The sequence below is a fragment of the Macrotis lagotis genome, chromosome 3, assembly GCF_037893015.1.
Source record: "Macrotis lagotis isolate mMagLag1 chromosome 3, bilby.v1.9.chrom.fasta, whole genome shotgun sequence".
Classification (NCBI taxonomy): Eukaryota; Metazoa; Chordata; class Mammalia; order Peramelemorphia; family Peramelidae; genus Macrotis; species Macrotis lagotis.
Window position 1 is genome coordinate 22,109,041 of NC_133660.1, and position 65,805 is coordinate 22,174,845.

At 39.1% G+C, this 65,805-nt stretch overlaps 1 protein-coding gene across 1 annotated transcript; it reads left to right on the plus strand.

The window, feature by feature from the left end:
• The first annotated feature begins 24,582 nt into the window (after window positions 1-24,582).
• On the plus strand, window positions 24,583-58,043 carry LOC141517368 (myozenin-2-like). Its single transcript, XM_074228317.1, has 4 exons — window positions 24,583-24,756; window positions 25,489-25,578; window positions 43,440-43,609; window positions 57,945-58,043. Exons 2-4 carry the CDS (start codon window positions 25,557-25,559, stop codon window positions 58,026-58,028), a joined length of 276 nt encoding a protein of 91 aa, XP_074084418.1. The 5' UTR covers window positions 24,583-24,756; window positions 25,489-25,556; the 3' UTR covers window positions 58,029-58,043.
• Window positions 58,044-65,805: the final 7,762 nt, after the last annotated feature.

Sequence of the window (65,805 nt, forward strand, 5' to 3'; positions counted from 1 at the left end):
CTGTTTGTGGTGGCAAAGAACTGGAAATGTAAATGTCCTTCAATTGGGGAATGACTTAGCAAACTGTGTTATATGTATGGAACACTATTGTTCTATTAGAAACCAGGAGGGATAGGAATTCAGGGAAGCCTGGAGGGATTTGCATGAACTGATGCTGAGCAAGATGAGCAGAACCAGAAAAACACTATACATCCAAACAGCAACATGGGGGTGATGATCTACCTTGATGGACTTGCTCATTTCATCAGTGCAACAATCAGGGACAATTTGGGGCTGTCTGCAATGGAGAATACAATCTGTATCCAGAGAAAGAACTGTGGAGTTTGAACAAAGACCAAGGACTATTACCTTAAATTTAGGGGAAAAAAAACCCTTGATATCTTATTGTCTGATCTTGCTATCTCTTATACTTTATGTTTCTTCCTTACGGATATCATTTCTCTCTCATCACACTCAATTTGGATCAATGTTTACCATGGAAACAATGTAAAGACTGACAAACTGCCTTCTGTGGGGGGTGGGGAAGGGGAAAAAACTGTACTATATAACATTTAGGAAATATGTATTTATGTATACAATAATTCCATCTAAAAGAAAAATTAAATAAGTAATTATACTAAAACAAAAAAAAATGGAAGCTCCTTGAGGGCAAGGTCTGTCATTCTTTTCATTTATATATCCATAGTAAGTACTTAATAAAGACTTTTGCATGTCAAAAAATAAAAAAGATCAGGAAAGGCTTCCTGTAGAAGGGAAAATATTAGTTGGGATTTGAAAGAAGATGGAGGTGCTGGGAGGCAGAAAGAGGAGGGAGAATATTCCAGGCATTGGGGCAGCTTGGGATGATGTGCCAAAACAGGATATGGAAGGTCTTGAGGAGGAAATGCAAAGTCAGTGTTACCAGTGGGAGGAAAGAGTAAAAATATGGGAAAGGTAAGAGGGCAGTTTATGAAGGGATTTATGAAAGGATTTTTATTTGACTCTAGAGGGGGAGCCACTGGTATTAATTGAATAGGGGTTAAGGATGACATGATCAGACCTGGGCTTTAGGACAATCACTTTGATGACTGAGATGAGGATGAACTGGAGTCGAGAGAATCTAGGGGCAGGCAGACCTCCCAGTATCTATTTACAATAGTCTAGGTGTATGGTACTGAAGGTCTGCACCAGGTTGGGAGCAGCATCACAAGAGAGAAGGTGTATGTGTGAGATAGACTACAAAGGTATTGTCAATACTTTGGATATGGAGAATAGGAGAGAGTCAGGAATTGAGGGTGATCTGATAGGAGTCCATGTAGTCTAGGGCCTGTTCTGCCCATCCCATGACCTCTCACAATAATCATTCTGAGATCCTCAGACAACAGTAGCTTATTTGAAATCATCAAAGGAAGGTGTTATTAGTATCCTCAGAAAATTCATTCATTTACATGCATGGTTATAAGTGACAGAGACTCGGAGGATCTTAGACTGTGTCATTCATCCTTTGTTTTCCAAGACCAATGACATCATGAGATGATGCCTTGACTTGTCTATGAAAAGGATTTAGGTGAGGCACAATCTCATAAAATCATCAGGCTTTGTGTTCTAGAGTCACAGAAGTCCAGTGGCAAAACTCAAGTCAGGATGACTGGGGATGACCTGGGATGCAGTGGATGACCTTGGCTTCTTCAATGTCTGATCAGGCTCTAAGCACTCCACAGCACCTGCAACAGCCACCTTGATGGACATTAGAACAAATTGCTCTCCTTTGCTCATTCCACCAGGGGAAGTCATCTGCTAACTCACTGACTTGTTTGAGGTCTCATATGGTATAACCCATCTACCCAGATAATTTATGGGGAGGGGGTGGCCAGACAGTAGTTTATAGAGTTGGAAGACCTTAGAGGTCACTGAGTCCCACTCTTTAATTTTACAGCTTAGCAAAGTGAGGCTCAGAGAGGCTAAGAAACCTGCCAACCTTTTTTAAGTGCCTTATTTATTCCATTGGAGATTTGTGATAATTATTTTATGGTCTAGATACTGTCAGTATTATTATGCCCATTTTGTAGAAGAGAAAACTGAAACTCAAGGAGGTCAGAATTGGACCAGTCTTTCATTTGTTTCATCACATTCTCATACCTCCTATTCAATGATTGGCTACTATGAACATCTTTCCCATCAACCACTGAAAATGGTGGGCCAACTTGTATGGTCATTCTGAATCAGAGTTTTTCAAGTCACTTTTCTGGGCAGCAACTTGGTAGGATGAATGTCATATGGGAACTAAGAAAAGTTTCAAACTTGATTCCCCACCCCTACCCTACCCAAACACACACCTCTGGTATATGGGGAATTTTATCCCTGAGGTATTGGTGAAAATGTCTATGTTTGATCTTGCTTTATCATTAAAGTAAATATTCCTTTATAAAAGCTAATCCACTATTGAGTGGATCGATGAAAATGAGAGTACTGGTGATGAGTGGCACAGATGCGATTGTCCAAAATTCTTCTAGGGAGCAGAGGAGAGATTGCCCAGTTTAGGTAACCCTGAACATATTTTCCACCCCCCCCCCAGTTATGTACTGGTGGTGCAGGTGCAGATTGAGTACTGGTCACTAACCTTCTTTTAAGTGGGAAAACACAGCAGATGGAAGCTTGAGTCAGTGGTGGAGAATAGAGAGACCTGCAAATCCCTGAGAACCTTGAGGTGGAGTGGGGTTGGGGGAAATGTAGATCTCACAGGTCTGGCCCTGAGAGACTAGGACCAGAGTAGCCATGTTGCCTAGATTTGTCTTTGGGGCTGCCCTAATGTATAAGAGTGGCATGGATTTTTATGAGCTGAAGTGTGGCTCACCCCTGTGAAGAACAGGAGCAAGAGTGAACCTACACCACCAGTATATGGACTGGGGGGAAGGGCAAATACGTTCAAGATTGCCTAGACTGAACAATCTCTCCTTCACTCCCTAGAAGAATTTTGGACAATCATATCTGTTTGCCACTCATCAAATATGTCAAGTCTAGGAGTATGATTTTAAGAAGTTAAGAAAGGAAACTGCTTTTCTGATGGCTCTCAAGGGCTAGGGTAGCCTTTAATTTAGATTTAGCCCTTTCCTTTCAAAGATCTTCCCCAAAGGAGTCTTCAGTGACTTGGGGCATAGCATAATGCAAACAATGACATTCCTATTCACCAATGACTAAGAATTCCCCTTGACCTGGATTTGGAGTCATTTATCTTCTGTCAGAGAAGTGATCAGATATTGATCTGTTTTATGCTTTTCTTAATGTATATAATCCAAGTAGCATTGAATTTATACATAAAAATCTTGCTGAAAAAGAGCTTATAAGGCGATTCTTTATTCTATTAAATCAAATGCCTTTTTGTCATTTTTAAACAAGAAGCACAATGGGATTTTATATTTTCTATATCTTTCCATTAACTGTTAGATAGTAAAGATGTGGCCTATTGTATATAGCTTTTGAAAGCCTCCTTCTTCCTTATGAATAATCCCCTCAGTCATTCATTATCAATGCTGTTATAGAAATTTGCTATAGATGGCAGAGTAAGCATGAAAGCTATTATAAGCAACCTTCTCTTGGTCACATTTCTTTAATATTAATAAAGTTCTCATTTCCCTCTATATCTTTAGGTATAACATAGGTATATGAAGATATACCCTATATTTCAGTACCTCAATACGTTTGCCAATGTATCTCCTTCATCATAGATCTCCTACAAGCCAATCTGGTCTTCTTTTCCCATTTTTGTTCTCTTGAATGAGTTTCTAATTCTTCTTTAAGCACCTCAAGAACTGAGAAATATTAAGGTCCAAGTGTGATGGGTTTGCTTATGATTTCTTGTCTCTTCTATTCTTTTATCATGCTACCATTTTCCCTGAATGCGTGTGGTAAGAATTTGCTTCGTTGTTTGGCCAAGGTTTCTTTAAACTGGTTTTCCCCTCCACTGCTTTATGAGCTGTGTCTGCTTATAATGATTTGTTTTCTTACTAAGATTTTACAGATGAGTTTGTATTTTAAGCCCACACTATCTTTAATAATGATCTCTCTCTCTCTCTCTCTCTCTCTCTCTCTCTCTCTCTCTCTCTCTCTCTCTCTCTCCAAATGTCAGTAAAGTCAAACATTTACTAAGATGCATTCTGAGTTCTTTGGACCTCTTTGTGGCAGAGAATTTTCATTGGTTAAGTTTTAGATGAGTTCAGGATAAATCATTTTAATTTTACACTATATTTTTTGCTTTTTCAGAAAATCAAGTGATAATCTCAATTTGGCCTGACTGAACACAGACTGAATACAAGGACGACTTCCAAATCAATTACAAGTCTTTTCCTGTCTATTAAAATTAAAATTTCCTTTGTTATGGAGTTGAGTCCTACCATGTTTACCATCTACCCATTCTTTTCTTAAACTTGTCCCTCTTTGCCATTCATATATAGACTTAGTAGGGAAACATCACCTACTCCACTTCATTAAATCTGTCCCTATTCAAATAATTTCCCACCTACTATTCCTTTCCCACAAAATTTATTATGACTTATATTAGTATTATTTCAGTTCCTTCATTTTCCATTCTCATGAGTCTTAAAGTTCCCCTTTTATCTTTAATCTGTTAGGTTCTTTCTCCTCCTTCATTCATTCTTTTTATATAAATATTGATACTTCTTTTTAACGATAATCTGTATACATCAGAGAAATCAGATCATTGCAGTTTTTCTTGTAATTTATTTTTCTTTAGTCTCTGTTAAGAAATAATAAACTCATCCCTGCTTTTCCCCCCAAGAATGGCTCATATTTCTCTCTTGTATTGACAATTCATGTTTTGCATTGATAATTAGCTCAGCTTTGCAGGATATAATAGCTCCAATTGCAAATTCCTTCTCCTTTACCAAAAATATTTTTCCTCCACTTCCACAAACAAGTGATTTCTTGTTAATGGGGTATTTTTTGTGTTATTTGAATTATCCTTCCTTTATATTTTAGTGCCTTGACTCTTGCAAATTTTGTTGTAAGCTATAGAGATAGATAAACATAAGTTCGGTGTGACCTAAAGTTTGAACTGTTAAATTTTTCTGGTAACAATTTGTGGATTTTTCTAAAGCAATTTTTTATGTCACTATTCAGAAGTTCTGCACAATTTTACATTTAAATTTTTTCTTGCATTATGATATGAGATTTTTCTCCATGTTCTTCTGAACATCTATGTGCATTATATCTTTAAAGTACTTAGTTTCTTTGGGTCCTATAAAATTTACATTTGCGTTTTAAAACAATGGTACTTCTCATTTTCTCTTTTGTAAAATTTCTTTCCACCTTGGTGTTTTTGTGTTCCTCATCTGTTATACATTTTTAACATATTTCTTTGAAAAAAATTCTCCACCAAATATTCCAATTTCCTCCTCTTCTATTTGTGGGTTTTTAATCTTCTTAAAGAAATATGAAATATTGTGGGGCGGCTAGGTGGCGCAGTGGATAAAGCACTGGCCCTGGAGTCAGGAGTACCTGGGTTCAAATCTGGTCTCAGACACTTAATAATTACCTAGCTCTGTGGCCTTGGGCAAGCCACTTAACCCCATTTGCCTTGCAAAAAAAAAAAAAGAAAAAAGAAATATGTGTCTGTGTTGTGTGTCTGGACCAATTTCTTCTTTTTAACATTTTAATTCAATCTTGAATCATTCTGAATGTGCTTCCAGAATCCACAAGTAATATTTATTCATTTTCCTTCAAATTACCATATTTCCCCAAAGTAGTTTGCTTTCTCTTTGAGGTTTTACTCATTACTTCTTATTTTTAAAAATATTCTTTGTGGATCCTTTGAATTTTGAGAATGGTCTTTTCCTTAGGCTTTCTGCCTTTAGGGTTGTCAGTTTTTCCTTAGGATTTGCCAACATTTATCTTTGGGAAGCCACTTCACTCTCTGGCCCATTCCCCTTTCAGAATCCCAAAGCAAGCCTCAACCTTCTTACACTGCGGGGTATAGGAATCAAGTGGCCCAGATCTTTGTCTTATATAACATGCTGGCGAAAGACTACACTAGTCTTGTGGAAAGTCAGTCCACTTGGGATTCATTTCCCTTTAGTTTGTTGTTCTTACATTTTATGTATATATTAAAAGAAAAACTCTTTGAGGGAACTCAGCAAAAAGAGAATTAAAAGGAGTGTATTTAAAAATATGTCCAAGTAGCAACACATCACTACACTGATCACTAGAGATTCAAGATGGAGGCAACTTTTATTGATAACTTTTGTAATGAGATAGACAATTTGAAAGATCAGCAAAAGAGAATGAACCATTGTATCTCAACTCTTCCCCAATTGCCTATACATGATATTTAACATGTAGGAATATATGCTGAATAGGAAGTAATGCAAAAGCTGCAAAGTGATATGTCCCTCAACACAGATTGATAAGCAGGACTGTTATTAATGAGTGATCAAAGGGTCTTCCACACTTCCTGAGACTTCTATCTCTCTTCTCCGTGAATCATCATCCAGTTCCTTTAAAGAATGGACAAAGTATGGGGGGTGGGAGGAGGGAAGCAAGATTGGGGGGGAAATTGTAAAACTCAGATAATATCTTTAATAAAAATAAATTAAAAACAAAAGAATGGACAAAGTCAGAATCTGCCACTCTTCCTCATGTTGGGCAGAAGGGTTCAGACCATGTCACAATTGGGGAGCAGGGAGGTCAATGACATCTGGAAATATGTTCGTATTAATAACCTTTGTCAGACCACATCTAGATTATTGAGGTTTAAGGGTGGCTAGGTGGCATAGTGGATAAAGCACTGGCCTTTGAGTCAGGAGTACCTGGGTTCAAATCTGGTCTCAGACACTTAATAATTGCCTAGCTGTGTGGCCTTGGGCAAGCCACTTAACCCCATTTACCTTGCAAAAAAACCCTAAAAAAACATTATTATCTAGATTATTGAGGTTTAATGTATGTGCTACATTTTGGGAAGGAGATTGCTATATGCAGGCAACCTAGATCTTGAAGGACACCAGGTTTATATACCATATAAAGTTCAAATAACTGAACTGAGACTGTTGAGTTTAGACAAGAGAAGACTTGCAGGATAAGCTGGAACCCTAACTGTCTTTAAGTATTTGTACAACTATTTAATAGATGACTGCTTGACTCCAGCGGACAGACCTATGAATCATGAAGGAAAGTTTAAATGGATGACCTGGGACAGAAGAAATGTAAAATAATTAAAGGCAAAAAAACTTGCCAAGATGCAAAGAAAAGTTTCCTAACAATTCAAGCTGTTCTAGAATTATTTGTATTGCCTCTGGAACTAATGACTCTCCCTCCTGGAAGGACTTTAAGTAAATATTGGATATTGGGTTTGTTGTAAATGGAATTCTTGTTCTAAGATGTGTTGAGCTAAGTAGACTCTAAGCTCTCTGATATTCTGTGACTCATTAGCATAGAATTAATTGTAATGGGGTATGTCCTTACAAACTCTAGACATCATCACTTCACAATATAGTTAGAAAACTCTAGACCTCTTTCAGAGAGAGTTGGGCTGTATCTTCCTCATTCAGGAGATCCTGAGGGCCTTATGGATAGTTCTTTATCTATCACCATCAATTCAGCCCCTTCTCCCCCAGCATGGTACCTGGAATACAGCTAGCATTTAATACATGCTATTTGATTTACTATTTATTCCTTTTTATTGTATTTTTCTATAATTTGTTGATGTCCATTGAGTTAATCTATCAATGTACACATTTGGGATTTGTACCTAGTCTGTTATGGATCAGTGACTAAGATCTGAGTTCCATATAATCACTTAATATCAGTAGGCATGCCAATTCCCTATTATAATAGGATGATGGGATGTAGGTTAGAAAGAGACATTTCATATTATCTTGTCATACTTCAAATTACATAAAAAGAGGCTGAGATTCAGAGAGTCTCAAAGCCACAAAGATACACCAAAAAAAAAAAAAAAAAAGAAATAGAATATTATCTACAAAGGGCATCTTGAAGTGGATAGAGTGCGGGGTCTGGAGTCAGGAAGACTCTCATTCCTGAATTCAAATTCTTTCTCAGATACTAGCTGTGTGATCCTGAGCAAGTCATTTCACCTAATTTACCTCAATTTCCTGAGCTGGAGAAGGAAATGACAAACCATTTCAATCTCCGAGAAAACCTCAAATTGGGTCACGAAGAGTCAAACACAACTGAATAACCATAGAAGACCCATTTTCTGCTTTTTCTTCTCTGGATTTCAAGTGTTTAGGATATTGTTTTGCAATATTATCGATATTCAATAAATCTTTAGAAATGTATTTAACTTTTTATTTTATAACCTGATAAAATTATTCTAAAAGAGAAAAATGTATGAATTGAAATAATGTGAGTTCTATTTGTACCCATTTTTATTGGGTTGATTTCCCCAATGGAATGTAAGTTCCTTGAGATCAGGAACTTCTTTTGTCTTTCTTGATATCCCCAGTCCCTAGAACAGTCAAGATCACACTTAGCACTTATTACTTGCTACTTGATCTATTATCACTTTCTATTATATTTTCTTTAATTTTTATAATTTATACCCATTGAGTTAATCCATCAATACACATATTTGGGATGAGCAACACAGATGACAAATGAACTGAGCCTCAAATCTAGCTGAAGGTGGGGAGAAACATTTGGGGAATTGAGCAACATTTTCTGGGTTCCCAAGCTACCACAATAGTCCATTTTTAAATGTCAGTTTGTGTGTGTGTGATTTTGTATAGCTCAAAATCACAGTCTTCCATAATCTCCTAAAAATCTCAATTGTAGATGACCCAGATGGCAATGGAAAGATATCCAAGGACATAAATAAAGATATCACTATCATTTAATAACAGCTCAGAATTGAGAAAAATCTCTGGGGAGGCACACGATTGAGCAGAAAAGTGAGTCTTTCAGGTATAAAGAGGCAGAGAGATTTTGATAGACTGAATACTTCACTGATAATATATGAAATATTAAAAGAACTAGACAGGGATATACAATGAATTAAATGGACAAAGGCTTCTGGGTAGCACAGCAGGTTGAGAGGGAAAGGGAGGAGGGAAAGAAAGGAATAAGTATTTAAACAGTATCTACTGTGTGCCAGACCCTATGCTTTAGATATGACACTGGACATGAAAACAGGAAAACCCAAGTTCCAATCTTTTTTATTTTTTAGATTTTTGCAAAGCAATGGGGTTAAGTGACTTGCCCAAGGTCATACAGCTAAGTAATTATTAAGTGTCTGAACTCCAATTTGAACTCAGATCTGACTCCAGGGCTGGTGCTCTATTCATTGAGCCACCTAGCTGCACCCCCCCACCCCCAGTTTCAATCTTGCCTTAGATATTTACTAGCTGTGTGACCCTGCAAGTCATATTGTTTCTGTCTTTCAGTTTCTTCATAAAGTGGAAATAAAAGTAGCTCCCATCTCCTATGGTTCTTGTAAGAATATAATAAAATAATATTAGTAAGGCACTTTACAAACCATAAAGCATCAATATTATTGTTGCAATTATATTATAGAATGAAGTCTGAAAGGGACCAACAGTCATAGGCCATCAATCTAACTTTCCCATTTTATAAATGAGGAAACTGGGGCAAACAGAGCTTAAGTGATTTGTTCAAGGTCACACAGCTAATAAGTGTCTGAGACCAGATTTGAACTCAGGATTTTTTAACCCCATGCTATGCATCCTAATAACAATACCACTCGAATCCTTTATGGAAGATTTAGGTTGGAGAGAAGCATGAACAAGAAATACACACCACAAGAATATGTGCATAGATGATTATATGAATATCTATGTTAATGAGGGTCCATAAAAAAGCATTTGGTCACTGAATTATCACCACAATGGAAAAAACAATAATTGACTTAATGTTTTTCTTTTTCTTTTTTTTCAAGGCAACGGGGTTAAGTGGCTTGCCTAAGGCCACACAGCTAGCTAATTCACCACCTACCTGTCCCAACTTAATGTTTTCCAATGAATGAATTACTTGGACTAAAAGAGAAAGGTTTAAACTCTGATCAGAGGTGAAGAGAGAATACTCTCTCACCCCAACCCATTCCTTCAGGAATCTTGATCATGAAAATAAAGAGTGAGTAAAATGCAAAAGCAAGAAATGGATTTAGTGGTTCCCCTTCCAGAAGGTTGAGTCCCCAGAACAAAGCTATTTGTTCCATGTCCCCTAAGGATTCAAGGGTTTATCTGTGGCATTCTTTGAATTCTGTTGGCACAAGTTTCCAATCTTGTGCTTCTTCCCCCACCCCAGTGACATCACCAAAGATTACTGCTCTAATATTATTTGCCAATGCCCAGTTAGTAACTCTCCAGGACCAACTGTTAGCTGGTAGAAGCAATTACCATCAAGCAAGCATGGGCTGTCATCCATCAAACCTTACAAAGAGATATTTACTGAGAAGATATCAGAAAAATAGAAGTACAAACACATCCCCAGGCACCAAAGAGCATATTCCCTTTTCTACAACCTTGACCCAGGAGGGTTGTACATCAATGATAAAATGACAGCTATAACTTTTCCTCCCCCAAGTTCACTTCCAGATTCAGCATGGCCAATGGATGAGACCTCATCTTGTTCAGGACGCGGTATCTTGACTGAAGAGAGAATCTGATGATGGGTCCAAGCAGGTTGCTCTTCAGGGTTAACTCTTTCCTGTGTTTAACAGTGGACCTTGTATGGTTCTTCTAAAAGTCACAGTCTAGTCTTCCATCTCTGATACTTATATAGATAGGGGTTTCTAAAAAAGGCAGCTAGGTGGCCCAATAGATAGACTTCCTGACTTGGAGTCAGGAGGTCTGAGTTCAAATCTAGTATCAAACACTTACTAGCTGTGTGATTCTAAGCAAGTCATTCAATTCTTTTGGTCTCAGTTTCTTCATCTGTAAAATGAGTTGAAGAAGGAAATGACAAACTACATCAGGATCTTTGCTGAGAAAACTCCAAATGGGATCACAAAAAATTGAATGTGACTGAAAGGATTGAACAACAGTAAGAAAGATGGCACACAACCTGAACAGAAGAAATAGTAGCATGCTGCATTCAAGGTCACTGTGGGCTGGGTGGCTAGATTAAGCCTATGGAACCACCTCTGCTCACATGGCACCTTACAATAATTTTACTCTAGATTATAACCAGGCCAAAAAAGGAATGAGAGTTTCTCCATCAAAGTCTATTGCATTCATTTTCATTTCCAGTTCAGTAACTAATTTTATTCTCTATGAAGCCAGATGACAAGAAAGTCATAGAATCCATGTGTACACTCTAAACTGGGGGCAGGGCCCATCCATCACATGTCATCACATACTTCTGGAGACAGTCTCACTAATCTCCCCATTTGGGTTGACAGCAGACAGAGCTCCCTGCTCATGTAACAAGGAATGGACTCTCTACTGGCTAATCTGCTCCTTCACCCACACAAACACATAAACACACACAAAAATAAATATATACACACATTTATGTGTAAATACATAGCTATACATACATATGTTTGTATATATGTATGTGAATAGTACACACTTGTCCATATATAAATAGAAAATAATAAATTCAAAATACTTTGATAGGGAAGGCACTAGCAGTTGAAGAAATCAAGAGAAGTTTCACAGAAAAACTTGGGAAGGCTCTATGAGCTGATACAATGAGGCAAGCAAAAATAAAAGAACAATTTATATGATAATGACAATTTTGAAGACTTAGGAACTCATCAATATAATGATCAGCCATGATTCTAGAGGACTCATGATGAAGCATGTTCCTTACTTTCTGGTAAAAAGACAACAAATTGGGGTGGCTAGGTGGAGTAGTGGATAAAGCACCAGCCTTGGAGTCAGGAATACCTGGGTTCAAATCCGGTCTCAGACATACCTAGCTGTATGGCCTTGGGCAAGCCACTTAACCCCATTTGCCTTGCAAAAACCTTAAAAAAAAGAGACAACAAATTTTAAGTATGCATTTGAACATTTTTCAACATAACCAAAACAAGAAATTGTATTGCTTGACTATATGTTTATAACTGGAGTTTTGCTATTCTTGCTTTCCCAAAAATAAAATAATCATTTTAAAAAAACACTTCACATGGAATCTGGGGCTGGAGATGAGCCTTGAAGGAAGAATGAGATTCTACTCTATGAATTGGAAGTAAGACTCAAGCCCCTGGATAGGAGATGGGGTATCATTTGTATAGAACAGATAGAAGACTATTTTGTCTGGATTACACAATATGGGAGAGAGGGGTTAGAATAACTCAATAAATGGGGGCAGCTAGGTGGTGCAGTGTATAGAGCACTGGCCCTGGAGTCAGGAGTACATGAGTTCAAATCCAGCCTCAGACATTTAATAATTGCCTAGCTGTGTGCCCTTGGTCAAGCCACTTAACCCCATTGCCTTGCAAAAAAAAAAAAAAAGAATAACTCAATAAGGTGAGAAATATAGGTTGTGGGAAGCCCAACCTTTTAATGGTGGCCATGGAAATATTACCAGGGTCAATTCTATGTAGATAAGATTACATAAAAGAGATGAAAAGAGTTTATTTTGAGCCATCATTTTGATACATGTATCATTCTGACACATGAGATGGTATTTAAATATGCAAATGTAAATATGTGAGAGGTTTTTGGAACTGTGATGGCTGAATGTAAAGGAGACATTACTAATGGAAGTGAGAATCAACCTGAACCCCATGCTATCTGGAGAGGAGGGTATTTCCAATGGAGTATGCATCTACCTCAATGACAGAGGGCCAAGTCATACAAAGGTCAGTTAGATGCAGATGAAGGATAGCTTTAAATGTTAAACAAAGGAGCATGTGTTTGATCCTAGAAGTCATTGGAGTTTTGTCAAACAAGAGAGACCTGTGTTTTAGGGAAGTCACTTCAGTAACTGTGTGAATTATGACTTACAGAGAGAGAGACTAAATAGGAGGCTGCCACAATAGTGAAGGCAAGAAAGGAAGGAAGGCCATCATTGCTTGAAAGGCAAGTTCAAATGAAGTTTTTGTTTGTTTTTGCTTGTAAATGTAGCCAAGATCCAAGTATGGCTTAAGCCAGAAGAGAAGAAAACACCACTGTATAAAAAAAATAGGAAAAATTTGAATGTTTTAGCTTGAATTCTTGAAAATTGGGATATAAACATAAGATGGTAACCCATCAGAAGTTTTATCCTTACTTTTCTCTTTTTATGCTTTCCTGTATGAGATGCCTGGGTTGGTGGAGGTAGAGAAACAGAGATACATCAGGAAAAATAAGAGATGTAAATAGCAGGTATCAACAAATATTTATTTTAATAAAAAAGCAAAATGAGGTATTACAATATAGAAATAATATATGGGACAAAAATGAAAGGAATAAAATGATTACATGGGTACATATAAATATATATTTTAAATAAAGCACACACACATAGCCTTTAGTTATGGCTTATTTAGAGGGAAACTTGTATAAACCCATATTAATAAGGGAGGATAGTGCTTTGGGCCTGATAGATTCTTTGTTTTCATTTGAGCTCGATGCTCAAAGACCTGGATGAATTTTTGTTGGCAGGACTCAGAAAACAACCCTTATCAAGTTATATCCTTATGAATATTTGTTTATATTTAGTAAAGTTTTTTTTAAATTATCTATCCCATTCATTCAATCTGCCAAGAACCTGAGAGTCTAATGCACTTCAAATCTGCTGATCCATTCTTCCAAGTACTGTACTAACTTCAAAACTGGTCTCCATCAGCAATTCTTCTTTCTTCTCAAATTGTCCCTTGAGTCCAAGGTAGGATCTTCAACTTCTCTTAAGTCTTGACTGAAATTATTAGGTTGTTTCCCCCCACCCACTGTAGACCACAGATGCAGGTCATTGGTCAGTCAATAAACATTAATAAGCCTCTACTCTGGGCAAAACCTGAGTTTTACCTGTTGTGTTAAGTTCTGAGGAAACAAAAGAGGCCTAAGATAGTTCCTGCCCTCAAGGAGCTTACAATCTAATGAGAAAGGCAATAAGTAAATACATACATACAAAGCATGTGATATATAGGCTAAAGAGGAAACAATATAGTGAAAGATACAAAATTAAGATGATACCTGACACATGACCAGCAAGAACATTTCTTCATCTGTTCAAAAACACTAAGGACTACTTAATTTTTGTCTTTAATGCCCTAGGACCAGCACCACTGACTTGCCCATAGTTGATGCTTAATAAATGTTTATGTTTAAGGATTATTGTTTATTAATTATTAAGATATTTAAGATAATTGTTAGTCAAGATTGTTAAGATATTTTCCATTCCATTGATTCTCAGCCATCCAATACTCCAGGTTCTTCCTCCTGGGAGCAAAATAGAAAGATAAATAGAATTCTTCTTTCCCATGGAAGTCATTCAAATACCTGAACAACTATCTCTCATAGCTTGAAGTCTTTCCTACTGAGGCATAAACAGATAGCCACTAGGCTTTTGCACCAAACCACCTTCACAGACCTTATAATTGTCTTTCATCAGCTTCACTCAATCTGTCTCATTTTGTGCAGTAGGTGAGAAGGCAGAAGTTTCTGTAGGTAAGATACCTGGAAAAGGAGCAGCTTCAGGATATGAAGGGAAAAATACAGATTGGCTGCAACTTGGAGAGGAAATGAGGCCAAGTTACTGGATGAATGCCAGTTTTCTATAAGCAAAGCAGGGCAAGAGATTTACTAGTTTGCTTTGGCTGCATGCTTTGGAATACTGTAGTTTCTATCCAAGCTCCCTTCTCCATCATGATCACTTCCTTTCTTGACGTGGCCCAAGGGTATGTGGTCAAGGTCTGGCAAACTCTTGCCTGTTAAAATAGCAAAGATCCAAAAAAGTGGCTAAAACAACATGGTTGATGAAGATGGGCCAATGGGAGGTCTTCCTTATAAACTGGAGAGAGATGGACAAGTTCAGGAGCCAGAGTTCAAGGTCACCAAGTGTCCTGGAGGATGTGGCCAGTTTTTGGCAGCAGATGCACATCTATGGTGTGGTGTTTACACAAGGAAAGGGAGGAGCTGTCTGGAACCCAAGCCACACATTTCCCACCTTGTTGATGCCTAGTACCTCAATCACTTGAGTATTTGTACAGCTGAGGCAGAGCACCCAGGGGAGGCCCTTTAGAAAACACTCTGGTTCACAAAAACAAGTCATGGGAAAAGTTGATGGGGAAGAAGGGCTGATGCCAAAAGGAATGGCTTCTTCTCCTGCAAAGCTGGACACCAGGGAGAAATGTGTGAAAAGAGAGGCTGCCAGGCAGTGCCTCAAAACCCTTGGTTCCTGCCTGGCACCCCAAAATAAAGTCTGGTTTAAGCTTGTCTTTCTACTCCTCAACCTTTCCTACTCCACCAAGGGACTAGAATCTTTGGGAGAAACAACTAATAAGCTTATGATGAGAAAAGCCAAGTGGGACAGGTGGGTAGAGTGTTAGTTTGGAATTTGAGTTCAAATCCTTTCTCAGATATTTATATATCTGTGCAACTATGAGCAGGTCACTTGCTCTGTTCTCTGCCTTAGTTTTCCTATATGTAAAATTGGGATAATAATAGATTGCTATAAGGACAAATAAGCTAAAACATAAATATAAAGTGATATATTGATAATAGTTGTTGTTAGCAAGGGAAATAGTTTTTTTGTAAACACCATGTCGTCTGGGCACTGGAGAGAATAGAGCAGTGGGCCTGGAGTTGGGAAGACTTGAGTTCAAATCCAGCCCCAGATACTTACTGGCTATGTGACCCTGGGTGAGTCACTTAACATCTGTCAGCCTCAGCTCCCTCAAATGTAAAATGAGGATAAAAAGAGCATCTTCCTACCAGGACTACTGTAAACATTAAGTGAGATTTTAAAGGGCTTAGAAGAGTGACTAGCAGAAAGAAGTTTCTATAGATGTTGATTTGCTTCCCCTCAAACAATGAAGAATTTAAACAGTGAAGTATTTAAAGACTTTCAAATTTAAATTTAAAGAATTAAGAATTTAAACAGCAGAAGAAAACCCTTAGGGTTTAGGGAATGTGATGACTGCTTTCAAGTTTTTGAAGGGCTGCCAAATAGAAAAAGTGAATGGACTTTGACCTCAAAAAAGACAGAATTAAGATCAGGGACCAGAGTATCAGACTTGCAATCAGGAAGAAACTGGGTTCAAATCTTGCTTCTGCCACTTAGAATCTAAGTGATGATGGATGAACCATCTTGCCTCTCTCAAACTCAATTTCTCCCTTTATGAAATGAAAATAATAATATCTCTCTTAGCTGTTTCACAGGCATGTGTTTATATACTTAAATGTTTTGCAACCTATAATGTTATTCTATTCTAAAGTCAATTTTCCCCATCTGTGAATATTCCTTTGTCTTAGTTTTTCCAGTTTTACTAAGAGACTTTTCTCCTTAGTCAAGTTTCCTTCTCGCCAGTCTGAGTTCCATATTTAAAGTCTTAAAGAAAGGGAGGGCAACGCCTAGTCCCTGGACAGTGGTCAGAAGCTGTTCGGCTGGCCCTGGCCCTGAGCTTACCCACAAGTCCAAACAAAGAACAACGTGGTGTCTGTCTAGTCAACCTCCCACCTCCTCAGTCTCTCCGGATCTGCTGCCCACAAGTCCCTAAGTTAGATAGTAAATACCCAGGCAAAAACAGACCTGAAAATGCCACAAAGGTCTTGGCTATTGCTGGTTTTTTCCCAGCTGGCTACATCTTTCCAACTCCCCATAAGCTCCCAAATACTCTCTTGACATGGATCATAAATAGGTTTATCCTATTTGGGTGATCCTTTAAGGGCCTAGTGGAGTCTATCTGATTGGGTATGAATTATTCCTGATGGAAAGGGTGAGCTGAGTGGGTAGGCATCCAAGCCTAGCTATGAACAGCTGGAAGTGTATCATCTCAAATTGCCATGGCCTAATAAGTCCAATAGAGTAATTAATGAGTTTGAAAATAGCTTTGCAAAGGCCTTGTTAAAAAGATCTCATTATAAAATTGGAAGTTAGTATGGAAGAAACTTAGACCAACACCTCACACCCTAGACCAAGATAAGATCCAAATGGTTACAGGATTTAGACATAAAAAACAATACTATAAGCAAATTAGAAGATCAAGGACTAGTTTACCTGTCAGATCTATGGAAAGGGGAGCAGTCTATGACTAAGGAAGAGATGGAGAACATCACTAAAAACAAAGTAGTCTACTTTTATTACATTAAATTAAAAAAGCTTTTTCACAGACCAAACCAGTGTAACCAAGATCAAAAGAAATGTAGTAAATTGGGAAACAATCTTTACAACTAATGATTCTGACAAATGACTCATTTCTAAAATATATAGAGAACTGAGTCAATTTTTTTTAAAAAGCCATTTCCCAATTGAAAAATGGTCAAAGGATATACAAAGGCAATTTACAGATGAAGAGATCAAAGCAATCCATAGTCATATGAAAAACTGCTCTAAATCATTACTTATTAGAGAAATGCAAATTAAAGCTTCTCTGAGGTACCACCTCACACCTCTCAGACTGGCCAATATGACTAGAAAGAACAATGATCATTGTTGGAAGGGTTGTGGGAAATCCAGGACACTATTACACTGTTGGTGGAATTGTGAACTCATCCAACCTTTCTGGAGAGTAGTCTGGAACTATGCTCAAAGGGCAACAAAAATGTGCATACCCTTTGATCCAGCAATACCACTACTGGGTCTATACCCTGAAGAGATGATGAAAAAGGGTAAAAATATCACTTGTACAAAAAAAAAATTCATAGCAGTCCTGTTTGTGGTGGCAAAGAATTGGAAATCAAGTAAATGTCCTTCAATTGGGAAATAGCTTAGCAAACTGTGGTATCTGTATGTCATGGAACACTATTGTCCTATTAGAAACCAGGAGGGATCAGAATTCAGGGAAGTCTGGAGGGATTTGCATGAACTGATACTGAGCGAGATGAGCAGAACCAGAAAACATTGTACACTCTAACAGCAACATGGGGGTGATGATCAACCTTGATGGACTTGCTCATTTCAACAGTGCAACAATCAGGGACAATTTTGGACTATCTGTGATGGAGAATACCATCTGTATCCAGAGAAAGAATTGTGGAGTTTGAACAAAGACCAAAGACTATTACCTTAAATTTAGGAAAAAAAACTGATATCTTATTGTCTTATCTTGCTATCTCTTATACTTTGTGTTTCTTCCTTAAGGATATGATTTCTCTCTCATCACATTCAATTTGGATCAATGTATATCATGGAAACAATGTAAGACTGGCAAATTGCCTTCTGTGGGGGGGGGTGGGGGGAGGAAAGTATGATAAGGGGAAAAATTGTAAAACTCAAAATAAATAAAATCTTTATAATTCAAAAAAAATGATCCCATTAATCAGAATAAACTGGAAACAAATTGGGTATCAGTCAGTTGAAGCAAACTATGAGATATTCTTATACCCTAAGATAAGAATAAGGAATTTAGAGAAAACTAGGAAACCTTGAGAACTGATGCAAAGTAAAATGAGAAAAACCAGGGAAATCATAAAAAGAAAGTATTTGAAAACTACACTAAAAGGAAAACTAACAATAAACATCAGGTTTGTGTCAAGCTCTAGGGATATAAAAAGAAGCAAAAGCCAGTCTCTGCCCTCAAAGAGCTTACAGTCTAATGAAAGAAGCAACAGGTAAACAAATATTACAAACAAATAAATAATACAAAAGATTATAAATGGGAAATAATTAACAGAGGGAAGGCACTAGAATTAAGAGGGGTTGGGATAAATGATGGGATTTTAGTTGAGACTTAAAGGAAGTCAGGGAAATCAGGAGACAGAGTTGAGAGAAAGAATTCCAAACATGTGGGACAATTAGAAGAAAGTTCCCAGAGCTGAGAAACAAAGAGTCTTGTTTGTGGAACAGCCAGGAGGCCAGTGTCATTGGACTGAAGAATACTTTTTGGGATTAAAGTAAGTGGAGTCTAGGGGGAGGTTAGGTGTTGAAGGCCTTAAATAAGAGACAGAGCATTTTGTATTTATTCCTTGAAGCAATAGGGAGTCACTAGAGTTTATTGAGATGAAGAGGGGATAGTATGTGTATGTGTATGACATGGTCAGATTGAATGGAAGATGGATTGAAGTAGAAAGAGATTTGAGAGAGTCATAACCACCCTTAAGCTATTGCAATAGTTCAGGTAATAAGGATCAGCATGAGGATGATATCAATGCCAGAGGACAGAATGGGGCATCTCTGAGAGATCCTGAAGAGGTAAAGTGGATGGATAGCTTGCATATGGGGGTGAGAGACAGTGAGTACACTTAAAAGTCCATGCATAATCTCCCCCATTCTGACAACAAACTTATGAAGTAAGCATGACAGTTATAGGGTAATTTTCTTTTTATAAATGAAAAAAACTGAGGATCTAAACAATAATGTGGTCTTTCATGCTTATATAACACTCTCAGTATGTGTCAGAAGTATAGTGTTGACTAAAGGATTGATGGTCAAATCTCTTGTTGCTGCAAGATGACACCTTTTACTTGGAAGGACTCCAACCCTTTTAGTACATATCAGTTTGTAGAATTAAAAAATTGACCCTGGGGCGGAGCCAAGATGGCGACATGAAGGGATCAAGTCTTAGGAGCTCTCTGATAAAAACTCATAAACTAAGGACTCTAACTAAACTTTCGAGAGACAGAACCCACAAAGGGACCCAGTGAAGCAGTTCTGCTACTCGAGGTAACCTGGAAAAGAGCAGAAAGGCTCAGCTCCCCGGGGTTGGAGAGGCAGCCTGCCAGAGGAGTGGCCTGCCAGAGCCAAAGAACCTCAGCCTCTGGGAGGCAGCCCCAGGGCGCTGGGAGCCTCAGCTCACAGCAGCAGGGGAGTCTCCTGAGCTGCACCCCGGGGAGCACTGGGCACAAAGTGGGGGAACAGTGGGGGACCTCTGCCAGAGCAAGCACGTGGAGCCCAGCCCTCCGGGCACACAGCCAGCAGCTTGGTCTTTCGGCAGCCTAGACCTGGAAACAGAAGCAGGTGGAGCCAGTAAGCAGGAGCCCCCAGGGCATAAGCCCATTGAGCTGAGGGAGGGGAGTGAAGAGAGAGAGAGACTGCAGAGCTCTGTCCTCTGCCCCTGGAACAGCGCTCTGGGGCTCTGAGCACATTCAGATCCTGATCCCATTCTAGGCCCCCCATAGAACAGCAGGGTCCCCCCCACCTCAGCCCCGTGGCAGAGGGGGGCGCTTATGGTCATTCACAGACCAGGAGGGAGGACAGAACCTCACACACTGAGACCCTTGTGGGAGTGTCCCAAAAGCTCAGGAAGCACCCCCAAAAAATAGGTTTAGGCTGGGAAAATGAACAAACAAAGAAATAAGAGGAAGACCATTGAGAAATATTTTGCAAATGAGCCCAAGAAGGATCAAAATACTCAGTCTGAAGATGAGGAAGCACAAGCTCCTGCATCTAAAGACTCCGAGAAAAACAGAAATTGGGCTCAGGCTATGATAGAGCTCAAAAAAGACTTTGAAAATCAAATGAGGGAGTTGGAAGAAAACTGGGAAAAGAAAGGAGAGAGATGCAGGAAAAACATGAAAATGAAGTCAGCAGCTTAGTCAAGGAGATCCAAAAAAATGCTGAAGAAAATAGCACGCTAAAAACCAGCTTAGGTCAAATGGATAAAACAGTTATTGAGGAGAAGAATGCTTTAAAAAGCAAAATTGGCCAGATGGAAAAAGAGATAAGAAAACTCTCTGAGGAGAATAAATCCTTCAGACAAAGAATAGAATTCAGGGAGATTGAAGAATTTAACAGAAATCAGGAATCAATACTTCAAAACCAAAAAAATGAAAAATTAGAAGAAAATGTGAAATATCTCATTGAAAAAACAACTGATATGGAAAACAGACTTAGGAAAGATAATTTGAAGATTATTGGAATACCTGAAAGTCATGATCAGGAAAAGAGCCTTGACATCATTTTCAAAGAATTACTACAGGAAAATTGCCCTGATGTTCTAGAAGTAGAGGGCAAAATAGAAATGGAGAGAATCCACCTATCCCCCCGAGAAAGAGATCCCAAAAAACCAACCCCCAGGAATATTATAGCCAAGTTTCAGAACTCCCAAGTCAAAGAGAAAATATTACAAGCAGCCAGAAGGACACAGTTCAAATATCGTGGAGCTGCAGTCAGGATCACACAGGACTTAGCAGCAGCTACATTGGAAGCTCCTAGGGCTTCGAATACAATATACCAGAAGGCAAAAGAGCTTAGAATGCAGGCAAGAATGAACTACCCAGCAAGGCTGAATGTCCTCTTCCAGGGAAAAAGATGGACTTTCAATGAACCAGGGGAATTTCAAAGGTTCCTTCTGGAATGGCCAGAACTGAACAGAAGGTTTGATCTTCAGATACAGGACTCAGGTGAAGCATGGGGATTGGATGGACCATGGAGGGACAGTGGTCAGATATAACACATTTTCTTTTTTTACTTCTTGCAAGGGGCTGGGATCGGATGGCCTGCCCAGGACCATAGGGCCAGGTGGATTCTGGGCCTAAGGGGTGGTATGGGGGCTCAGGGCTTCTTGGCCCCAGGGCCAGGGATCTGTCTGCTGCACCACTCAGCAACCCTACAGCAGAGTCAGAGTGAAAGGAGAGAGAAAATATAGTACATGGTAGTGGAGAAATAAGAAAGGAGGGAGTTGTGATCAGCAATGGCAACGTTGGAAAAATATGGAAGTAACTTTTGTGATGGACTTATCATAAAGAATGTGATCCACTTACAACAGAGTTGATGGTGTTGGAACAAAGACTGAAACACATTTTTTGTTGTTATTATTATTTGGGGGAGGGTGCAGGGCAAGTGGGGCTGGGTGGCCTGCCTGGGGCCACATAGCAGGGTGATCATTGGGTGTCTGGGGCTGGATTCGGACCCAGGTGCTCCTGGCTCAAGGGCCAATGTTCTGTCTGCCACCCAGCCACCCCTACTATTATTACTATTTTATTTTATTTTGGGTCTTTTTTTCTTCTTTTTGGTTTTTGCAGGGCAGTGGGGATCGGGTGGCTTGCATGTCACATGGCTGGGTGATTATTGGGTTTAAGAGGCTGGATATGGACTTGGGTGCTCGTGGCTCTAGGGCCGATGCTTCATCCATTGCACTACCTGGCCATACCTACAATTATTACTATTTTTTTTTAATTTTAATTTTTTTCTCCCCCCTTTACTTTTTTGCCCAAGCAAGTCTATCTATATTCAATGGGGGAGGGGTATTTTGTTTACTTGTATACAAATATATCTTATTAATGTAAAGAAAAACATTTGTACAAAATGAGAATAAAAAATAAATTAAAAAAAATTGACCCTTAGGGACAGCTAGGTGGCACAATGGATAGAGCACTGGGCCTGGAGTCAGGAGTACATGAGTTCAAATCTGGCCTCAGACACTGTGTGGCCTTGGGCAAGTTACTTAACCCCATTGCCTTGCAAAAACTAAAAAAAAATTTGACCCTTAGAACAGGTCGGATAGAGAGGGTGGTGAAAGTGGGTAAAGATGGATGAAGGAGTAAGGAGGATGCTGAGAGGGAGTAAACTAAGTAAAAGAAGTAAGAAAGACAGACATCATTCAGCCTATGTTCTCATCTTCCCTAGTGTTGTCTCTAGGACATCTAGGAGGTGCAGTGGCTATAATACTGGGTATTGAGTTAGGAAGACTTGAGTTCCAATTTGACTTCAGACACTTACCTGGGCAAGTCACTTAATTCTATTGGTCTTAGTTTCTTCATCTGTTAAATGAGCTACAAAAGTGGCAAGCCACTTCAGTATCTGCCACAAAAACCCCAAAATGGGAGTCACAGAAAGCTGGTTATAAGTGAAAAATGACCAACCAACTAACAACGAGACTCATTTCTCATTTTCTTGACTGGATCATCTGAAAGTAATGTGCCTCAGGAATAACAACCAGGGATGTGGACTAAGAAAATCAGGATTCCAAGCTAGGCTGTGGCACTGGCTTCCTGTGTCATTTGGAGCAAGCCCTTAACTGGTTCTCTGTAAACTGAGCATGGAACTAGAAGCCCAATAAGCACTTTTCCAGTTCTGAATCTATGCTTTTAAATCAATATAATTTGGAACCATGAAGGCCTTTGTGAGGATGTTTCCAGAGAAGTCCCTTCTCCTCAGCTATTGCCACCCTTTCTCTCAGAGCCTGGCCCTTCCATGACCTGCTAAACTCACCTGCCCTGCAATCTATCCCCTCCTGGGTCAAGGTGTCAACTCTCACAATTAACAAACTGCTCTGTGCTCAAGGGAGAAGGTATCTTCCGACAAAGACTGGACACAATGTCTCCATCAGCAATTGGATTCCAGTCTTTTCTTTTTCAGGATAAATGATAGATTTGAAACCAGAGAAATAACAGGGAATGGGGATGCAATGAGCTGAAATGAAGTAAATAAATAAGTAACAATGCACCTTCAAAGAGTCAAAAATAACTCACATCACAGCAGCCAATCAAAAATCAGAAATTTGATGGCATGAGATGTATTATTTCATATTGACTTAGATTTAAATGTTGATCACATCTAAGGGGGGGGAACTCACCAATGGCATAATTATAACTTTTAAAGTGATATAATAAGGAGGAACCATTCAAATATGGTCCCAGAAAAATGCCAGCTTTCTTTTGTTCATGATTTTTCCATGACTACCATATTGCTTTAAATCACTATGTGTTTCTGAAATTAACAGGAATGTGATGCTTTTAAAAGACTATGAGAGGAAAGTTTTATTCGTAGACTAGATCCATTCCATTAAAAAAATCCTTCAGGAGCAGTGGAGAGAGGACCAACCCAGGAATCAGGAGGATCTGAGTTCAAATTTGACCTCAGACACATAATAATTACCTAGCTGTGTGACCTTGGGCAAGTTATTTAAATCCATTGTCTTGCAAAAACAAAAAAACAAAAAATCCTGCCTCTGAGAACCTCCTACAAGCAAAGTCCTGTGTCAGCTGCCATGATACACATAAGGCAAAATGCAATTTAGTCCTGTCCTCTAAGGGTTTACAGTCTACTTGCAGTGAACAATCATATATACTCTCATCAAGGCTTCATCTGTCTCATCAAAGCAAATGTTTGCTAGGAAGACAACTCTGTCGGTAAACTGAGATCCATTGTTCAAGTCTCCCTCCCTTGATACAAATCTAACTAGTCAAAGGTAAAGGCTATGCCACCTTTAGTCAACAGCATCATGAGTCAATAAATGGCTCTCTTTTCTAAAGAAGGACTTAAATCCACCCCTCTCTCACCCCAGAATAGATCCCCAGGTTCAAGGTGACTTGATCAAGATCAAAGTCATTCCCCCAGCTACCAATTGTTGTAAATTTCTGGAGATCCGTGTCTTGGACTTTTGTTATTTTGTCCTTAAAGCACACAGTAGGTACTCTTTAAGTCCAGGGTGGATGGCGAAGGATGAATGTCATAAACTATGAGTCTAGAGACACAATAGGGACAAGCAAATTCTTCTCTGGTCTCCTTTTTCAATAGGGCAAGAGGAGGGGCTCAAGAGGGTGGTTCTATATTTAGTTTTTTGATGTCAGCTGGCTGCCAGTCTCTTCTGAAAGGCTCAGTCCTCACTTGATATTGGTGTGAGGTACCATGCAGACCCAGACACAAGGATAGAAGCTGTCTGGGCCCAGCTCCCCATCCATAGCCTTCTGACTTCCAAACTTTCCCTCACTGGACAGGCTTCTTCCCTGCCACGAAACAAAGTTGGACAGCCTGGTGAGTAGAACACTTCTCCAACCCTTGGTTCTGGTCTTACAGGGAGAGGGTCACCCCCTCGGAACTTAGAAATGGGCATTTTCCTTTCTTTTCATGGCAGGTACCCAGGTGTAAAGGCCAACACCAAAGTGGTCTTTGATTACTAGCATCTTATTCCTCCTTCAGACCCATCCTAAAAATCTATGAATGTGTTGTTGATGCTAGGAGAGAAATGACAAGGGGATGGGCAGATGACAATGAATCACCAATTCCAAACAATGGGAGGGTGGGAAAAGTTGGCCGATTCCTGAATACTTCACAGTGGCCTAGTGATATTGTACCTGTGTTCAGGAGGACGCTTTGCTCCATGAGCCATCATCAATCAGACCATCATCCAACAGAGATGCCGATCAAGGGCCACTGCTAATGTCTCTGAGACCTCCAACCCTCCTGCGCATCTTCCCTCTGAGATGACCTCCTATCATCTCCTTCCACCATCTGCATGTCTCATGTCCAATTTTTTTTGCATGATGTTGCCTCCATTAGAATGAACATTTATTCTGGGGAGCTGGGTTCCTCCAGTTTTTCTTTATATACCCAGGGTTTTGCAGAGTGCCAGAATTCTCCCACTCCCCAGTTGCTTAATTGACGGACTATGCTCAGAGATGGTGACTGAGGAAAGATACCATAGATTGACCCTCTCCCCTGGGCTCAATCTTTTGTTGTTGTGTGCGTTTCTTTCTCTTTCAACAGGGAAACCACTGTGGGATATTAACACCCAGCAGCTTGAAAACACAGAGGAAGCAACAAGTGACACAATCATGAAGGAAATTCATGGAAACGGTAGAAAGCTGGTCCTTAGGGGGGCTCCTAACATTGTTCCCATCCTTCCTAACATGTCTGCCTCTGTTTCCCTCCTATCCTTGAGTCTGTTCATGCTGTCATAAATAACCTCAGGGCTGGGGACAGGGGGTGTGAGAGCCCATGGCTAAGTCCCTCCGCCTTTTGTAGTTGTCTTTTTTCATGGGAAAGTTATTTCCAGATGAACAACTGTTCCAAAGGCATGGAGCCATGGGACAGCTGAGGGACATTCTGCCTGCTTTGCCATTCAGAATTTAATCTGAAGTTCTCCTAATTGCTTTGGGTTGGGTGAGGTCCTAGAAAAACTAGACATCATTGGCCACCCATCTCTGATGGGCTTAGTGGTTTGTTTTTCTTCTCTTTCAGTCATTTGAAGCATCTTTGACTTTCTTTGATTTCCCACATTTTACCTGCCCCGCCCTTCATTCTCCTATCAATTCTCACCTTCTTCAATGATGCATGGAGGCATTTTGGGGAGGAAGTTTTATTCTTGTATGCTGGTCTCATGAAAATAGGGAAAGATTCATCATATCAATATGGCATGACAGAGAGGGCTTTGACTTTGGAGTTAGCAAGATTTGGATCAAATCCCACCTCAAATACCTATGAGAGCTTAGGAAAATCATTTAAATACTGAGTCTTGAGGTTTGTCATCTGTAAAATGGAGGGCTGGACTAGCTGTCATTTCAGGTCTATTTCAACTCTAACACTTCCAAGTATGTGACTCAAGCCAATGAACCCTTTTAGAAAAATATTGTGATTCTGCAGTTTTACCTTTTTTTCTTTCTTTAAACTCTACCTCCCTCAAACTACCTCCCATACCTTCTTAATAATACAAAAGTGAAATGAATGAGCTTGTTACTGTAGAATGTCAGCCAAAGGTAGCAATTGCCAAGTTTCCTGATTAAGATCTGGCTTGTGTTTTGGGGAATAAGAGAGAAGGAATGGGCATTTCCTGTAGCTTCCTAGTAATTTTCAGAAAAGCTAAGTAGGGACAGCTAGGTGGTACAGTGGAGAGAGCACCAGCCTTGGAGTCAGGAGGACCTGAGTTCAAATTTGACCTCAGACACTAGCTGTGTGGCCTTGGGCAAGTCACTTTATTTGCCCAGCAAATAACCCCCCCCCCCCCCAATCCCAACAACAACAAAAAGAAATCCCAGGAAACCTAAGTAGTTCATTCTCCCTATGTGAATATTTATACATCTGTAGGAAAACACAGACATATTTTCTAAAAATCCATTCCTTTACATTTTATTCTTTATAAAACAAGTTCAATGCAAGCAGACTTTCCTAGATATGACTATGTGGGGTGGGGAGTGAATGGGGATTTGGATATAGAATTGGGTTCAAATACTACTTTCAACACTTGGGTAAATCATTAAAAATTTCCCTACTTCATTTTCCTCACCTGTAAAATGAACAATTCACTTAACTCTTCTGTGCCTCAACTGTAAAGTGGGGATAATAATACCATCAGTCTCTATCTCACTGGGTTGTCTGCAGAGTTCAATTGACATAATGTTTGTAAAATGTTTTGGGGACCCAAGAATATTATGAAGTTTTCAACTACATTCTGAGCACATGGGTTATAGTTTTACCTGAAGAGTTTGATTTTGAAGAATTTGTTTTTACTTTGTAGAAAGAGAGGATTTGATGAATCTACTCAGGAAAAGGTTCACAGGCTTACAGCTCATCCTTCTCCAGAAGAGTTCCAATCAGCCCCCAGGGTTACTAAAGGACCAACTGGTTTAGATAAAGTGAAATTTGAGTTGGAATCCAAGCCTAGAATTGCATTTTTATTGTCTTTGATATTGATGTTGCCCATGTTCTCTCTTCATATCCCTCCCAGGACATCAAGGTCATCTAATGGTTTGTTCCCTTGGTTAATCATGTCCCAGCCACTGACCCACCCAATCCAGCATCCAGGTCAGATTTGGTAACTAAGCCAATTCCTTGGCTAAGCATCCTGCCATTCCAATTTGATTTCCAAACTGTCCTCAAAATCACCAATCCCTCTTGGTCTAAACAAATCTATCACCCATTTTATGTCCTTCATAGACATTGACATGAAGGACCAAAGCAGAGGCTAGGGTTACCACTATTCTGGGGCCAGAGATAGATCTAGGAATGTAAGAAAGCTTCCTCCATTGCCAAGATCGAAACGATTTATGAATTATGTTTGAGGAAAGCTAGCACCAATCCAAAAAACTCTTAGGAGAGCGGCTTTAGGACATGACATAGAACAAAGCTCCTGAGATGGGCCCTGGCCATTTAAAGGCTGGTGACGAGGGCCTGCAGGCTGCCATAGGACACTTGCCAGCTGTCCCCCACAGAGTCACATGCCGTCCCTTTGCTGGAGTGGAGTGTTAACTATTCCTGATAACCCAGGGACAATCAGAAACGTGTTCTTCCTCCTGGCAGATATAATAGCTGCAATACTTCAGAACAGGGCTCAGATTCCTCCCTTTCCTTTCGGATTTCCTCTTCCAACCTCTGTGAATTGTGTTTGGGAAAAGGGCAAGGCTGAGGGAGCTGGTGCTAAATGGGGCCTTGTGAAGACTGCTGAGTTTAGAAGCAGGTGACCTGAACTTGTGGTGTCTGTCCTAAATCAAGAGCCTCTCTCAGGCTCAGTTTCTTTATTTGTCAACGGAGGGGTAATCAAACATTGTAGAAATAAATAGAATTGTATATATTTAATAAAACAGAGAAAAATATAATAGAACACAGATAAAATATCTATGTGATTTCTAAGTCAATATGGCACCCCCCTTCCCAGGGGATTCTTATTCATTCTTCTATTTCTATTTGAGTTTTACATCTCTAGACTAAGTGGTCTATAAGTTCCCTTCAGACAGGGGAGCACATGATGCATCCAAAAGAAAATAAAAAAGATTTACGTGGACTTATCCCTCCTCAGAACTGAGCCAAAGCTAATCAGACAGGGTAGCATGCCTTCCTAGTTTTTCAGAAGGCTTTCTGGAAATGCTCAGAGGTCACCTTTCTAGAACAGCAAATACTTGACTCCTTTAGTAGCAATATAGTCAGTCATGGCATAGTCATGGCAAACCAGGATCTTGGAAGGGTCTGTGAAGAATGGTACTTATACAGATGTGGGACTCTCTGCCTTCCTCCCTTAGTCAGAGTTGTATTTATCAAGAATATGGATCTTCAATAATAGAATTGGAAATTCTTCTGCCTCTTTCCATTTTTAGCATGCTCTGCTAGGAAAAGGAGATTAAACACATACAAGGGAAATGCAGAAAGGGCATCATATTTTGGAGTTGGCAGGGACCTCAGGGATCAATGGATGATGGGATTATAGTCCTAGAGACACAAGTGAGCCATGAAGGCCATTGGGTGCAACCCTCCATTTTACAGATGAGAAAATAGGACATCAAAGAAGAGAAATGAGTCACTAAAGGTTCCATGAGAAGAAAGCATCCTAAGTGGGTTCTGAACCCAGGTTTGAGCCCATGCTCTGTCCAATAAATAAACAAGCAAGTAAATGAATAGACTATAACCTATGACCCATGACTGACTCACTCTCTGGATCCCTCCCCACTGCAGATCTCAGGACCTCATATCTATTCTGTTATTTGTCTATCTATGTATCTATGTATCCATCTATCCATCTATCCATCTATTTATCCTATCTATCTATCCTGTCTCTATCTTTCTCCCTCCCTTCTTTCCTTCCTTCTTTCCTTTTTCTATCTCTATATCAATCTAACAATATAGCTATATAGTTATAAATATAGATATAAAGTCAGAGAAATGCAGGTGTGTCCAGCTGTGTACACAGCTGGTTCACCTAAGTGAGTGAAATGGGTCTAAAGAAGTGGATTTTTTGCTTCCTCCTAAATAAACTCATCAAAGTATCTCTCAAATAATTTTTATGACTGCCCATTTCCTGGAGTGTACTGGTTATCTCAATGAAGTCTTTCCTAAGTAAATAAACAGGCTGCTTGCCATGGTGGAGAGAACCTCTGTCTGGAAATCAGGAGCCCTGGATTCTAGACTTGATTCTGCCACTAACTAACTTACATATATGTAAGTTTTAAAAAGCAATTTACCAATACTATTCCAACTTATCTTCCTAACAACCCTAGGAGGTGGATGCTATTATTATTCTCATTTTTACAGAAGAGGAAACTGAGGAAGGCAGAGATAAAATGACTTGCCCAGGATCACATTGCTAGTAATTATCTGAGTTTGGATTTCAACTCTAGACCCAGAACTGTATCTACTCTATAATTTTACTGCCCTAGGTTCCCTCTACTGCTCCATTCAGTTCTCAAATTCTCTAAGTCCTTATCTTTAAAGAAGCTGGTATGTCTGATTCTTTTAGCACACTAATTAGAAAACCTAGACTCATGATTTGTTTTAATTGCTACAGAAATTTGTGGTTTCTGTCCTATTTCTTATTTTGATTGGGATTTGTGATTTCCTAGGTAAGGGGTATTTTCAATATGGAAACTCCTTTCACTGTTAAAGATTGTCTTAGAAGGTCATAGCTTTAGGGCTGGAGGGGACCTCAGAGGTCATCTGGTCCTCTTTCTCATGTTCACATGGGGAAACTAAGGTCAAATTAGTGAAGTGTCTTGTTCCTAGGTGGTAAATAGCAAAGCTTTGATTCAAACCTGGGGCCCTTGATGCTAAATTCATCACTGCTTCCACTCCAGTGACTTCTTACCAACACCACTGAAGCTCTTCTCTTCAAGAGTTATTAGATTAGATTGTAAGCTCCTTGAGGGAAAGGAATGTCTTGACTGTATGACTCTTGGACCTCAGAGATCAGTGGATGATGGGATTGTAGCCCTAGAGACACACGTGAGCCATGGGACCTCAAAGTTCTTGATACATAGAAGGCAAGTCATATGTTTAGTGACTGACTAAGCTATCTAGGGGCCTGAGTAACACAAAGCCTTGCTCTTGGTCAAATACATAATGGTGTCAGAAGAGAATGGTCTCCTCCTTAGAAGAGGAAATGAAGTAAATTTCTTCTACCTATGAATCACCAATAATACCAAAAATATAAATATGAAATTTCATGGAACTTAGGCATTAACTCTGAAAATTTCAAAATTGTTTAGGTTAAAAAAATTGCTCAACCTTTCCCTTTTTTGCCGTGTGAATTGAAACCTGGGCAGATGTACATAGTGGGCATAGAGGATAGGGTGTTGGGAATAGTGTAAGGAAGACCTGGGTTCAAATTTGACCTCAAACACTTTCTCAGTGTATGACTCTTAACCTTGTTTGCCTCAGTTTCCTCATCTGTCAAATGAACTGAAGAAGGAAATGGCAAACCACTCCAGGATCTTTCCCAAGAAAAGCCCCAATGGAGTTATGAAGAATAGGACAGGATTGAAATGGCTCAATAAAAAATTGAAACCCAGAAAGGGGAATGAGGAATTCCAAGATCAAAGTAGCAAAAAGTTGTGGTGAGATTTAAACCAAGGTTCTCTGTACTATATAACCTCATAGGTACAACTGAGTGAGTGACCTGGGCTATGGTCCAACCCTTCTATATGACTCACTTTCCTCATCTATAAAATAAGTGAGTTGAATTCTGGTCTCTGACTAATTCTGGTGATTGAATCACACTCTGGTAGATTGTTACATTTATGTCTTCATAGAAGGGAGAGAGATTGGCACAGGCATTGCCAGGGTGGAGGGAACTTTAAGGATGAGGAAATGCCTTCAACAACAGAGAGCAGTTCCTTTCCTACTAGGGGAAGTCTTAGAGAGTTGCCTTGGACACTAAGGATTTTGTGGATTGGTCCAGAGTCATACAGTCAGTATGGGTCAAAATCAAGACTTGAACTCAGATCTTCCTGACTCTAGCTCTCACTCTACTTTGTGGACAGGTCAGGGATGCAGGTGTGTGTGTGTGTGTGTGTGTGTGTGTGTGTGTGCCCCACATGGACCTCCATGTGAGGCTCTCAGGTTGTACATGGATAGAGTCCAGATTGATCTTATTAAGAGAATAAATTGAGATAATATTTGTAAAGTGTTAGGTAAAACTGAAGCATGACATAAATGCTAGTTGTTATTAAATAGGATTAGGACATAGGGCTGGGGAATGAAGATGATTTTGCTTTCTCTCCTGCTCTGGACTTTTATTCAAGCCTTTGTTGTCTTCAGAATTCCAACCCATCCTTTGAAAGTTGACTCAGATGAAGAAAAGGGTTTCATGGAGGACTTTGAGCTAGAAGTTCCTGCTGCTGAGCTCACTCACTTTACATCTGGGGGAAAATGAGGCCCACAAAGGGAAAGTCACTGGTTTGAGGTCACACAGTTCAGAAGGGGTTGACCTGAGACCTGAGCCTGGGTGCTCTGATTCTAGGCCTTGAGGTCACTCTAGGCCCTTTCCATGACCCCCTCTCTCCCCCATGAAATAGTCCCTGCCCTTTGACTTCCCTGTCAGCACCAACCATTCTTTATGCTGGCAGGCTTGTGCTGAAGGGCAGGCTTCCACCTCCCTGGGCTGTGCATCTTAGCAAACTGAGAAACTCTGGGAGGATGGTGATTCCCAGATCACTTCAAGATAATGTCATGCTTGGACCTAGGGCTCTAGGACCAATGCTTGGGAATAAAACTCCCCTGGCACCAAGGAGAGAAAATTAGCTGAGCAACCAGTTAGAACTGAATTTGAGTTCTGCTCCAGCAAGGTTGTAGCTGTGTGACTTTGGGCAAGTCACCTTTCAATTTTCAGGCCTCAAAATACAACCTTCTAATAGATAAATTGCAGAACATGGAGTGACCTGTATTTGGGGAAAGATTTTCCTCATTTGGGAGTTCTCTTGACATAGGAAATCACAAGTCAAATCCATATGTATACATAGAAACAAAATATATATGAACATATATGGGCTTACACATATGTCCTGAGGTATAATTACAAAGGTTTAATAATTGGTTCTTCCAGAAAAAAAGTGGATGATACACTTTTAAGTTTAATTTGCTTAGTTAACATTTTCACCATCATTTTCTTAAATCTAAGCAATCAATAAAACAAACAATAAAACAAAAACTAAATCAATAAAACAATAAAACAATCAATAAAACCGTTCAACAAGTCTGGGTTTATAGCATTTGCCTATTTCTATAGTGTGAATGATCACCCTGAAAATGTAACAACCAGATCTCAAGAGTCAATTGTAGGGTGACTAGGTGGTACAGTGGATAGAGCACTGACCCTGGAGTCAGGAGTACCTGGGTTCAAATCCAACCTCAGACACTTAATAATTACCTAAATGTGTGGCCTTGGGCAAGCCACTTAACCTCATTGCCTTGCAAAAAAAAAGTCAATTGTGTGTTTTTTTGATTGAGTACAAACTGGTTGCAAGTTAAGCCCATGTGTATGTGTGTGATAGACAGATATGTAGAAATACATACATATGTCTGTATGGATGTATGTGTTTATATATGTGTGCATGTTCAAAGGTCATCTAGACTTTTGATTTCATTTCAATGGGGAAATTCTGAATAGGAAACTTCCCTCCAATGATGTAAATGAGACTCTCTCTAGCTTAGAGTCTTAGGGAAATATATAGGGCACAAGGTATTAAGTGACAGGCAGCAGGTTATGTATCATGGATCTAGAGAAGAATTTGAATTCAATTCTTTATGACTTTGAGACCGAATCTCTCTATTCCCTAATACCATGCTGCTTCTCGGACATGTACACACACACATACACACAAGGAATGGTTTCATATATGTGTGCATATTCGCATGTGTATATTTGTCTACTATATGTGTATTAGTGCCTCTTTATTAATAATATGTCATCATATGTAGTGTGATATAGTATCATATTAATGTGATATAATATATCACCTTATAGAATATTATGTAATGTATCACTATAAATTATATAACATGGCACCACATATATTTCATAATGTATCAACATAGAATCTGACATAAGCTATCATCATATAAACATGATATATTATCATATAGAATGATATAAATAATATGCAATGTAGCATCACATATATGACATAACATATATAATGAGAGATCATCATACAGAATATGATATATTGCTATATATTAGGATATAATCTAATCATCATAAGTAATATAAGTCATCATATATAATATGACAGTATATTATCTATAATATGATATACTATATAATCATTCAGAATATGAAATGATGTACTGCTATATATATATGATATGATATATGTCATCATACATAATACGAAATAAAGCACCATCCTATGACATACGACAGGATGTATCCTCATATATAATATGACATCAGATATTATTATAATATATCATAGTATATAACAGTATATAATATAGTATAACATGATGCAATATATAATTGGAGGTTCAATGTGATAGTGAATACAATATTTCTATTCTATATAAGAATCGATTGAAGGCACATTTAATTAGGAGAAGAGAAGAGTCAAGGGAAATAGGATCCCATTTACAAGACTGTCAGGTGGAAGAAGACTTGGGTTTATTTGGTTTGTCCCCAGGAAAAAGAACCAAGAGTGATGGGAGGATGTTGCAAAGAGCCCAGTTGAGGAAGGATAAGTTTGGTTGGGATCAGGGCCATCCCAAAATGAAGTGGGTAGCCTCAAATGCTGATGCGTTCACCATCCTTTGGGCTCATTATGTTGGACATCTATTCATAAGGATTTCTCAAGGAATGCATCCCCCTTGGGAGTGGATTAGACTAAACCTTGGCTGCAGGTAGTTTTCTGATTCCCAAATTCTGTGAGTTCATAAGTGCCAGATCTGAAGTCAGAAAGACCTGGATTTACATCTTGATCTGACTCTGATTTTCTACAGGACCCTGAGAAAGTCAGTTGACTTTTGGGAGCCCCAGTTCCCTTACCTGTAAAAAGGGGACAATCATCCTTACAGAACAGGATTGTTTGTGACTCTCAAATGATCCAAAGTGCTTTGCAAACCTTAAAAGCCTATAGAAATGGCTGTATATTGATATTGTGATACATTAATGTGAATAATTGCTGAAGAATGTTTACTTTTGTTGAATCAATGAATGAAGTGTGAATATAGGCCAATTTACTGCAGATTCTTCTCAACCTTGCCCATGTCTCTCATGCCCACAAATGTACCTCAAGAGTATCACAGATGGGTAGCTCATGGCAAGAGGGGAGAAATGCAAGACCCTTTTCAGGTCTAGTTCAAAGATATGATGATTCTAGTCTAGAGCTAAGATTCAACCTGAATCCTCAGATTCCAAATTTGGGTCTAAACATACAAAAATGAATCTAATCTAGCTCTCTTACTGTCAAAATGTAGTCAGTGATTTTTTTCTTGGGTTCGGTTTGGCCCAGCAATGATTTGCAACTCAGACTCAGGAATACAGGTTTTGGAAAGAAGATAGAGATTTATTAAAATAAGTTACAACATATTAAGAAAGTAATAGAAAAATTAAAAAGAGAAGAACGTAGATTGCTGGTTGAATTGGCCAGGCCAGCTGACCAGGGTTCAGCAGGAGGCTGGAAGGTAAAAAAGTGAGCCCCTTCCTCAATCTCCTTAAATTCTCCCCCCCAGAGTCCATGGGAGAGGTGGTGACCTGGGAGGGAGGGCCAAGTGCCACATTGGAGATTTTTGCCTTTTGGGGCTGGGGGTCTCTTTTGGATGGTCTTGGGTGTTTACAAATCTAAAAATCTAAATCTAAAATCTAAATCTAAAATCTAAATCAGGTTGATGGTCAGGCCCTCAGGCGTGGCCTAAATTAGATGTTAAAGGAAGAAGGAAGATTCTCTTAATAATGCAAACAAAAGATTTACAAAGTTTCCTGTTGCTCAGTTTTATGACTCCTCAAATGAAGAAAAGAATATTCTCCTAAATTACCAGAATTTTTTAAAAGGTAATTACTATGAGAGAGCCAGGAGGGTTCTCCTAGAAGGTGACTTCATTCTATGATGAACATGTCATAAAATTTGAACAGTTATGCAATCAGGATTATCCTATCACAATGAGGTGGGATGGAGGGCTTGGCAGGCCTAGAGAGATAGTCTAGTATAGTGTCACAAAGAGGAGGGGAAGTAGCTTGCCCAGTGGCACCCAGCCAAGGGAGCAAAGCCAAGTCCTATCTCGTCACCAACTAAGTCTCCTTCCATCCCTTCATTAGGCCTCTCAGAATTACAGCTTTGAAACTCTTGCCTTTTTGCCTGGGAAGGAAGGTGGGGATCTAAAGGGGGAGGGATGGGGGAGGGCTCCTTCTTTGGTTTGTTTTCCCATCAGCATTCACATAACTCTGAGAAACCAAAGGAAGGAAGTCATGGGAAGGAACAAGGCCCCAGGCTATGTAGCAGGTATGCTAGAATAATCATTCCAAAGACTCAGACTAGGACCAGAATGCACTGGTGATCTGGCCCGATTGCCTAGTGGAACACCAGGGAGGGGCTTTGTAGTTCTGGGAAAGGCCATCAAGGAAGCAAAGTCATTTACAAAGAGGAATTGGGGATCCTGAGCTATTGGGGGGGTAGACATAATACCCATGTCTTTCCTCATTGCACTCTAAATTCATAGAATCATGGCTAGAAAGAATATTTTGTTTTGTTTTGCTTTCATCATGTCTAACTTTTCATGACTCTAGACTGTACTGTCCATGGGGTTTTGTTGGCAAAGAAATTGGAATGGGTTGCTACTTCCTTCTCCAGTGGATTAAGGCAAACAAAGATGAAATGACTGGCCCAGAGTCACACAGTTAGTGTTTGATGTTAGATTTGAACTCAGGTCTTCCTGATTCTAGACCTAGTACTCCAATAATTCCTGAGTCATCTTAGAAATGATCTAATTTAGGGGCTTTTAACTTATCTTCTGTCCTGGACCTTTTGGTCAGTCTGCAAATTTTATATACCCCACCTCAAAATAATGTTTTCCTTTGTTTTGTTTTGTTATTAAATTCACACATGAACAATTTGCTAAATTTCAGTGAGGGCTTAGTGAAAATAAAAGTGTATTTTTCTGTCCATATCCACCAACTCCCTAAAATTTGGATTCATGGATCAGGAGTGTGCTGAAAGATGTTAAACAAATGTACACATTCAAGATGCACTTTTGAGTTTAATTTGTATTATTAATATTTTTTCTAGCCCTTGTTTTAAATCTAGACCAGGGGTGTGGAACCTTTTTTTTGCCAAGAGTCATTTGTATTTTTATAAATTCATTCTGAAGCCATACAAAATTATCCTCTTAAAAATTAACCTGCTATAATTGATCAACCATTTAATTAATTTTGGGGCATCTAGGTGGTGCAGTGGATAGAGCACCGGCCCTGGAGTCAGGAGTCCCTGAGTTCAAATCCAGCCTCAGACACTTAATAATTACCTAGCCATGTGGCCTTGGGCAAGACAATTAACCCCATTGCCTTGAAAAATCTAAAACACAACCCCCCCCCAAAAAAAAAAACCCCATTTAATTCATTTACCCCTAAAAATCTCCTAGATTTATTAAATTTTGAGTCCCACCTTCAGTTGCCATGGCAAATGATTTTGTTGATCTTATATGGCTTACAAGACATATGTTCCACATCCCTAGTAAAGACAATCAATAAAGCAAGAAATCCAGCTCTGATTTAAAACACAGGAGTAAGTTGCCTTCAGCACACTCCTGAGGGGTAGGGAGGAAGTCCAAATAAAGAACCACCATCAAGACCAGTACAACTTCCTTGTTTGATAGCTGAGGGAAATGAAGCCCAGAGGGAAAAAGGGGCTTTGACCAAGGTCACCCAGACAGTCAAGTTCAGATTAAAACCTTTTGAATGACTTCTTCCCTTGAGTCAGTCCCAGTGGTATCTACTCCTCCCAGGTGATCTTCAGAATTTTCTTAAGACAATTTTAAATGGAAGTGATTCAGTTTCCTGGTCTGACACCGGCTTACTGTCCAGGTTTCACAGACATACAGCAATGAGCTCAGCACACCGGTTCCATAGACCTTCAGTCTGGTAATCAGTCTAATAGCTCTTCTCTCCCACACTTTCTTTCAGAACCTCCAAATTCTGAGCTAGCTCGGGCAGACCATGATTACAGATGAGTATATTGAGATTCAGAGAAATTAAGTGACTCATCCTGGGTCGCAACCAAGAACTAGGGTGGGATTTGAACTCAGGACATTTGGCATTCCCCTCTATTCCACACTGCCTTCTCATTGAATCTGAAGAGCACATATTGGTTTTCTGGCAATAAGCCAAAGTTTTTCCTTCCTTTTGCCTCAAGGAGGACAGACTTGATATTATTTAAAAGAGGAACCACAACATTGCCAATCCTGAGAACTACAAATATGACTATAGGGAGCCCCACTTTACCCCAGTCAATATTTCCCCACATCTGTAAGTCAGATGAGTGATTAGGTAATCCTGCTATCTTATGCTCCTACCTAAAACTATTGATTTAATCATTGAGTTCCAATCAGAAGGGATTTGTATTGTTGTTCAGTCATGTCTGACCCTTTGTGATCCCATTTGGAGTTTTCTTGGCAAAGATCCTGGAGTGGTTTGCCATTTCCTCTTTCAACTCATTTGACAGATTCAAAAACAGAGGCAAATAGGATCACACCCTGATAGTGAGGATCAGATGCTCAATTTGGGCTCAGATCTTCCTGACTCCTATCTCTATCCACTCTATCCACTGCTCCACTTAGCTGCTCCCCAAGGAATTTTTTTTAAAAGCTAGCAAGGTCAGTAACTTACCCAAGATTCCAGAGATGGTAAATGATAAAACTGGAATTAGAATCCAAGACTTCTGAAACCAAATCCAGAATTCTTTCCCAGACAACCACACTGTCTACCCTAACTGCCCAATGGCCATTTCTATAAATGGGACAAGTAGATTTAGAGCTGGAAAGAATCTTAGAAACCACCAAATATAACCCCCTCATTTTGTAAGTGTGACAACTGAGGCAAAAACAAAGCTCTGTGACTTATTCTGAGTTGTAGAACTAGGAAGTATATGGGGAAAATTTTGAATCCAGGCCTTCCCGACCATTGTGGTAATCTAGCATGTTCATCCTTCATCCCCAAAGAATCAAGTGTCATCCATGTCCAGTGACATCATGAGGGTGATATCTTGACTTGAATGTGGATTGAATTTAAGAGAGGAACAACTGCCCAAAATCATCACCTCACTCTCTCCTCCAGAATCATCCAAGTCCAATGGCAGGACAAAAGTCTAAATGACTGACCATAGTTTGAGATCCAGTGGAAGGCGTTGGTTTTTCTAAACTAATTAATGGGAATTGGGAAGGAGAAATGAAAGATACATTCCAGTTTGCAATGTATCAAATGTCTTAGAGGTGGTCCCCTTGTTCTTCCTTTGAGTTCCAGGGAGCAGGAAGACAAAAAAGAAGCTTCTTTTTACTTCCTCCCCATAATATCCTGTATCAGGCAAATAAATACTTGGGGGAACCAATTTTTACAGGTACTTTGACAGATAATTTGATAGGACAGAGAACAGTGAATTTAATGTCAGAGAATCTGCATTCAAATTTCCTTCTTGTTCCTCATTGTCTGAGTTATTTTTGAACAAGCTAGGCCTCAGATTATCTACAAAATGGGGGGGGAGAATTCTAAATAGGGGCATTTTGGTGGCACAGTGGCTAGAGTGCCAGTCCTAAAGGAGTCAAATTGTCTGGAGTCAAATTCAGTCCCAGATACTATTTGTGTGACCTTAAGCAAGTCATTTCACCCTGTTTGCCTCAGTTTCCTCTTTTGTAAAATGAGCTAGAGCAGGAAATGGCAAATCATTCCAGGATTTTTATCAAAAAATAAAATGTATGTGTATGGGGGTCAGGGAGTGGGAAGAAGAAGAAGAAGAAGAAGAAGAAGAAGAAGAAGAAGAATCATAAAATCAGAGATGCCTAAAAACAACTAAATAACAGGGCTAAATAATCTTGAAGGTCTCTTCCAGTTCTAAATCCATGATTCTATGAAATTTCAGACTAGGAAACACAAGGGAGGCCTGCAAAGTCCAAGCGGTGTTGACATGACCCCCTTCTCTCTCACACACGCACACATACACATACACATGCACCCCTCATGTTTTGGCCAGTCCCCTTGCAGAGCTACCTGTGAATACTTGCCTCCATGAAAGAATGAATCCATCCACTTATATAGATCTCAAAGGGCATCTGGTCTGTCTTGATGAGGAAAACAGAGGTTCAAGAAGCTTGTCCAAGGTCTTATAGACCTAGAATTGGGAAGACCTTCTCGGGTCATCTTGACCAACTCTCACATTTTATCAATGAGGAAACTGAGGTCCAGGGAAATTACATGACTTACCCAAGATCATATAGACAGAGATTAGACAATCAAACATTTAATAAACATTTGATGAATATTCACCCACCAAGTGTCAGACACTGTGCTAGAATGAGGATGCAAAGACAAAGGTATCATGGGCAGGACTTGGTCCCTAGGCCAGAGTCAGCCCTTCACCCACAGCACTGGGAGAGGGAGGTTTTTGACCCTTTTTTCTACAACTTTTATCTGCCCTCATTATTCCAGGAGGGGAAATAGGGTTTCTATTATTTCTGAATGAAAATCTACTAATTGAAAAAGAATTCGATATTCATGCAACCTTGAAAATTAATGAGCAGAACAAGTGATTTCTTCTTTTGGGGTGGGGGAGAGGAAGAGAGAGGTATCATAAAGTTTAAGACAGAAGCCCAAACCTTTCACAGCCAGCAGACAAGACCAGGGTTAGAGAAGACAGGGAGAATATTTCAATGGGCTCCCTTTAAACAGTGGTGTTCTCTCTCACCATCTAGAATTCCTACTACTCTCCAAGCAAAACATAAACTTCCATCAGGTTTCTGAAATTCATAACATAGTAGGATAAGATAGTAAAGGAGGAAAATACACTTATAAACATGAAAATTTGTCTACAATGTATGGGATTGCTCAGATATTCAAACTCTTTTGTTGTTCAAGTGGTTTTAACACTCCCTGATCCCGTTTGGGGTTTTCTTGGCAGAGGTGCTGGAGTGATTTGCCATTTTCTGCCCAAGATAAATTTTACAGATGAAGAAACTGAGGCAGAAAGGGTTAAGTGATTTGTGCAGGATCACATGACTGCTAAGTTTCTGTGGCCAGATTTAAACTGATTTCTTCCTGAATCCAGCACCAAAATCACCATATCCCCTATCTGCCCTAAGTCTAAGCCAAGTTGCCCAAAATCAGGAGTGTTATATGAAGCTTCAGTTTAGGATCACAAGGCATAGGGACATCATCTTTCCAAAGGATTAAAAAAAAAAGTCCCAAACCTTGAACCAACTGCCATGAATTGGTTTGGTCCTAGATTTGTTCTTCCCATATTAGAACCTTGAAGGAGCAGAGAGGATCACACCCTGATAGTAAGTATCAGATGCTCAATTTGGACTCAGATCTTCCTGATGCCTATCTCTATCCACTCTATCCACTGCTCCACTTAGCTGCTCCCCAAGGAATTTTTTTAAAAGCCCCCCCCCACAATAGTTTATCAGCATGGTGTTGGCATTTTGTGAACCTGCTGACTGGAATTATTTTCAATGAATGATCTAATCTCATAGAGACAGCTTTCCCAGCCACGAGTGTGAGGAAATAGATAATAGAAGAAGCCTATCATGTATCAGGTAATGCTATGATGAACATTGCTCAGGCCTTACATGGTAACTGGCAATGAAGGGTAGGGAATAACAAGTCTTGGCTTCATGGGGCCCAGGCAGCAACTTGGTTCTCTTAGAAGTTTAAAGAGAAGATAATTTTCATGAAGGGCTGAGATTAACTAAACCATAACTGGAGCATGGCAAATGGAGCTGTGCCTAGGGTGGTCATATTTCACCATCCCTAGCATTTGGAGTCCTTCAGTCATGTAGAAACAAATGAATTGAGCAAAGATATTTAGTTAAAATAGGAAACTACCAGGTGATCCACTTTCTCCCCCAGGTGACCACACCCCATATGAAACTCCTTCCAGCTCCACCCTTCTCTGCTCCCCTAATCTTCTAGCATTGGCTACTTGAACTGGGGGACAGTGAGGGTCATTGTCCCCAAGTACAATTGCCACATAGCATCTTAAAGCCAGAAGGAGCCTTAGACATTACCAAGGGCATCCTCCTCTCCACTCCCCCATAAACACACACACACACACACACACACACACACACACACACATACAAACATACACACACTCTTTACAGAGGAGACTGAGACCCAGAGAAACTGTAGTTCCATAAGCTTTAGAGTATTCTTATCTTATTATCAACATGTAATGGGATGTCTTTGCCTGCTATTTATGGATATATTTTATAGGGCTGATGAACTTGGATGGGAAAAAATGACATCTTTATTTTCAATGACCTCTGGTTATCTTTGAAATCCTGTGAGCTTTCTAATGTGCATTTATAAACATTATTTTGGGGAGGGCCCCCTGAGTTTCCCCAGCTTCCCAGAGGACAAGAACTCTTGATTAGGTCAAATTCCTCATTTTACAGAGTAGGACATTGAGGCTCAGTGTGGTTCCTGACTTGTCTGAGGTCATAGAAATGTTCACAAAGCAGAAGTTTCTAAAAGGTAGATGGTGCTGTTGTTGATCCTTCAATTTCATCAGGCATTCATCTAGAGCAGGGGTTCTGGGCTCTTCTGTGTCATGGAAACCCCTTAGCTATCTGAGGAAGTCTATGAACCCCTTCTCAGAATCATGTTTTTTAAATGCATAAAATCAAATGTGTAGGATTCCATAGAAAACTAGTTATATTGAAATGCAATTCTAAAGCATTTTAAAAACAAATTCCCTGAGCCAAGATTAAGAACCCCTGCTCTAACCCAAGGATGAATTAGAAATCTTCCAAGGGAGAATCATCGACCAGCAATCAGAGAAGAAGACCTAGAATTGCATCTCAGGGTCTGGAGGCCACAGGGTGGTACCATGGACAGCACTGTGGGGGCAGAGTGGGTATCTTTTATGTTTCCATACCCTATTCCCTTCAACACAGACACTAACCAGAAGATGAATCCCTTATGAATATTTACTAAATGACTTAGTTACTCCTTAATTTGAAAATGTATTTCTTAACCATTTTTCCTTTTTTTAAAAACAAATTCTGATTGGTACTTTTCATTTTAACATCAGCTACAATTTCCAAAGTATCACTACTCCTTCCCTTCCTAAAAAGCAATATCAAAAAATTTTAAAAGAACTTTTAAAATAGTTCCACAAAACTAACCAAAACTGTGAAAAATTCTGAGATTTTCCATAAGGTTTTAATAATGATCTATTTTTTTATTTATTTAAGGTGATGGGATTGAGTGACTTGCCCAAGGTCACACAGCTAAGCAATTATTAAGTGTCTGAGGTGGGATTTGAATTCAGGTGCTCCTGACTCCAGGGCCAGTGCTCTAGTCACTGTGCCACCTAGCTGCCCCCAGTTCATAAGGTTTTATATACATAACTCCCCCCATCTTTGCAAAGAAGACAAGTGCCTTTTCATAATTCTTCTTTGGGGCCAGGTTTTCCAATCAATTTTAAGGTTTTCTTATTTGTTATTGATCTGAATTTTCCACAGAGAGTTGAAATGGTAGAAAGCATTGATGGATCACAAACAATCTGACTCCCCTTCCAAAGAAGGTTATAGAGAGGTTTTACTCTCTTTTTGTAAAGGGGAGGGGAAGGTAGAGAGGTCCCACTTAACAGAACACCAGAAGAATAGATCCCTGTTTGGTGGCATCAAATGAATTTAGGAAAAGATCCTCTTCATTTTTAAGATCTAAGAGCAGAGAGAGCACTGTAGATGATGAGTTAAGTCAACATCTGAAGCCATTGAGCATAGGGTAACTGGAATCTTGTGTCGTGCTTTTCCAGAAGTAGATGGTATGGACCTGGGCAAAAAGCTGAGCATCCCCAGAGACATCATGCTGGAAGAATTATCAGTACTCAGCAACCGAGGGGCCAGGCTGTTTAAGAGGCGCCAGAGGAGATCTGAGAAGTACACATTTGAAAATTTCCATTGTGAATCCAAAGCAGAAATGAATGTGAGTACCACTCAGCTCCTCAACTTGTGTGTATTTCCCAATGGGGCACATGGCACCACTGTCATGGGAAGCTGATTGTTGGAGCAATTTTTAGTAAAAATAAGTGTCCAGAGAGAGGATGAAGAATGATGGAATGTAAACTTAGTCAGCTGCTCTTCAGCAATTCCCCTCCCAGCATTCACCTGTTTATTATAACTGATACCTCATTTCCAATCCATTATTTCCACTTTATCAATCAATCAGCAACAAAACAAGTTATCTATTTTAAAAAAATCTTAATTGGTACCTCTTGTATTTACATCATCTACATTTTCCTAAGTATCATGCCCCCAAGTTCAGCCTTGTCCTATCTACCACTGGCGAAATAAGAGTTTAAGACATTTTCTCCATTCTTGTGGACATTACAGTATCACTGGGGAGACGAGACTAATTGTTATCTATTGTTTGAGATACAATATAACTCTTGTATGGAAAGGATGGAAAAATGGAAGGAGAAAAAGAAAGGAGAGGAGAGGAGAGGATAGGAAAGGAGGGAGAGAAGAAAGGAGGAAGGAAGCAAAGGAGGGAGGGAAAGAGGTAGAAAAAAATGGAGGGAGGAAGGGAGAAGGGAGGGAAGGAAACTGGGGAGGAAGGAAGGGAAAAATAAGTCTTTATTAAGTACCTGTTATGAGGTCAGTGCCTTCCAAATAATCTCATTTGATCATCACAATAATCTTGGGAATTAAGCATTTTGATTATCTGCATTTTATAACTGAAGAAACTATGTTAGAGAAAATTTAAGAGAGGCAGACTTGCCTAGGGAAACACAACTAATAACTCTGAATTCAGATTTGATTCCAGAGCTTTCTAACTCCAGGTCCAGTGTTCTATCTACTATATCACCTAACTGTCTCTAGAAAGGGAAATAGAACTGTCAGGGAGACCTGGGTTCAAATTCTGCCCTAGACATTCACTAAGTGTGATTTGGGCCAGTCCCTTATCTCATCTGCTAAAGGAATGATCTTAAAGTCAAAAGTCTCTAAAGTTCCATCCCTTCTAACTCTGAAATCGAAAGTCCTATAAATCCCAGCTCTATCATTTAATATTTGTTTGGCTCTAAGCAAGTCCCGTTATCTCTCTGAACCTCAATTCCCTCATTTGTAAAAATGAGGGGGTTACATTCATTGACCTCTAAAGTCCCTTCAGGTTCTATCTTTGACCCCATATCTGATCATCAAGGTCATGGTGATGTTAGAAAGGGGTAAGGATGATGATGATGATGACTGAACAATGAGTAAACAAGGCAATTGGGTTCTCAGCTGTGTGGGAGGACCAGTGAGTTTTGTAGGACATCCGAGAAGGGAGCTGTGAAGAGAGGCCAGAAGATCTCATGGAGAAGGTGGATCTGAGATTAAGACTAGAGGGTGGATAATAGTCAGACAGATGGAGACTTAGGTGTCCCAGGGAGGGGACCTTCTGTGAATGAAGGCCACCACAAAGACAGAAACCGCTTCACAGGATGGGAAGAGCCCAACCTGACTCAGATGGGGAGGAGTGGGAAATAAGGCAAGACTGCATCCATCAAGGGCGGGGGTGAAAGCCAGGCAGGGTGGTGCAGGCCGGGTATCCTGGGCACATACAGGCAGGTAACAAAAAGAGAAGGTCCTAGAGGTAGTAATGTTTATTTAAGGAAGACTCATTTAGGAAGGACACATAAAATGAATTGCAGCAATCACTCACATTTATCTAGTGTGGTGAGTCTTGCAAAATAGCTCTTTTACATTGGTTATTTCCTTTGATACTCATATAAACCTTGGGAGGGAGGTGCCATTTTACAGATGAGGAAACGGAGGCAGACAGGTTTAATGACTTGACCAAGGTCACCCAGTTAGTAAGTGTCAGAAATTAGATTCAAATTCAACTCTTTCTGCCTCCATGCCCAGTGCTGTAACCACTGAGCAGCCTAGCTACCTCACTAAGAGTTCCAGAGATCCACTAAGGCATCTATCTGTTAGAAGAGTTTGGACTAAAGAATATAAGAATAAGGGATGGAAAAAAGAGACATTGAAAAGGACAAGACTGATTTAGAGAATGAAGGAAACTGAGTCAAAAATGACTCCAAGTCTGGGAACTTAAAGGATTCAGAGTGTCCTACTTCTTCCCTGGTCTCTATCCTTCTGTATTCACCTTGCTCATGTTTGCATCCTTTCTTCAATAGTCCTGAAAGGGGAATGGAATCTGTTCACTTATTTTCCACGCTTTTTTTCTTTTTTAATACAAATCTGGGATTTTACTGAGGTAGGAATATACTGATGTTGACCTTAGACTGTTAGACAGTCATGGTTCTGTCCTTGGCCAGGGCCACACACTGAACATGTATCAGGATAGGCCTTGATTGTCCAAGGTCACACAGGTCTTCCTGACCCCAAGTTCAATCCTCAGATCACTATGTCACACTGCCTTTTCCACCATAGTTAACAAAATGTCAGCTTTTCTGATAGAGGCATTGTGGCTTTCAGAAACCAATATAAAGTTTTATGGGATGACTGGGAGAAAGGGATAAGGGAAGGGTAAAGTTTAAGTAATATAGAAATAAAGGATATCAATAAAAATCATTTTAAAACAAGAAATTGGTATGTAATCTGTGCCCTCAGAAAGTTCTGTTTTAGCAGATAATATGGATTTCCAGATTCTTTGTTCAGCAAAGCTAAGTATAGTCTAACCTTAGGCCCATTCAAGTAATTTAATAATAATAATAATAATAATAATAATAATTTTAAATTAACATTTTATTTTTCTCCAATTATATGTAAAAACAATTATTAATACTCATTTAAAAGTTTTTTGAGTTCTAAATTCTCTCCCTCCCTAATAAACCTTATAAACTTTCTTTCTCTCTTCTTTTTTTTTTACTTTAAGAATGGGGAGGGTCCCCACCCAAGATTATAATTATTTCTGTTACAATCATAATTCTCTACTTCAAGTCAATTTACATCCCAAGAGTCAATTTACACATCCACCCAAATTCTGTTACATTCAAATTCTCTTCCTCCTTCCCTGCATCATTCCCACCTCAGTCATTTTAGGACCAGTCTTCTGGGCCTTTCAGAGTCCATTTGGAGATGAATGTATTACAGTGAGGGCTTCATTGAGGCAGGGTCCAGGAAATGATTGGCTGGCACAGCTGGTTGGCATCCTGTAGAGACTGGCCTTGGAGCTATATAGCTATAAACCAGAGCATCAGGCGGTTTGAGCACTAAAGAGAACCAAGAATGTTCCAGGCTGCCATTTGGTATGAGAGGTTCAGAAAAAAAAATCATAATTCAGTTGTTGCTCATGGAGCTAAGGACAGTGCTATGGAGCTCAATCCAATTTCCCAGTCTGTGTAGAGAGAATCCTTTTGTTGGCTGCCAAAATGTAGCCACTGGCTACTTGGGTTCAGTTATGCCTATGAGGAATCATTATTTAGACTCAGGAAAGCACAGGTGGAAATAAAACAAAAATTTATTAAAAAGGTTACAGGACATAAGGAAGGACGAGAGAGAGAGAGAGAGAGAGAGAGAGAGAGAGAGAGAGAGAGAGAGAGAGAGAGATAAAAGAACAGCCAAGCAGCCTTGGCTGGGCCATGGTCAGAGAAGTCTGAGCCAGCCCTCTCTTCTTTTTTTCATTCATTCAGCTAAACATTAATCCACCATTCTTTTATTGTCTCTCTGTCTCTCTCTGATACTGTCTCTCTCTTTCCTCTGTCTTCATCCATTTATCTATCCATCACTCCACCACCCACCCACCCACACATCCATATCCTGATAAAATGGTTCAGCTAATGTTTCAAGGATGGGCAGTCTTGTATCATAAGAAGATTACTAATTTTCAGAATCTGTGGATCTGAGTTTAAGTCATAGATTTGCTACTTTCTAGATGCTAAGCAGATAAAACCCCTCTCAGGGTTTCAATTATCTCATCTATCCATTGGAGGGATTGGACAACATAACTCCAGCCTAGAAGCCTAGCTCTTCATTGTTAATAAATTATCTTTTCTTCCCTGTAGTACAATATGAGGAACTTTTAGAAATAATCCAATTGGCTATATGATCAATCTCCACCAGTGTAATTTAATAGTAATAGTAGCAGCAGTGGTTAGGTGGCACAGGGGATAGAACACCAGCCCTAGAGTCAAGAGGACCTGAGTTCAAATCCAACCACAGACACTTAACAATTACCTAGCTTTGTGACCTTGGGCAAGTTACTTAACCCCATTGCCTTAAATTTTAAAAAAATAGAGTAATAGTAGCTTGTGTCATTTAGTATTTTTTTCTCTAGAATTTAATCAAGTTTTATATTAATCTTTTCATCCTTTCCACATCCCTAAGTTAGTCTCATGGAGTCAGTCAATCAACAAAGAAATATTTCTCAAGTAGTTATTACATATTGGACATTTGGCTAAGCACTGGAGAGTGAAAGAAACATCAAACTATGATGAGGGACCAATGATGTATCAAGGACAACATTAGAGCTTCCAAAGACCATCTCATCAGCTTCACCCCTTCTCAGAAGATAGGTAGCAAAAATAGAACCTGATGCCATTTGCCTTCCACATAGAAGTCTAAGATGTCTGTGACTGTCAAGTTCTTTTTGAAATCAGTTGTCCTGGGTCCATTCTTTTTACAACATTTGGCTCTGGAAGGATGTTTTGATAGCCTGGAATGCCTAGGATAGATGATCAATGGGTTTCCAACTTATGATCTCAATATCTTTCCATTTGAATGGACACAGCATGTTCTCCTGTATATGACATGGAGCCTGGAGGCCATGGTCTATTTTGGACCTCCCCAGTAATGCTCTGGAAGAACTCCAGAAAGTTACTACAAGACAAAAAATGTTAACTGGTCTTCCATCTGCCTCATTTGGTATCTTCAGTAGAGAACTACACATGAGAGAACTTTTATTTCATACTTTAGAAACTTTTGCATCTTCTAGGAAACAAAGACTAGAGGGAGCATATATTTGGAGCTGCAGAGAACCTGAGTGGCCATCCAGTTCAACTCCCTCACTATTCAGATGGGGAAACTGAGGCCCAGAAAGGTGAAGTGATTGACTAAGAACACACTATAGGTGGGATTTGAACCCAAGTCCTCCAACTCCAGGACTAGGGTTTATTTCTCATCTAACCCTATCATTTGCAGCTAAGGAAACCAGAGCCATGAGAGAAAGTGTAGCATGTAACCAAGCCTACATGAAACCAGGTCTTTCTGACTCCTGGGGTAGGATTCTCCTTATATATCTCTGTGCTATTTAAATGTAATGATTTCCCCCCCCCATACCAAATCCAACACACATACATATAGTCCTATATAATCTACTCACATATGTGTATTCCTATGTACTCATATGCTCACATATAAATGCATAGACATGTGTGCATATTCACTCAGATACATTCACCTGAATTCACATATAAATACTCATATGCTCACATACTTGCACAGACACACATATTCACAAATGAGCCACTTTTCAAAAAAGTCAATTAAAAATGTTTTTTCCCAGGCTTTAAATGAGGTACAAATTGATAAGTTTCTTTAATTTTTTTAGTAACCCCTTTTCAGAAAAATATGAGCTAGTAGAATCTAAGATTAGCTATGAAGTAGCAAAATAAAAAGGGAAACTGAGGTAGTAAGTCTAGAATATACTTTTTTGTGGAATCCTCCAGATCTAGCAATCCATCAAAAAAGTATTAAGTGCTTACTGTATGCCAAACACTTGGAGGACAAAGGTTTAAAAAAAAAAGAAAAAAACAGTCCTTGATTGATCTCAAGAACTTCCCAATTTAATGAGGAAGGAAATGGGTAAATAATTAGGTATTTACAAGACATATAGGGAATAGATGGAGGTTATCCCAACTGCAGTCTGGAAAAGGTCTCCTGGAAAACATAAGATTTGAGGTGACACTTGAAGAAAGGCAGGGGACCCAAGAAAAGCCATGAAGGAATTAAAGAGAATTAGAGAGAGTTCTGGGTAGTGAAGGATGGAGTGGAGTGGGTGAGGAAGGTCAAGACTCAGGGTTGTATAGAGATCACAACATGACGTAGGTTAAAGCAACTGGAGAGGTTCCAAGAATTGGGTAAAGGAAGAGGGAAACAGAGGAGAGGCCCATAATCTGAGAGATTACTTGTTCAAAGCTAAAGGGGATTCAAAATTGCTGGATTTTTAATGTTTTCCTTCTTTGTAAACATTTAAAAATTTTTTTCTAGAATTATTTTTGGTTAAAAGTCTCTGTAACCTACAAGTGGAGGCTTTGGCAGGCTTTGGTGAAAAAAATAACAGTTCTGTGATTTATAAATGGTGTGGGAGGAAAGCCATCAATTATTATTTCCAGACTTCAGTGGAATTTAATTTTAAAATTTTAGAGAATAATTTAAAGCAATCTTTCTTTCCTCATTTCTCAGATTGATCACTTACCCTGGGAGAGACACTTAACCCTTGATTGCCTCGGTTTCCTCATCTGTAAAATGGGGAATAGCACCTACTTCCCAGGATTGTTATGAGGATCAAATGAGATAATAATTATAAAGTGCCTTTAGCACATTGCCTAACATATACTAAGCACTAGATCAATATTAACTATTATTATTATTATTATTATTATCCAAAAATAAAGGAATTGAGTTCTATGCTCTTTAAGGTCCCTTCCTATTGATTATACTACAACCTAAATTCAAATCTCACTGCTGACATTTTCTAACAATTCACATTAGATGTTGCTGAAGTATGATATGATTTATATCTCGAGATAATAGTACTTATCCTACCTATCATATCATTCTTATGAAGAAAGTGATTGAATAAACAGAAGGCTCTCTAGAAATGCCAACTATTATTATTGTTTTGTTGTTACCTTTTTTCCCACATTAATGAACATCCTTTAGTTTCCCAGGTCTAATCTAGACCCAGTTATGAAGCTAGTTGGACAACATGCTCCAGTCACCTCCTGAGAGTGTGAAGGATGGCTTGAGGCTTTGCAGTGGGGATAAATGTAAAATTGTGTGACCCTATAATTATGTCTAGTTTACTCTTAGCAAAATATGTCTCTGGCCCCTAGAGAAGCTGCCTAAAATCATCCCGACCTCACCTGACTGTCCTGGATTAGATAATTGGCCTCTTTCAGCTCCAACAGAAAGGAAGTTATCCATCAGGTCTGACTAGGGATAAAAAAAAGGGAGGGGACAAGAGGAGTTCCTCAAACAGTGGAATATGCCCAGGGATCTCTGAAACAAGGGAATGACACCAATTATTAATCTCTTCCATTTATTCTGCTAATCCATAGAAAGAATTTGTAATTATAGCTTGAGGAAAAAAAATCAAATCAGGATGATGAAATAGTCTTAGGAATGTGTTTCAAAATGGCAGTCCATGATTTCAGACATGGAAGCCCATGGACTTCAGAGATCATCATTCAGTCCAAACCAGACTGTAATGAGAATTCTTCCTAGAATATTCTGGCAGTAAAACCTAGAGACATTTCATTTAAAGAAAAGAAGAATGAGGCTAAGGTGAAGGGACAGGGATGAAGTGGGACAGATAATAATTATCTTCAAGTATTGTCGCCCCATGGAAGAGACATTAGGCTTCTGCTTGACCCAAATGGATAACACAAGAAATACTGGAACATCGGGTAAGGACCTAAACCTTTTGAGACTCAGCTTGGGTTCCAAGATACAGATTTTTAGTCAAAATAAGGAAAATCTTTCTGTAACTTAAATTGAACAAAAAGGGGGGCTTCCTTGGGTAGTGGTGGTATATCTCTCTTCAAGAAGAGGTCAGATGAACACATTGGAGAGATGTCAAAGAAGAGATTTTCAGTTGAGTATGGATTGGACTAGATTAGATTGAATTATTATTATGCTTTGTTGTTTTCAGCCATTTCTGTCATATCTAATTCTCTATGACCCCATTTGTGGTTTTCTTGACAAAGGTACTGAAGTGGTTTGCCATTGCCTTCTCCAGCTCATTTTACAGATGAGAAACTGAGGCTAACAGGGTTAAGTGACTTACCCAGGGTCACACAGTTAATAAGTTTCTGAAGCCAGGAATCTTCCTGATTCTGAGTTTAATGTGCTATCTTTTGCTTCATCTATTATTATGCTAAGGAGCCATAAAATCTTGCTAAAAATATCTCAGGGTCCATTTAGTCCACCCCATTCATTTGATATATGAGGAAAATAAAGCTAATGGATGTTAAATGAGTTTGCCTAAAATCACACAGCTTATAAGCCTCTGAGGTCCTTTCTTGTTCTGTAAATCTGTGGGATTCTGTATTTTTGATGTCTTGATATCTAGTCCTAGATCCAAGACATCCTACTGATGGGTATTCCCATGATGGTTCATTCTGTTTTTCATAAGATCGCATATCTGATCATGCCAGTTTTTTCTTCAAAAACATACTGTGGCTCCCTATTACTTCCAAAGTAAAGGTCAAATGATAGAGCATCAGAGCTCCGTAAATTCAGCTCTGGGAGAAGCCTTAGAGCTTAATGAAAGAACCCTATGAGGAAATGGCTGTTGAGGCTAATGGACTATCTATGGTCACTCAGGTAGCAAATGTCAGAGGCAAAAGAGGAACCTGGCTCCTTTGAAATGTAATTCTAACCCTAAATCTAACCAGTGCTCTCTCTTTGAATAGTTCTAATTACCCAGAAAATCTTCCTTAAAATCCAAACCAGATCTCCCTTCTGAAAAGGGAGTTTTCAGCAAATTACAAGTCAGTGTTCCCATCATATATTAATTATATCCTTGTTCAATCAACCTTTGGGACTCAATTTGAAATGAAAAAAAGATGCAGAATAGTAAAAAAACTGAAAGAACTTCCCATAAAATATGCAGAAAATCTAAGTGGTGGCAATAATATCATGCTCTGAAAACTAAATGTCAATAGGTTCTTCTTGCATGACATGGAAAAGCATTTGTCTCACTAATTAAAATGATATGACCCTAGATTGAGGGCATCTTTTCCCATTTCTCTTTCCCAGAGGAGACCACACTACCTAGAGTAGATTTTTTTTGGTAGGTTTAAGTTACACAATAATATGATTCCTAGAATCCCTGGCCCTTAGCACCAGCCTAGGCAGGGTGATGAAGGAGAGAGAGTACTGGGCTAGAAGTCAAAAGACCTAGGTTGGATTAAATAACTTTGGAGTTCCTTTCCAACTTCAGCTAGATAGAACTGGGATCTGGGATATGTCCATCTTCAGAATTTCTGTCTTGGGGTCCAGTTGTTTCCATTCATGAGAAACATGACAGAATATTACAGAACTCGTCCCAATAGACAAGAAATGAAAGAGAATGAAATTTGTAATGGGCTTTAATTCTACTTGCAACATTCTAGCAACCTAAAAGGAAAGGGATGGCTAGTGAAAATTTAGAAAGGAGAATAGCACTCACAGAGAGAAAGGTATCATCAAGATCAGGTCATGCTAGATTATCCTATTTCTCTTTTTGGAAGAATGTTATTAGATATACAGATATTGTTTAATCTAGGCTTAAAGTTTCATTTTAATCTTGTGGGGAAAAAATGGAGGCAAGTAGATAAATGGACAGTTAAGTAGATTCTAAAGTGTTTGAATGACTAGACCCAAAGAGAGTTGATAATGGGTCAATGTCAATCAAAGGGAAGTTCTCTAGTAGATTTGTACTTGACTCTATTATCTTCAATGTTTTAATCAAACACTTGAATGTTCATCAGATTAATGAATGTCACAAATCCAGAGCAGGATAGTGTGGGGGTGGGGTAAAAGATATAAAATGTTGGATGACAGAATCAAGAACTGAAGAGAAATTGAAAGGTTTGATTCCTTAATAGAAATCAAGCCAATTTGATTCCTTAATAGAAAGCAATGCACTTGGATTCAAGAAATCATTTTCAGAAGCATCAGATGAGAAAGACATGGTTAGAAACCAGATCAACTGGAAAGGGTATGGGGAGTTTAGCAAATTGGAAGTCAACAGTAAACATAACTTGAATTAAATAAGATATGCCCAGAATTAGGGAGACAATAGACTCCCTGAGCAGATCATATCTCTGTAGCCTGAATTTAATTATAGGGTCACATTTTAAGACGAGCCTTGAAGAACAACCAAAGTGGTAAGATGCCTTGAAAATTGGCCATATAAGAATTGGTTGAAGGGGCTGGAAATGTTCAATTTGAAGAGAAGAGTTTGGGGAAAAGAGGATTGTTATCTAACTATGGGACACAGAAGAAAGGTTATACTTGTTTGGCATTTGCCCCTGGAGGACAAAATGAAGAATAATTGATGGAAATTTCACAAGGGCTGATTATGGTTCAGGGGAAAAAAACCTTTCTAACAATTCAGACCACCCCAAAGTAGAATGAGATGTCTCACAAGGTTCTTCAAAGAAAAGATGTGGGGTAGCTTTTAAAAGAAATTCTTGGTCAAGTATGAATTGAACTTGAGGATTCAGAAGCCCCTTCTAACTCTGTGATGTAATAATAAAAATAATAATAATAATAAATAATAATAATAATTTGGTCTCATTTCAGTAGAGAAGGTAGATATTTCCCTTGAGGTCTCACTTTAACTTGGAAAAGAGGAAAAGTCTATGGCAATGAGCTTTCCTTCCCTGCCCAAGAGCTAGAGGATTTAGAAAGATCATTGGTATTATTTTCTAGTTTTGAATTCATGGATCAGTTCTCTAGATTTAAAAAATAAATTTTCAGTACAGGAACTATTTTTCCTCCAACTCCTCAGAAATTGCAAGTACATTTTATTTATAGACATCATTTTGGGAGTAGAGAGAGGAAAATTATTCTCTAATTTTTGAACTTCAAAAGATTTTTAAATGCATGATTCCATTCATTTTTATAATAATATTTCTAAATGACTGGAAGTATTATCCTGATTTTAGAAATTAAGAAATTGCAGTCAGAGACGTATTTTGATTTTAATAATTTTTTCCAATAACACATAAAACCAATTTCTAACCTTCATTTTTTACAATTTTGAGTTCCAAATTCTCTCTCACCTTCCCTCTCTAACTCCCTAATTGAGAAGGCAAGTAATTTGATAGAGGTTATATACTGGGCAGGCATACAGAATATATTTCAAAATTAGACATGTGGTGAAAGAAAACGCAGACCAAAAAAAAAATTCAAGAAAAATAAAGTAAAAAGGAGTATGCTTTGATCTGCCTTCAGATTTGATCAGTTCTTTTCAGTTCAGAGATATTAAATGAATTTCACAAGTTCATAGGTGAATTAATGGAGGAATCAGAACTACCTCACATTTTAATCACCTCCCTTTGGGGAGAAATAACAAGTTATTTGAGTTAGTCGAATTTTTTTTCAAACTCTGTTCCATGATGTGAAATGTATTGCAATTGGCACAAAATAATGAGCAGTTTTAACAATCACCTGATGAGGAAAGGATCAAGGAAAGGTGGATGAAAAGATGGTAGAAATATTGACCCACAGTCGTGAACAATTATAGAATTAGAAAGAACTTTAGAAATCATCTGGTCCCAATTCAATGACAAATATACTGGGATATATGACTTTATAGTTTTTCTACCAAAAGAAGTTGCCTTCTCTACATGGAGCATATTAAAGATGTAATTGTCAGTATTTTCCAATGACAATAAAACCCCAAAACTACCACCCCACCTTTGTGACTCATTTAAGTACAGAGGAGAGATTCTGAGCCTTCAGAGTTGATGCCAATGAAGTTCAAGTGGTAACAGACCCTACCAGGTTGGTACCAAACTAGACTAAGGTCCAGCCTTCCAAGGTAAAAGAGACTCATATCCAGGTTGGCCATAAGATGGCCTATTTTTAGACCCCCAACTCTCCAAGACTATCTGCTAAGTCAGGAAGGAATTAAAAATAATATGATTGGAGGAAATACTTATACTGATAAAAGAATTGATCCCTAGACTATTAAAGTAACAAAGAGAAATCTTGTGTAATACAGGCAGAAGAGAAAGACAGAAAGTGATCATCAGAGCAAAATCATTCTTCTAGAAGTCTGTTGTTTGGATTATTCTTCCTGGCTTAATGGTCAGTCCTCTATAACACCACCACTACTATTGAAAGATTCAAGCAGAATCTACTGACCAATTATTTCTTTTATTTATGGGACCAAAGCATGCGCTCCATTGGATACCACCCTTCCCCCAGAACCTAGTCTAGATCTAGGTAGATTCCCCCAATTTATTAACTGTATATATAAATGTATGGGAAGCTAATTTTTTTAATCCTTCATTTCCAAAGATCACATCAGGGAGATAATACCATGACAGTCACATGACTTGGGTTTGAGTGGGGGTGGGGGGAAGCTGTGCTAAGTCACCAGCCTCACTTTCTTCTCCAGAGCCATCTGGTCCAGTAGCTACATATGAATCAGGACAACTGGAGATGGCCCTGGATGCAAGGCAATCAGGGTTAAATGACTTGCCCATGGTCATTCAGACCTTATGGGCAGCTAGGTAGCAAAGTGCAGAGTACACCAGACCTGAAGTCAGGAGGATAGTTCAAATCTGAGCATAGACATTTATGAGCTGTGTGACCCTGGGTAAGTCACTTAACTCTGCTTGCTTCAGTTTTCTCATCTGTCAAATGAGCTGGAGAAAAAAGTGGCAAACCACTTCAGTACCTTTGCCAAGAAATCCACAAATGGGGTCATGGAGAGTTAGATATGACAGAAAAGACTGACCAACAAAAAAAAATACATATATACATATAGATAGATAGATTCATAATCTTTCAGTAGAGATGCTTTGTTCAGATTCAATTCAGCTGAGATAAAGATCTTTGTTTTTTGTTTGCTTTTCTTACCTTCCTTGTTGAGAGTCACTGAAGAATAGAAAGAGGGCTATAATTTAGGTTGCATCTCTTACTAAAATAAGGCACAGCATGGCCACCATAGGGCATGACTGTGTATTTAAACAATAACCACTGGGGTACTTGGTGTTTCCTGTCAACTCATGACTAACTGGAAAGAGTAGATTCTCTAGTCTGTCATTAATCCCCAGGAAATGGCTCACCCTTGAGTAGGCTGGTGTGACTATTTTAAGGCATCAAGGTTGGCAATGTGATTGAAGCTTCAGATGATACTGGTTTCAGCATTGCATGGTGAGAATGAAGAGCAAATGAATTCCCTCAACATAGGTCAATCTCTCAATAGTCTATCTTATTTGTAAGGAAATGAATTTGGTCGTTTCCCCAAAAAGTGAATAAATCAGTTATTAAGGTCAATGAAATACTAGAGTTCGAGACATATCTAGTCAGTCCTAGACCTCTGATCATACTTTATCTGCCTCATCTACCTTCCTACCCCTGCCCCATCTTCATGCCATATTTTAGACTGTTGCTGCTGCTTCTTCAAAGTAGAATCCAGAAATCATAGCCTGAAGCTGATCAGCTTAGGTTCTTGACCTGAGATAGTGCAGTCCTGTTGGTGGCTGTTAATGACTCTTCTTGATTCCACTTTTTGTTTTTTGGCAAAAACACTGGAGTGGTTTTAGTCATTACCTTCTCTAACTCTTTTTCCAGATGAGGAAACTGAAGTGTCTGTAGTCAGATTTGAACTCAGGAAGATGAGTCTTCCTGATTCTAAGCCCATCTATCTGGGCATGAATTGACTGAAACATATTACCAGTGATAGCCACAAAAAAAGTATAAAAATGTTAATACAGAAAATATATGAGCACAAAGGGAAATGGACTAGAGAGAGAGAGAGAGAATTTTTAGATTATAATAAAAATCCTCAAATATACTCAGTGTTCACAATCCACTGATACAGTGGCTATAGTTTCTGAGTCCAGAATAAAGAAGACTTGAATTCAAATTTAGTCTCAGACACAGGTCTCATGACCCTGTGCAAGTCACTTAACCTCTGCCTCAGTTTCTTCTTCTGTTAAAAATGGGAGTAACATCACCTACTTCCCAGAGTTGTTGTGAAGATGAAATAAGATAATATTTGGGAAGCATATTGCAGAACTCAAAGCAGTGTAGAAATGATGGCTATGCTTATTATGGTGAATTAGCAACATCCCATAAAATTCAGAAGAGGAGCTAAACCATAATTATGAAAATAAATGGAGAGGGGCAGCTAGGTGGCACATTGGATAGAGCATCAGCCCTGGAGTCAGGAGTACCTGAGTTCAAATCCGACCTCAGACACTTAATAATTATGTAGCTGTGTGGCCTTGGGCAAGCAACTTAACTCCATTGCCTTGCAAAAAATCAAAATAAATAAATAAATGGAGTAAGTGTCATGTATCAATGTTAGTGTCTCTTCTCGATGTGCTTAATATTAATAAGAGTTTCCTTTTGCTCCCATGCAGTACAGGATTGCCATGCAGAATGGAACTTTGGATGGTGGCAGCATGGAAGGTGGCTCCCAACATGGCCCACTGACACCTCCCTAACACACCAGACCCCCGGAGTCCACCCAACCCAGAAAACATCGCACCAGGTAAAGAGCCATCCCAGCAAGAAAGGGGTTGGGAGCTAGCATTCATTCTACTAACTAAATTTTGTGGAGCTTTTTACCATCAAATCTCTCCCTTTGAATAGTATTTTAAAAATGTAAGCCAACATTTAGATATGGGTTATTAGTGCCAGTTCTCTCTAGATATTGGTATCATTATCTTTTTAAAAAAACATGCAGTCATTGTATTCACAATGATACACCCTTTTCATAATAATAAATGACTTTTACCTTGGGCTCTAAGGCTTGCAAAAGTATTTTTTCCAAGTATTCATTTCATTTGATTTGGGAAAGGTAGAGTGGAGCCGTGGCTAGAGCACCCTGGCCAGGAGTCAGGGGGAATTTATCATCCTGAGTTCAAGTCTGACCTCAGATACTTAGACTTACTAATTATATGACCTTGGACAAGTCGCTTAACTCTGTCTGCTTCAGTTTCCTCTTCTGTAAAATGACCTGGAGAAGAAAATGGCAAACCACTCCTGGATCTCTATCAAGAAAACCCCAAATCAGGTCATGAGAATCAGGCATGGTTGAACAACAACAACTCTTTTACAAATGAGGAAACTGAGACTGAAAAATTAAGTAACATGCCTTAAGTCATACAAGTAATAAATGTCCAAGGCTGAACTTAAGTTTTCCTAATTCCAAGTTCAGTAATTTGTCCACTCTAATATCTATGCACCTAAATTATTTCACATATTTTGACCACTTTCTATATACTATGAAAGATTCAAAAATAAAAATATACTGTCCCATGGGAATCCATGCTTATATATGAAAATAAAATGAAAAGCAAGCCCAGGCTCTATAAATGTAAATGCATTGGAAATGTTAATGAAATATGAAATATAAAGACTTTTACACTATCAAAATCTCAAACTAATTCAGGAGACAAATTTATTAAGTACCTTTCCTATGCAAGTAGCTAGGGAAAAAAGTCAGACCAAAATGACCTTGCCTTCAAGGGATCCTCATTACTTGCTTCTAAGAAAAGACCACCTAAATCAAGTGATTTGTCCATGTTGATCACATAGATGAGAACCTGGATCCCAGTACTTCCTAACTTCAAAGCCCAAGGTTATAGCTATTCTCCCATGCTATTCATCATTCTCTAAAACAAGGCTAGACCTGTAGAAATGGATGCATGCCCATTGGATGCAATCAAGTTAGCTAAGATTAGATAAAGCCAAAAATGACATTGAAACTGGACAAGTGGCATGAAAAGGATCTTTTAAGTTGAAAGATGGTTACCTTTGACTCTAATTAGTCAACTCTGACCTTATCCTGAGGTGTTTAAGGCCTACACACCTGGGAGGTCACATTGCACCACCTTTACAGACCCCCTTTAATATTCTGTGTTGACCTCCTGATGAGCAGGCACTGCCTGGTTTCTTCATATTGTCTCCTCAATGCCTAGTGCCTGTATATAGTAAGTGTCTAATAAATGTTTTATCTATCTATGCTCAACTACCTATCTAAAATAGGGCTAATTCTACCTGGGGCACTTCCATCAAAGAGTTGCTGTGAATTGACAGTTTGCAGGTGAAGCAGTTTTCAAACCTGGAAATGTTAGCTATAAGCAAATGGTCAATCACTGTATGCATATGCAGCCCCCAGACACAGGGAAATTCCAAGAGGCCAATCAATAGAGCCTTCCCTCAAGGAGCTTGCAATCTAATATAAGAGAAAAGGCAAAGACATGAGCTAGACTGTCTCACAGAATGACCTATATCTAAGGCTGGGGTTAGGGATTGGACCTGGTATTTTGAAAGTATTGGGAAAAACTCCCTCTACCAAAGGAGTTTTGTACTTCCTATGAAAATTTTGATTCTGAGAATGGCCTGGGTTCCTTAGAAGAAGACTTGCTCAGTCTCATAGATGTTATGTGTCAATATATGCCCCTGCCCACTGAACCAAAGACTAGAGTGGGGGAATTCAGGTACAGGCATGGGGGGGGGGGGTCCCAAATCTTGTTATTAGGTAAAACAACATAAAAAAGGAGTGTTTGGAAGCAGAGAGTAATCTACAGTGTCAAGTGAAATAGAGGATGAGGCCTGGAAAAGAACATCAGATTTGACTTTTCTAGGTAGGATATTAGGGTTGTTGTTGCTGTTGTCCTGTCATTTCTGATTTTCTGTGACCCTATTAGGGGTTTCCTTGGCAGAGATCCTGGAGTTGTTTGTCATTTCCTTCTCTAGTCCATTTGGCAGATGAGGAAACTGAAGCAAAGAGGGTAAAGTGACTTGCCCAGTGTCACACAGCTGGTTTTGAACTTGTCTTCCTGATTCTAGTCCTGCTGCTTTAGCTCTTTTACTACCTAACCACCTAAAATATTAGAAAGGAGATATACTTTTGATCTATAAAGATTTCAGATTTGAATCACATAAACGTACAAGCTCTGGACCTTTGTTAAGGGGCTAGTCTGAGGTTAGAGAAGGACAAGGTTTGAACTCAGCCAGCAAAGTATTTCCTTCCCCTTTGATACACATTAAAATATGGAAAAATCTTGGTTTATAGAATTCTATGGAATTTTTAAAGATGTTCCCATTGATCATAAAGGAAATCAAACAGAACTGGACTATGAGAATCATATGGGATTGGAAAGGAAAACTACTTTCCTTAGGCACATCCCTTTCTTCCCGAAGCTTTGTTCCTCATCAGCTAAGTGAAGTTATTGGTCTAGATCAATGAATCCTATTTCTTGTTGTTATTGTATGAAACTCTTCCAAAGCTAATGACAATCAAAAAAGTGTTGTGAAACCTTAGAACAATTTAATATACTACTCATATGAAGCCTTATTAAGTTATTTGACTGTTTCAGTCATGTCCTACTCTTTCTGACTCCAGTTGGGGGGTTCTTGGCAAAGATACTGGAGCATTTTGCCATTTCCTTCTCCCAGGCTCATTTGACAGATGCAGAAACTGAGACAAAGAGGGTGAAGTGACTTGCCCAGGATCACACCCCTAGTAAATATTTGAGGTTGGATTTGAACTTGGGTCCTCCTGATTCCAGGACCAGAGTTCTATTAACCTTATCATTTTAGCTACCTCATAGGATGCTTTACAATGAATTATTCATGCTTAAAGAATTTTTAGCATTTATCTACAAGGGATTCACAGACCACCAAGCAGGAATCCCTGGACTCTATGACATAAGATTCCTTCTAATCCTAAACTGATGATCTTGTATGTTAGGAATTTTGAAAGGGAATCTGAATGGATAGAACACTGGCCCTGGAGTCAGGAGGACCTCAGTTCAAATCTGGCCTCAGACACTTAATTACCTAGCTATGTGATCTTGGGCAAGTCACTTAACCCCATTGCCTTGCAAAACCCCCCAAAAAATAAATTTAAAAAAGAAAGAGAATTAGACATTGATTAGGAAAGAGTGAATTAAAAATATATTTTTCATCAATAATTTTATATAATTATATTTATGTATACCTATAAATTTTATTCTTTCCAGAATTTGTCTAGATGTATCCTTGAGTTTCAAACCAAAGTAGATATATCAAGTTCCTGACTTGGTTCTAGGTAGAAGATGCAGGTGTGAGTAAGACAGGCACAAGGAATAGAGGGTTTAACACAACTAGAACAAGCTAGGATAATAATCACAAGAAGAGGAGAAACAGAATCTTAAAGTAATTCCTGGGAGGATGAAAAAAAGGCTTTGGGAAGAAGCTCGGTTTTGAGTTGGCCCTTACATATGAGCAGAATAAGCAGATAGAAGGAATCACATGAGCAAAGGCGTGTAGGCAGTAAAACATTGTGCATATTGGAATTATGATGACTAGTTGAGTGGTTATTGCTCTGTTGACCAAATCACGTATAAAAATAGTCATTTTACAGAGAACAGAGAACAATGGGAATACTGAGAAATGATATGAATTCTATGGAATGCAAGTCAATGGATGCAGGAGCTCATGTGATCTCCATTGAATTGCTTGGACACGACTCTGGGAAGGTGGGGGACAAAGACCCCTAGCTACTTGTACCTTAGGGAGAAGTCTAATGAATGTTTAACAACCAGCTCTGGGGGGAGTGGGGGGATAATATATAACACACTTAAGTTTAATGTAAATTATTGACATTTTCTTCCTCATTTTAAGTCTAGATTATTAAAAAAAATCAAACCTCCTTTTATAGAATTTGTTGATCTCTGAGGCATAAATACTCATTCTGGAAATTTAACAATCCCAGCCAAACTGGTCAGAGTTGACTTCAGGACATCTTTGCTTCAAGTTAGAGACAGAAATGAGTGGAGTTTTCCACTCCTCTGGCTTGGGGGGGAGTGGGCAGTTAAGCCCATGGAACCAAAGATCTAGAATTGAAAGGTATTCGTCTATATCCTCATTTTACTAAGGAACCTCAGACCTAGGAAATTAAGTAACTTGTCCACAAGGAGTGAGCACTAGAAGTGGGGATATGAACCCCAATCTTCTAGTTCTCCAAGGAAGATAGATGCCACAATAAATGGAATCATGTCTTGAATCAGCAAGACTGAGTTCAAATCCAGTCTCAAACTCAAATACTGTCAGCTGTGTGATGATGATGAGTACTTAATCACTGCCTCAGTTTCCTCATCTTTAAAATAAGGATAATAATGTCACCTATTTCCTTGGGTTGTCAAGAGAATCAAATGAGATTCCTTTTTTTGCTTTGCTTTCATTTTTACATTTAAAAAATCTCAAATATTTTACTTTTTTCAATTTTATGTAAAAATTTTTAGCTTTTTAAAAAACTCTTCAGTTCCTAACAACCTCCCTCCCTTCTTCAAGTCCTCCCTCATTGTTTTAAGTAATATGATAAAGGTTATACACATGCAACTAAGGGGTTGCTGAGGAAGGACCTAGAGTCAGGAAGACTCATGTTCCTAAATTTAAATGCAATCTTGGACATTTATTAGCTCTATGACTCTGTGCAGGTCACTTAGCCCTATTTACCTCAGTTTTTTCATCTGTCAAATGAGCTGGAGAAGGAAATGACAAACCCCTTCAGTATGTCTGCCAAGAAAACCCGAAATGGGGTCAGGGAGAGTTGGCTCCAACTAAATGAATGAACAACAACTAATGCTTATGCAGTTATATAAAACTATTTCAGTGTTAGTCATGTGGAAACACACACCACAAAAAAAAAAAGTCTAAGAAAAATAAAGTTCAAAAATGTATAGCTCAATCTCTATTCAGTCTCTTTCAGTTCTTTCTCTGGAGGTGGATAGCATTTTCATCATGAGTCTTTCTGAACTGTCTTGCATCACTGTATTGCTGAGAAGAGTTAAATCATTCACATTCTTCATTGCACAATATTGCTATTATTGTGTCCAATGTTCTGGTTATGCTCACTTCACTTTCCAAGAAATAATATATTTAGTTATTTTTTATTTTTTGCTAGGCAATGGGGTTAAGTGGCTTGCCAAAGGCCATCCACAGCTAGGTAATTATTAAGTGTCTGAGGCTGGATTTGAACTCAGGTCCTCCTGACTCCAGGGCTGGTGCTCTATCCACTGCACCACCTAGCCACTCCAAAACAATGTATTTAAAGAGGCACATGGAATGTTCTCATAAATATATATCCCCTTCCCCTTCTTTTCCCCTTCCTCCCAAGTTCTTTTGTGTCTTGGGTTAACTGCTAATCTCAAAGCAAATCTAAGTCCTTCGAATCTAGTTGTAGGATCATAAATTTGGAACTTGAAGGGTCATCTTATTTTAATTTTTTGTTTTTGAAAATTAATGAGGTTAAGTGACTTGTCCAAGGTCACACAGTTAATAAGTATCAAATATCTAACACCACTTTTAAGATCTTCCTGATTCCAGGGCTGGAGCTCTGTTCACTGTGCCACCCAGCTGCCCCTTAAAGAGTCATCTTATCCAGTCTCTCACCACATGAAGAAGGAGGATGGAAGGGAACTAGATTTTATGAAGAGCCTACTAGTGTCCACCTTAACACCCCTTAAACCAAGGCTTAACAAAGGGAATTGGTTTGCACAGGAGGCAAATTAGAGAAGCAGGATCAGAGCCAGGTTTTAACTTAGGCATCGGGACTTCAAATCTAGCACCATTACGTAGCCTCCCACCACTCTGTCCCTCTCAGATTCACAATCCAGAACAATTTCATAGACCACCAGGTCATTCTACTAGTGAGCATATGTGAACTTACTTGAACTTCCTTTACAGATGATTTTTTTAGAGTTGCCAGCCACAAACCCTCCTCTTTTAAAAATAAATTCATTTATTTTCCAACTACATATAAAGATAGTTTTCAACAATCATATTTGGGTAAGGTTCTGAGTTCCATATTTTTTCTCCCTCCCTCTCTCCCTCCTTTCCCTTCCCCCTTCCCTAGACAGAGATTAATCTAATATAGGTTATCCATGCATAACTGCTAAATATATTTCCATATTAATCAGTCAGTCACAAACCCTTAAAGGGAAAATTCTATTGGATACAGACACAAACCAAAGAGTTAAGACTTGAAGTAGAAACAATTGGGAGAATCTTCAAGTTTCCCAGAAGGAGATCAGTGACATTTGTAGAAAAGGAAATTTTACTGTATAAAAGATGGATTAGTCAGACCTCCTTGGATCATTTTTCCTGGAATACTTCTGGGTGGGGCTGTAGAAATTACTTGAAAGTATTTTCTATTCCCCCCTTCCCCTTCTCGAAGAGGCAGAGCTGCATCTTACCCAGCTTCCCCAGATTTACCCTCCTGCATTCTTCCTCTTGGAAAGGGGGCCCCTGGAGATTTAATTGGCCACACTCGGTTACAACAATTAGCTTGCTCTTAGCCTGGGCAGAGCAGCAATATAGTTGCTTTCCTAGCTCAAAGCATTTCTATGAGACACAAAGTTATTAATACAATTACAATAGCTCATGGCCCCCAGTTAGGGAAAAAAAAACCTGTCTATACATGCTGGGAAAATCAGGATATGGTAAACTCTTAGGGAAAAATAAAAGCAAATAGCATATAGTCCTGTACCTGTTACAAGACAAGGCAAGGGAAATTGGGGAAAACCCTCTCTTTTTTTTTTTCTGAAATTTCCCCTCAATCTTTGAAGGCCCAAATGCACTGATCTGAGCTGTCCTGCAGGAGTCCAGTAGCCCATCTCAATCTCTCCCTTCTCTTCCAGACTCAGCTGCCGTCTCAGTTTCTCCTTTTGCTTCCTGTCCCTATGTGATGCATTTTTTCCATCTTGGCTTCTTAAGGCTCCACTGGGGCCAGGCCGGGGTGGCTCCCCACAGCTGTTGTGACCCACCACTCCTTCCTCTCCATCTGTTCTCTGTCAAGCTATGGGTCTCTTTTTATAAACCCAGGCATGACTCAGGTCTCCTTTCTGGCTTAAAGATTGTGATTCTCCAAATCACTCTCAGGGCTGCAAGGGAATTCTTGTCTCTTTGAACATCAAATCCCAGAAAGCTGTCCTTTCAAAGGCCTATTCTATAGCCAGAGAATAATGGAGTTGTGAGAGATCAGAAAGACCATCCATCAAGACCATGTCAATTGTTTTACTGAGGAAAAATGAGGTCTAGAGAGAGTGTAAAGAAGGGGCCAGAGGCTAGAACTTTTTCTTTGGAATAAAATAAACAGGGAATGATAGGGCAAGGGATCAATTTGGGTGATTTCTTCAATGTGGGGTCACTCCTGATGTGGAAGCAATCTCCTCTAATGCAGAGTTTCTCTTCATTGTGTCTCTGAGTTTCCTTGAACTGGGAAGTTCC

What these genes read in the sequence shown, in the direction of transcription:
- LOC141517368 (XM_074228317.1), top strand. Translation starts at nt 25,557, where the DNA reads ATGAAGGAAATTCATGGAAACG. An exon ending in GAAGGAAATTCATGGAAACG is followed by an intron (nt 25,579 to 43,439) that starts GTAGAAAGCTGG and finishes GTGCTTTTCCAG; the next exon opens with AAGTAGATGGTATGGACCTG. An exon ending in AATCCAAAGCAGAAATGAAT is followed by an intron (nt 43,610 to 57,944) that starts GTGAGTACCACT and finishes GCTCCCATGCAG; the next exon opens with TACAGGATTGCCATGCAGAA.